At 38.2% G+C, this 72,089-nt stretch overlaps 1 protein-coding gene across 1 annotated transcript; it reads right to left on the bottom strand.

Annotated features, from left to right (window-relative positions):
- Positions 1 to 23,470: 23,470 nt before the first annotated feature.
- On the bottom strand, positions 23,471 to 33,566 carry LOC135461402 (homeobox protein Hox-B4-like). The gene is given in 3 exon segments (XM_064738475.1): positions 23,471 to 28,524; positions 32,880 to 33,077; positions 33,080 to 33,566. Coding segments are annotated over 3 exon segments (1,032 nt in total). The 5' UTR covers positions 33,558 to 33,566; the 3' UTR covers positions 23,471 to 28,168.
- Between the last annotated feature and the right edge of the window lie 38,523 nt (positions 33,567 to 72,089).

Genomic DNA, 72,089 nt, shown 5'->3' with positions numbered 1-72,089 from the left:
TCTGTCTTCTGCATCTGTACTCATGGGATAAACATGCCGCAATTTGTCGCCGCATTGATCTTCAACTCAAATATTAAACAAAACACGAGCACTTATCAAATCATAGGGCATGCTTATCGAAAGGCTTGCAACATAGGGAAAAACTGGAGTGAAATCGATCGGAAGTGAATTCCTTTTAACAAAGGCTATTTGATAATAACTCCTTTAAAACTTCACCCAGTATATCGCTATTCTAATTTCTTCCAGACTCCATGACAAATGTAAGTGTATGAGACTACAGTTTGAAATGCAAACTTACGTCAAGATATAATAGATTGTCTACAGTATGTCTTGTGGTTTAAGGCATCATGGAAAGTTTAAATTGCTAATGTTTATGCAGATGTCCACATGTACTAGAGTCTTTGGAGTCAAATATTTTATTTATATTTGGTCAATGACTCGGCAGTGAAAATACGTAAGTGGAAAACAGTTTATTTATTACAGCACTTTGAAAAAAGGAAAGAAAAAGCTATCGTCACTTTCTTTCGATCACAGAATTATATAGACCAAAGAATTTCACCTACCTAATTTAGTTACATTCAAAATAGCATCAGTCTGTCCTGATATATATATGGTAAATAATTATGTTGATCATAACAGGGTATGAGGAAAGAAAACTGAATAATGGAAAGCACTTAGACTGCGTTAGAGGCCAATCAAAACCCGTGTTGGTTGTAACCTTACCTCCTCTCACCAACCCCAAGCGAAGGTGTGATCACTGCGGCCTGAAGAGAATTCATTTGATTTAATTATTCTCGTCTCACGCCCTGTTAGCCTTACTCTCTTCATCGATTTGCAATTAATAAAACTTAAGATGCTTCAGCGTGCTTGGGAGAAGGGAAGACATAATTTGATCGAATTATATAGAGGCTTGGGTGTATAGAAAGCTCAAACAGAGGCATGTGACGTTGTGAAGTAAAGGTAGGGCGTTGTGCTTTGAATATTGAAAGAGGTACATTCACACACGGTTGCGAGCAGCTAGGCACAGCTTTCCTTTGTCTTTGCCCGGGAAGTGGCAGTAGTCTGGAATGGCGAAGCTGCAATTGACCTTGAAAGGCGTTCACTTCAGCGCTGTCTAATTAGGAAGCATGGTCACGTATCTGCATCAGTTCAATAAGGTCCGTGCCCAGCTATCTGAATTTTCTTCGCTGCCATTTATCTAAGACCTTCATTCCGCCATGTTTCCAGTCACCTGCTTTTGTCAGGGTTTGGCGTATGCTTGTACTGTCATTTTAAATCTAGAGAGTCGATTGGCCAAAGGCTCTATTTTACTACAGGACTAAAGAGCGCCGACCAAACACAGAAAAGGGATTATTAACTTGTTCGCGGACCGCCCAATCTCCGCTTCCCATCTTTTGTAAAACTTGTCGATAATCCCAGAAACTCTGGGATCTAATAAGTGATTGGAGTCAGCTACTTTACAATTGATGAAATTAATACCCCGAGATTCCTGCGAAAATGAAATAGAAAGTTGTTGTGGGAGTTTCTAAGCCTCAGAGAAGTGAAGAAAATTTTTCCGGGGAGCTGATTAGTTTCGCATAAAAAATTCCTAGAAAAAATGAAATCTGTTGGAAATTCTATTCGTTGCTATTGACTTAATTTTTTCTACCGTCCCTGTAGAAAATTGACAATTTAAATCCACAAATAAAATCTATATCCGAGTCGTCAGCTGGTGAAGGAATGCGGCGAGATCGCCCGTCATTGGAGGGAAATCTCCGGCCCATTTTAGAAGGGAAAGAAAAATGGGCCTTTTCACGTGTAAAATTAACTTTGAAGCGGTTGGCGTGTTGACTGGGAAAACGGAATGAAGGGAATCAAAAGCAAATTTTTCACGCACGAAAGAGAAAACAATGAAGATGGACCTGAGATATTATAAACAATTCTGTTGGCACGATCGAAACTATGAACTTTGAACATGGAATCCACAAATTAAATCAGAGACTGTCGAAATGTCGGGTATAAATGGTTTATTTAGACTGGAAAATGAATTATGGAACAAGCCCAAACCAAATTATATAGCTCAGACCCAATTATGGTTTGCCAAAAATTTGAGGTTTTGGCCAAAAAAGTATCATTGATTTCTAGGTAGTTTTTAACTCTGTAAGAATCTCTGAATGTATTTTAAAACTTTGCGCTGACTTCTGACCCTATTTCTCGATGAATCGAAGAATACGTGGTTAAAGTTTTCCATAAAATGTTTTGGCTTTGTTACTTAAGTTTTTAAAATTTAATAAATAAAAATATACACTGGTGTCAGTCAGGAACATTTGTCAAGGTTTGATGTATGCGAGGAATAGGACTGGGATTATTGTCTGCGTACGTGCCACAAGCGCTCGGCTCATTCAATTAAGCAAACGTTTTGTCAAGGTCTTTAAATATATATAAGAAAGGAAAAGAATCTTAAAATGTTTGCCAATATCTTATTGAGCAGCAGTTAATTATGATCCGTAAAGGGCGATGATTTGTTTTCAGTTTTCTCTCGCGCCCGGTTTAACTGGTACTAAATGTATGTACCAGATGTAATCAGATGTATGTATTCGGAATTATGCTTGCTGAGTGCTTGTTATATAATTTTGGTTTTATAGGAAAAATACTTCTCTGTCGTGATTACTATCATTTACATAAATAAAAATTTACAATCAGGTAGATTTAAGTATCGTTAGTGACACTAGGCTTTGATCGTCAAACAACATGAGTCCAAATTACGTCGTTTAAAATTAACGTTTTCATTACTTGCGTATTTTTTATCCTATTTTATCTCCTGTATAAAATGTGAAAAGTTATTCAGTCCTATAATGTTAACAGACTATGTAGATAAAAACCCCATAAAACATGCATATACGTTTTATTATATTTGTATGCCCTATTTATTTATCTATAAATGGAATGAACGTCTGCCATCAATCGACCGTAAATATGCTCGGGTGCGTATTAGCAATGCCTCGCGTTTGTGAGTTTCCGTTTCGTTTGTTTTTCTTTGTCAGTGATGACCATATAAGATAGTTTATTGCATTTATAATGCGCATCGACCTGGGCCGTACAAAAACACGACACTCATATAGATGGCTATCGGGCATTTACAGTAATAAAACATACACTGAGCTCGTATAAACAATTAGCCATAGCAGCATAGTGGGCTTTATAGGAAAGCAGGCATCTGAGAAGATAATTCATTATATAAGTTTCTATTTTGCATGATTAATTTAAAATGTGTACAGAAGAGCAACCATTCGACTTAATCGCATGTGTAATATTATACGTTTAACAACTCGTGGAGGGGATATATCAAAAAGGCATTAATACTCGCTAAAGTTATAATTATGTATATTGACAGACCGTACAAGTATAGACATATGTTAAAGTTGACATTTGAAAACGCTCATAAATTTTTTTAAAGAGAAATGCTTATAAATACTTTTGAACTGTGTAGATTTTTTTCATTATCATTATTTTTATTATTAGCATTGTCGTTATCATTAATATTGCCTTGGACAATTTAACCGCCCAGGGAGCGGGGTAAAGGGGTAAGACATCTTTATACGATGTTTCGTGAATGTCCAAATTTAAGATGTCTATGTCTGAGAAATCTTAAAAATCTACGCATATCTTTGCTTAATTTATATTTTTAAAAATTAAAGGAAATCTGTCGGTCTTTCCCAAATCACAGATGATTGCATGTGTTTTTCTAGAATTTTTAAACAATTACCATTTTTACAGATGCACACGTACACGTGTTTTTCTAAAATTTCGAGATAGATACCATTTGTACAAATGAACACGCACACGTATACATGTATTAAAATAAGAAAACAAATTTCCTGTTCAATATCAGACTGCAAAACACCTTTTGATGATAGTCCAAATTGTGAAAGTTTAGAAAATAATGATACAAAAAATATTTATGTGACCCAGATTCAAACATGTTACAGACATAAACACTCCTAAAGGAAGATGCATCCATTCACTCATTAAATCAAATTAAGTATAAAGGAACAGGGTTATAATGGAGAGCGAGAAAATTTCAAGTTTTTATTTCTTGAAAATACTTTCGATCTGTTAGATTTGGACAGCAGGCACAGTTCAGTTAAGACGAAAACATTAATCTTCATTTACGCGTTTAGATTGACACAGTACAATTCACGTCCACATTAATGTCAGAAACAAAACTGCAGAATAACGTATAAATAATGATTTAGTTAATCATAAAAGACTTATTAACTTTGCGCAATTTATAAGTAAACAAATTATAAATATACTAGTTAGAATGTTGTAATAATAAATACTTATAAATTTCCATCAATCCTGCATGTAACGGATGGGACGTTGCTGTAAATATTTAAATTATAAATGGCTATGTGCAGCAGTGACGTTGTTGTCTTAACGCCCTCTTTAATCTTGCGTTATTAGTTACATGTGTCTATATTTGTGGTAAACCATAGTCCAGCTCTGCCCAGAAAACTCAAACAAAGTCTATCCCTCCACATGCTTGTGTCAGTTGCCATTCCTTATGTTATAGGTTACACCAGACAAGGCTGGCCTAATGACAACCCCGGTGGGAATCAGTGGCGCTAGATCGTGGGGCGAGAAGGGAGCGGTAACTATGCCCTGGGCAAGTGGGTGGGGAAGAGATAGGGGAGGGGGATAGTGACCATGGTCATTACTCTATGGGTTTCCCAGGGTTGTGGGTAAAACCACGCGGTCACTTGATCAGTGCACCCAGAGACACACCCATAACCACGCCTTTCATTCAACAGAGAATAACTAGATCGGTCCGCTTTCTAAATTAACTGTTCTAACCTTAACTTCTATACAGTATGAAAATCTGTGGAAAATAACTTATAACAGGCAACTTTATTTCTAAAGAGACATGAAGTGCAGACCTTTGCCAGGGTTACTGTAAGCATAGTTATAAATTTAGTAGACTGTAAATTATGATTTTCCTGTGAAGGGCCATGTACCATTTGTATTTATATGAAGTCATGACGCTACCCGCCCAAAGGACAGAAATTTCAGTCTGGGTCTCCGAAGTGATGAATTAACAATGAACAAAAATCGCTGTAATTAATGATGTGCAAAAATCGGTATTACATATTACAATCATGAACGATAATTAATCAGGTCATGTCTGATTTGTTTGGCAACTCAACAGATAAAGAATGGATTATTAAAAACGGGACCGTGTTTGAGAATAACAAAAAAAAAAAAGGCCGACGTATTTAGAAGCCCACCTTTTTGTGTCTGATGATAATGGGTGCAGACGATGCATCAAGCCACCTCCGGGTATCATTAGTGGAGCTTGTACCTTTCCTGGGTGGCCATGATTGATATATTTCTTTGCGTCTGTCGCCTACAATTCCAACAGGATGATGTCGATCACCGTGCAGATCTGTATACAACAATCGAGGCAAGAAAACGACCATAATTTTCCCGCTGGTGCTCAAGAAGAAATGAAACATTTATTGAAAATTGTGTAATTAGAAAATAATTTTTCCTACCTGACCCAGTTTTCGTTCGGTAAATGGAGATATAATTTTGATCCATGAAACACAAAAGTGATACGGCGCGTGATAAGCGTTACTTCTGTATGGTAAGAGTATAATGCTAGCTAATGTTTTAAAAAATTAAAACAACTATCAGCCATGTAACTTTAAACTTTGCAAATCAATGCATCACTCACTCTTGTGGCATTATCGAAGCAGGTCCTTACTGCTTAACAAATACAAATCCATTAATAGAAAGAGCAATACGTACAAATCCTGGTGTAGGCAAATCTGAAGACAAGTCTATAAATACAAGTCTTGATACACCGAGACACCCTGAGAAATGTCACTGCATACAAATTTTGACACACTAACCGCTTTCAGACAGATGTACCTTTAAGTCCTAACACACATTAATTATTTTTAATTAATTATTAAGACCACAAACTTCGTGGTACGTTAAACCTGCATAGCAGCATTGATAATTTTATATTCATCTTATGTTTAACAATATTTTAATAATTTATATAAACTTTTGGAATATTCATTTATATTCGTATAACAGGTAACAATAACAAGAAAACCACCGTCACTCAGCAAAATAATGATAAACATTAAATGCTCCTATACAGTTCATTTAGTGTCACATAGCATCCTCATCATATAGTTATACCATCTCATCACGTGAAATGCAATTGTTGGATTATATGGATAAGCCCACAGGTAAGGCATGCATGCTTTCATCATGCAAGCTTCAATATCGAATTTTCCGCAAATTTTTAGACGCGTGAGCCCTAACTCAAAAAGGAATATATACGCGGTAGTAAAACCATCCAGATTTCATCCGGTATCTGGACATCCGAGTTACCCGTTCAACTGAGATGAAAGTGCAGACCTCTTACTTTTGACAGCAGCAAATTGTTTGAGTAAATATTCTTGCAGGGAAGCTCAAGCCGTGGGTTTGTCGAGTCCAACGCGCTGACTTTGATGTGGGTACCATTACTTCCGGTGTAAGATGGCGGACGGGTGGCTTACATAATTCTGGTCTCCTGCTCGAGCTAGGGCCAAGAGTAACCGTCCACCTTATGACGTAAGCAAGACTGGACGTTAGCGGCTGTAATTTAAAGAGGAATGGGTTAAGAAACATCAGCGGTATCACTTTTAGGCTGAACTGCTGTAGAGCAGAAGTGTGGCACAAGAATGAAATGCGTAGGAAGATATCATTAGGGATGCTCCATTCCTCTCCGAAGAGATAATTACGTATGCTTTTATAGCAGACACTTGAATCATTTATAGGCCGTGCATCGTTATAAAACAAGTCTGATGTAAAAAAATGTGGAGAAGAGTATGTTGTTCATATGTTTCTTAAACGCTTGTGAAAATCCCAATACAACAGTATATTAAAAATGCATGCCCATGCAATCCCCATACTGCCCATGAAATAGCCGTCGAAAGTGGGGAAATCTGCTTAACATATTAATCGAACAGCTTGACATATTTTTATTTTCGGTTTTTTTATTCAACATTATATAACCCTTACTGTGAATTCTGTTTTTTTTTTCACCAATAAATAATAAAACTAGTTTATGTCAAGTCGAATTTGAATCAGTTGTACTTTTGTAAGATCGTTTCATTCATAAGTACATATAACACAAAATGGTGTGCTGTATATGGGATATACCGTCAGCTCAAAAAACAAGCCGGAATTTAAAGGAATGGGCGGATCCCTGCGATTAAGAATATGAATAAAGCGTGTCAGGCATTTAAAAGAGAGGGTAAAACAACAGGCAGTGGGTGTTCAGGGGCTGTCAAGGTGTCTTCTAGTCCATAGTTTATTACCTGACGAAATAAAGCTGAACAACTCTGACATGAGCGTTATTTATGGGGCTGCCAACTCAGCGATAACTGTCAGAGGATATGCAGATTTCTTTAGAAGGTTGTACGATAAAATTAAGTGCTAATGTCAGATAGACTAACACTAGAGTCATCAGCTTTTTTGTTTCCCGTCCATACTCTCTAAAATAAATAGCCTCTTGTAAAACCATTCTTAAAGCAAGTAACGAGTTACAACTTACGAGTATATTCGTCCCACAGAGCATTTATCATGAACGGGCGGGAACATTAAGCTACTCAACCGTACCGTGGCAATAAAGGCTCATATACACGTTCATATAAACGGGTTACTAGTATTTACTTTAACAATAAGCAAATCCAGCTATTATCTAGAGTAACGGTAATATACATTTTATCCAGATACTAGTTTATATATTAAAAGCAAAATTCAGATTCAGCAAAGCACCAAGTATAATTATATTTGTGTATGAGTGTGACTAAATAAAGAAATAGTTAAGTTCTAACATACATGTAATAAACTTCTGATTACGGCCATATTTAATATACAACACGTAAGAGGATGCAGCTCCTGGATGGGAAGAAGAGAAACTACATCATTGTTACAAAACATCTGAAATGGATGGCAAAAAATCGCGTTATTGTACATATTTCTACACTTAGAGTATACCATTAAAGGGGGATACAGCTCTCCTGAAGCGGATGAAGAAAAGCTACTTCATTGTTACAAAACATCTGAAATGAAAAGCAACAGATTGCGTCATTGCAGATATTTCTAAACCTAATGTGTAATATTTTCTTTAAAAAGTATTGTCAACTTCGCCATCATCTTACATTTTACCCCTAAAAGTAAATCGATAACAGGCAAAATTAACAAATATCATGCGCTAGTGCGGTATACTAAGTGACTCTGTCGTGCTTGTGTTAACAAAATTGGTAGTAATTGCAAGTATAATCAACAAAAACGGTTTTTTTTTCATTTCAAAAACTCTATGCAGATTTCTCCAAATTGCACAGCGTAAATGTCTGCTCAAACCGGAAAAGTTCCGACATTGACAAATCTAGTCTCATTTAAAACACGTGCTCACATAGTGTCGGTTATTCATTGCATAAGTTACACGTGTCGATGCGCAAATTGCCTCGGGCCGTCTGTATGCATGTTGCTTGTGTCAGAGGTCATTTGCAACATGGTGTCGCATATTGCTCAGATAATGTCAAGTGTACACGAGCTCTGTTGCGGTTCCCAGGTGGAAATAAACTGTATGTATAGGCTCTATGCACCGGGGGTGTAGGAAGGCGTTTAATCAGTGTTTATGGACTTGTCGACAAATTACTTGATATACCCCACCGGAAAACAAACGAGCCTCGTTTTGCGCTCTGATAAATGTGCCAGTCTATTTAACACAGCGGGAACCACAAACGAAACTCCCACATTGAAACACGGGGCTGACACTTGGTATCTCTGTTTCTCCAATTTGTAAACAAATCATCTTGAGTAACTATATAAGTTATTGCTTTTACATACAAGCGTTATTGTATTTTGTATAGTGCTGCTCCGAATTTCAGTGGGTTTAGAAGTGGGGAGAGGCAAACTATTGCAGTACATTGATGACAAAGCGTCACCATATCGTTTACTGCTTGAAACAGATACTAAGGTTCTTACCTTTAGTGTGGAAAAAATAGGGCTAAGAAAAGAGTATAAACCGTGGAAAAAAATTTAACTTTTATCCTTTCTCATTCCAACCATTTATAACATTTCTATACAGCGAAGCCTACAGTTCTACGTTACAAAACATACGTAATATCAGATGACCCTAACTTATTCCACCGAAACTTTGACATCGACGCCAACGGTCGGGCCCTAGGCCTATAATCAATAATGTCTAAGTCTCAACGATCGATTTATTCCTTTCGAATGTATAGATTGATTTAATTTGCAAGGTATTCAGTAAAAACATTTCTGTAATTTTTGAAATTCTTTTTGCGGTCTTACACCTCAACAACTTTGTCATCAGAATGGCTTTCTCTGTGCTGCGCACATGTAGATCTAACGAACGTTGTATGCATATACTAGTAAGTAAAAAATCTTGAATGACTTATTATATCCATTTTAAAATATGTCTCGTTTTGATCAAAATTCCTACCTTTGGCTATCGTATCAATTTCAGTTTTGTGACAATCACATACATACATGTATGCCATGGTACAGCACAAACTATTTTCCCGTGAAATCATCCACTAACATCAGAAAGTATGATTTTTTACATAAGAAAACAGAAAACAAGTCTATGTTTGAACATATCGAATTTAATGTAATTTGCCTGTATGCTCAGTCGACTGAAAACTCCAATCTACTTTTCTAACAAGACTCGAAGTGATAAGGTGGGCAGGGTATTATATTACATAAACGCGTCCAAATTACGTAGTAACTGCAGTGATATTGTGTAACAAGTAAGGTTTTTTATAATTCAGCGGAATGTGTCCATGCACCGGTTTTAGGTTAACGAGACACGACCTAACAACACCGCTAATGCATGCAGAGATCTCATTTAACCATCAGATGTACAACCCATATTAGCTATGACCTATTGACTGCACAAGCACATATTTGATCGCGAGGGATACTATAATAAACGGGTCTTAAATAACAGTAAATAATTCATATGGCGGGCCAACAGTAGCAGTATGATTTTCCCTGTTGCTTGCCACCACAGTGTTATCTCCAACATTATCTTGCAGCCCTTTATGATTAAGTTCCCGCACGCTACGTTGACGGTTCGGCGCTTGTATCACGCCGCTACACGAGCTGGAAGTCATTGTCTGTGTCAGGGGTGTTGCGTTTGCCAGCTACCACAACTACACATAAATACATGGTACCTGCTATCTCCAGAGAAATCGTGTTTCCTCGGCTTTCATTTCACTGCTGCGCAAGACGCTCTAAGGAATTCAAAAGACATACCTGGTTAGTTAATAACAGACTAATATAAGCCACTGTTGCTGATTGAATTTCTGTTTTGTTGCTATGAAATTTATGCTGATTTTGTTCGTTTATTCGTGTTTTGTGACTCGTTTATTGGCATTTGAGAGTCGTGAGTTCGAATGCGGCATCAGCCACTGGTTGTTTTAATCTAGACCACCTCTCCATACGTATGCAAGATCATTATACACGTGCAAACGGTACCCCCGATAGGATCTTCCGCTTTACGCTATAATTCAAACGCACTAAAAACGCATATATCAAAGAAATAAATACACAACGAAGGATTTTGCTTCTGCGCAGAACTTGTCACCGGCAATCGCCTATAATAAGACTTGAAATGTTTACAAATGCCTGGAATGGTGAACGCGTGATGCAGGGTAGCTTTATTTGCGCGCGCAGCAAAAAGCTTTATACATTCATTTATTTATTTTATCGGTGTCTCACGCCGTACTCTAGAATATTTTACTTATACGACGGCGGCAAGCATGATGGTGGAAGGAAACCGGGCACAGCCCGGGGGAAACCCACGACCATCCGCAGATTGCTGAAAGACCTTCCGATGTACTGCTGGAGAGGAAGCCAGCATGAGCTGGACATGAAATCACAGCGACCGCACTTGCGAGAGGCTCCTGGTTGCAAAGCTGTATAAGATGTCTAGTATATCACATAGTTAACACAGTAATCGATATATTTAGCTCCATTCCACCCTTCCTGCATGGCTTACCGTCTGATTAATAACAACTTTTGTTACCACCTTTGTAATTTTGTATATTTGTTGAATAAATGAAAACAAATGTAGCCTTATATTTGCCATTCCACTCTGTGTGTTTATCATTTACATCCCAAGTATATTACATTCCCTATAAACAAGTAACACATCAGTTGTTACAAGATTAATGGATTCTTTAAAACGATAAAATAAATTATCTCACCTCAAATCGCCTATCCGTAAAACGTGTCCTTATGCTGGATACGAAGATGAATTGGACGGCAAATTGCTCTGGATCGTCAACGTATGATTTATATGAGGAAATAACTTAACGAGTTATTGTTCACTGAATCGTTAGAATTAATAAAATCTTCTCGCGTGTGTAAAACTTTCTGGAAGTTTTTCTCTAAGCGTGAAGGAACCTTCACAAAAACTAAGCCAATCGTTAGGCATGTGATGTAGTTGCCAATCTATTTTTGATTAATTTCCTTCTGTCACGTGGTATGTTGTTCACATTCAGGGTTTGGGATTTCGATTGGCCGGAACCCCAAAGGTTTTACTCGCATCCACTTTCAATGGCAGGGGAAAGATAGGGTGAAAAGTAAAGACTGTCTATACGTTTGCTACTCCAATATACTCCAACCTCATTCCGAACCCTGGGACCAGGCTTGTAACATATACCACTCATTCATTCGGGGAAAGGACAGATTTACGACTTCACACTGTGTAACAAAAACCCCTCAGGAGATGTGTGAAATTCCATAAGAAATATATCTTTGGTCGCTGTGCAGTTTATAGTAAAACATGCCAGTGCTCGCCTGCTAGATCAAATAGCCATGATAATCCTAGGGGAAGTCGTAATTTCTATTTGCAGAGAAAATGTACCACGATTTTGTTCAAAATAAAAAGAGGAAGCTTTGACGTTTTCCTTGATAAGCGAGCAAGTTATGACCGTGACGTTATCTCGTCAAATCTGAAAGTCAATGATCAGCCGTAATGAGGACCTTCCAGATATTCCTGAGTGAACTGTTAGCATTCATAATTGCCAGTATACAGTGCCAATTGATGAACATATAAATGCAGTGGGGAAACAGGAATGTCTCAAGTCTGATGGGTTATAATTTTTACAGCCTTCAGAAATTACGTAATTGCCTTTTAATCAACTTGACAGAGGTATGTAATTAATCAAACGCTAGATTGTGAATACACTCAGGTAGATAAATGATATAATCTGCAACTGATTTAAAAGCAACTGGTGTGACTTGTTGGTATTTCACTATTATATATTGTGATAAGGTTTCTCTTCCGGTTGCAATTTCTACTAGAAATACGTACGTGTGAATCTTGTGTACAGCTCTTTTTCCCCCTGAAATTGCTTGAGTTACTAGCTATTTGAACACTAGATACCGCTGTGCAGCAATGTTTATGCGACGGGAAGGCAAAGAGCAGAGCTTGAACATCGTAGCTGTGGAGAAGCGTTGAGTGACGCTAAACCAGAGACCAGGGAGTCATAAAGGCTGTCAGCGATTTTCCATCAAACTGATTCTGTGTGATCTATAACTAGCAGACATGTGAAGAAGCATGAATCGACCTCAACATTGTTACGGCGCACATAAAACTCACCTTAAGTGATACTTATATGCGCCCGGAGTGTTCTTAAGAAAATTGACTCTCTCAAGAGACCGGCAGTTTTCAACGCTTCGCGATTTATTGCATTCTTGCAAGACACTTTACGCCATCTGACCTAAACATTAAAAACGTTAAAACACTTGCAGATTCCGTCTGGTACAGCTCCGTCTCGGGTTTCAAGCCATACACTCCACACATCCAAATGTCCCATGCAAGCCCCTTCAACAATGGCAAAATGAAAATTCTAACATATCTGTCGTGCACTCGATGTTTTATGGTCCAACAGCTCCAACATTTGACGAAATGCCAAACTACAGCGTATTAAGGAACAACAACCATCTTCATATATGTACACCCCAGTAGTCATTTGCGCGAGTGCCTGATGTAAATTTGTGAAATAAATGTGAATACAAACATCACATATTAATGATAAACTCTGCCCTTTTGAAACTACAAAAGCGAGAGTGTCAATGAGTGATGGACACACACTTCTGAAATCCATTCGTCACAATAAAATCAGGAAAGGGAGAGTGTCAATGAGTGATAGACATACACTTATGAAATCCATACGTCACAATGAAACGTCATCTAGACGTTCCACTCGACGGCAATAATGGGGTTGATAAGCACACCCCCTCAGTTCATCTGCCTTATTGATTTAACAAGTGGCCAAGATATAACATTTTGTGTGCGGTCATAGAAACAAGTAGAATAATGAAGAAACAAAACCACGTAACACCTATGCAAGCCCTCTGTTTTTTGTCTGTCTTCCTTTTCCGCTCTGTAAGACTAGTTTCACTCTGCCCTTTTGAAACTACGAAAGCGAGAGTGCCAATGAGTGATAGACCTAGAATTATACATGATTCATTCAGCTGCTTTCAAACGTTTTTCGTATCTTAAAGTCTTAAACTACAATGTGGAGAATGTGATATGTTAAAATAGAAATAAGACATTTCATGCTGTGTTTTGTTTTATTAAACCTTACACTATTGATGGGATGTGACCTCTGTTTGAACAGGAGGCCACAACAGTCGCTTATTTCTTAACTACATGTATGCACGCAGATGATTGGAAGATTGAAACATTTTCGAAAGTGCAAAATCATCAATATCCTGTCTGTCAGCCACAGTGGATAAGTAAGGACACTGCTTGAAGCGGTGCGCTAGAAATCTAGCTTGTGCATGACAAAGATTTTTCAATAGTACATGGCGAAAATTATCTTCCATACAGGATTGAGGATTACAACCATACCATCAACAACTGACTTTGTTTATAATTTCGCCCATGTATGAGATGAGTGAGAAAATTTTGTGTAAACTCCGGGTGTTGGAGTGTCAAATCCGCCCGGTCCGTGCAATCAAACAAGAAGCTAACTCGAATTGCAGATATGAAGAATTGATAACGGCGCAATATGATTCGACTAAAATGCTACATCAGTTGAAATTGTCGTTTTCTTTGAGCTATATGTTAAACATAGATTTACTACTTCAAAGTGTGATAATGACCTGCCATTTAAGAACTTTAAGATGTATCTAGCCAGCATTTAACAAGAGTTGAAAGTCGGGGAATTTGAACGCAGCAGTTAACACAATAACCACTGCTTCCAAAAACAGCAGTAATAGTCTGACCAACCAAGATAATTCATACGTCTTCTATTAAAACTCGTCGGAAATCAATGATATAGAACAGCCATCGTTAAATATGCCATGTTTTTTTGATAAAATGGCTTATATATATGAGGTAATGCCAGCCCTCTTCGTCAGTTGTCAGAACAAGAACGTGCAACGCAGTCATATGGTATTAATATAACCAAAAGCTAACCTGTAATTTACCACTGAATTGTAATGGAAATGTCTTGGTTGTATAGTATACCATTATCTCTTATTTATTCTCACATTTGCTCTGTTATAATTTAACTGATACATCTACCTTGCCAGGGATACCTCATGATCTCACCGCATATAGTCTCTGCTGTTGGCCGTATTCTTCTTATGAGTGGTTAAATGGGTTCTAATTATTTCAGAGTTGAATAAAGTTCTTTGTGCTTCTCAATCCCTATTACTGCTACGTATTGCTGTGGTCTGTGCCACTAGCATTCAGACCACAGCCATTTAAGCCGACCGTACACTCTGGGGGCGCCAGCGGAGTGATGGGTCAGTCCTGTGCCGGCTCTTCCCAGCAGGCCTTGTCAGGGATGATTTCTTATTTCCTGATGTTGCACCTGTGTCGTTAGGCCGGCAGACTGATGGCGGGATACGTTGATTGATGTACCTGTAAGCACATCCAGCCATCAGCAAATGACTAGTAAATACACGAAACCCACGGTCGCAATTGTATCGTCTTACTTTAGGTACTTGAGAAGGCAAATTTACAATTAGTCTTAAGGTTCAACAACTGTCAGTATCTCGGCCCCTGATACTGATACCCTGTATTTCCAATCAAACCTTCAGGTAAGAGGCTTGGGATGAGGCTGGAGATAGACGTTCCATAGGCGGCATGGCCTCTCATTTCAAACTGCAGCATGGAGCACCTGTAGCGCACATGTGACATAGACTAGTTTAATCAGACAATATGCCAGGCGGAATATTGAAAACAACGGAACTTACAATAGAGTAAGTTAGTCGTCCTTGTAAGCCGCAGGTGATTGTGTCTTCGTGTATAACACCTACCATCCAGTTAAGCGCATCCGCAGTACGTCATTTCAGTTTGCCGCTTCGTTTATCACAATATCTAATTTGAAGTAAATGAACGGAGCTGTGAAACCAATTGTACTGTCGCAGACCTAATCTTCTGCGACGAAGCTCCCTGACAGCTATAACCGTTTCCCAGGAAAAAAGCAATTAATTCGTCCTCTGTAGTCCATCCAACAGGACATCCATGACATGAGGTTCGCCTTTGTCAAGTTGGGTTTATATTTGCCTTTCCCTCATAGATAAGGAAACCTGGTTCTCTGAGTATCTTTGGTGCGCCATTGTACCAGCTTGGTGTACTCTAGTTTCACATCTAACACAGAATCCCTTGGCCCAGATGAACTCATCTAATTCAGGTAACAGCACATATTGTCTGGCTTTCCAGCCAACCGTTTGATAACGCCCAGAGAATTTTATGAACCGAACGCAAACGCATTGCACTCTCATTCGACAATACAATGCTTTATAATCTCACACAAGTATGTAGAAAACGCATGGATGGCTTTTAATGAGACTGATTGTAATCAGACATTTGTTTTCCAGTGCAAAGCATTTGCGTGTCGTGAGTGTTTATCAACGTTTTATGCGTATAGACATTGCTATCCCGTTCCGTCTGGACCATTGAAGTTTATAGTGTGCAAATCTATTTCACTGAAGACTACAATGCATTTGTGCTAAAACAATAACAGTGTGTTGTTTGTTAGGCTGGACGGTGACTTCCGTATGAAATTAATATTGCATGTAGTAACAGACAATAGCTGTCAGTCCTGGTGAGGCATCGAATAGATCATCGCTGCGATTGCCCAAGGGGGGTATAGATAGCTCGGGAAACCAGCGCTGCCACCGTCGATTTTTGATAATTTTCCGAGAATGGCGCCTGCTGCTGTGGGCAGAAATTTTGTGCACAGACAAATGTAAAAACGAAGAAATCTACTTGACCAACACATTTACGCAATCTCTAATTAAGGAACATATAAAGATTTTTACAATGATTTGGGAACGCCAGTCATTGTTACAATGGCCACTTTTTCCTCATTCGAATCCCTGAATTCAGGCTGTATCGTCGATATGTTATTTTTACAATACATAAAGCCGCGGATGCCTCACGTACACTCGCGTACATTCGCCTAGTTTATAGGCATTATGATGTCCGTGTTTTAATGTTAACTCACATTAATAAGCAAATGAATTGTTTCCGTGGAAAAAATCATCTTGCTAGATAGTATGCTTGTCTCATAGTATATTGTTGTATAGGAAGCTTGAGTATGCGGTCAGCCCTGCAAAACTGGCACAAATTGGGCTAGACCTCACCAGATGAGACTATCCGAGTAATTTCCAAAAGCGGGGGAATCCGCTTGGGAATACGCGACTCCAGTAACACGCTAAATACTCAATTTTATGGAAATATGCCTGCGGGGAGACGCGAGGTGACATACTCACATACCATATGCACACTCTCCGAGCAGATGTTGCACGATACACCGCCGCATCCTTCTCCACAGCCGAATAGATAGAACGAAACAACTGAATCAGACTAGTATAAAATACCCTTTCGATGTGATCAATCGAGAGGATAGCTGTAAACCGACGCTAATTCTAGCCTTCTAAATACAAATTCGATTTTCGCAGTGACAACCTGCTATTACTTATATATACGTATATATATATTTGTGTATATATTTCTATATACTGGCCTCTCGGTAATCGGGTTTTGTCGAATCTGCCGGTTTGTGTAGGGTTGGTGAACCTTTGGTGCACAGAAGACCTATTGGTTCAACCGAAAACAAACATTCTGCCTGGAAGCCTAACCCATAATCAGACAGCTGGCGTTTGGACTCGACTAAGTAGCACCATGTCATCAATTGATGAGGCCTTGTCTTTATTGCGTAATCATGTATTAGCTGTGTTTCTACAAAAAAGAGCTACGTATAATTCACGTGTACTCCTTTTCGTCCTACAAGTCGAAGGTGAGCATTTATCTGGGCGTCCGAGATTCTACGGGGCCTGTTTTTCCCCGCAGGGTGAGGGTGGGTTTGGATAGATTTGCCTTTCAGGTCAATTGATGGTTACATACAGTGTAGTGTTGACAATCTAAAGGGGATTATGGGCAGATTTACAATCGATTTCTGTCCAACTGGGGATTTCTTGGGACTCCCTGCTAATGTGATCAGTCACGTTTTTTTTACTAACTCCTTGGCACATGGATAACCTCCATCTTGCTCTGTAGTTTGATCACGTGTTTGAGTAGACATTGGCGGACAAGTGGGCACAGGGCTCTGGTGAGAAAGTCAAGCAGTAGGGAAATGGTGGGAGTTGTTCTCTGTACCAAACGCATTTCTATGCTAATGACCGACATGTTACTCCGAACTTCCTGAGGTCTTCGCCACGCTTGGATCCGGCGCCTAGATATGTGCATTAAAGTCCAGACGTCCCTCTGGCTTCAACCATTCTTTGGGAATACCGTGATTTTAGTATATCGTAAGATTCGCTAGGGCAAGACAGTAGATTCTGGTTTTACAAGACAGTCGCCCATAGTACCGGTGCAGCTTCCGGTGTCAAGGAAGTTCATCCACTTATGCAAATGCCAGGCGTATTGTTTTCAGTTAATGACACGAAACCTTTGTATTTAGCCGTCTAGAACTGTTCGCATCGGTAAGAACGTTGGTAATGTGTTGCAAATAAGTACAGACTGTCGTCTTTTGCCAAATATATAAACATAACAGACTTGGCTGCATACCTGTAGGTGTAGATCCAACGTGATGACCTCACAAGTAAACGCAAAAGGACATAAAATATCCTACAAAATGTAGATCGGAACGTGTGTAGAGCATGCAACCGTCCGAAAGTTTTCAGGGATGTGTAGAATGTGGAGAATAAGACAATGAAACAAAGTTGACAACATTGGTGAAGCCTAAAAAAAATTCAGTCAGCATCATCACATTTTTGTACCACATTCTGTTTAGGACTGTTTAAGTTGTTGCTATTTAAAGATTTATTTAGAATAAAGCCCAAAATTATGTAAGCTGACCGGAAGTAAGATTTCAATGGTTACGTGTTACCATTTGCCAGCTGTCACACTGTCGACGATGGTCTGGTTTTTGTTCGCTATGCTGTAGTATTTTAAACTGATCATAAATCACACCGCAATATCGAGTAGCCTCTTGCACAGTCTCACAGAATGGGTCAACATAGAATCTCATCAGCGCTTGAGATCTTAATTGCTAAAGACAGCATTGACTTACTGAGACACATAATTCGTCTCGAAGATATGCAGACTAAATGTTGCCTTCTAGGTATTTTCATCTGTGAAGGACACACATTCACGAACGAAACCATAGTATCCCGACTCGGAGCCATTGATGTTCGCTAAACTTTCTGTCAGGCAAAGATACCTGCGCATGAACATCAGATGATATGCCAGTGCCACCTGTTGCTGATGACAGACGGGTGTTCGTTTCAGTTGTGGGTTCTAACACTTTTGTGAAGATCTTATAGCTAAAGTATCTACATATCTTTCTTTTCTAAAGACCGCAGCATGCAACAGATGATATTGGGCCCAAAATAGACTACCTACACATGGATTGACGATTCGCTTGGGTATCTCTCTGGTACTGCAGCTGATGGCGATGGTTATACACGCAAAACCATTGTCTGGTGGAGCTTTTATTTGGTGTTTTAACCGAGTTCAAGACAACTACCTGAATGATTTATTCCTTGCTATGCATTTTTAATCTGGACTGCTTCGCGAGCATCGCGCGTCGAATGCAGACAATTAATTGAAGTTCAAGTTTAGAAACCCCGTGGGGTTGCCCAGTGAATCTCACGATAAGAGAAATATCACTGCGGGGACTAAGAGCTGAGGCAACCCCAAGTAGAGGAAACATGAAGGCGAACACTATAAAGATGCTGCAAGAACACCAGGCTCCAGACGTTTTCAGATCATTATAACCCGATTCTTCGAATTCATTTGAATTTCTAATTGCATCTAAAACAAGCAACAGCATCATAGACATTGAAGTGGAACAACTCTGCTGATTAGTGGAACTCTAATCGACACTTAATCCATTAATCTTCTTTCAACTAGGAATCTGTGTTAATGTCTCACTGGCATACAAAGCTGGTATCAAGCAGTTGACTGTCCTGCATCTTGTGATGGAATATCTATGTTATGCACAGTTTCAGGTTACTGAGAGACTATACTGTCTTTTGAAAATATCATTCTGTTTTTTTTGTCAGCGGTGACAGCAAATTCACGACGAACACGTCACATTTAGGCTTCGATAACCTTCGTTGTCAAATGTTTGAAATGGCTCAAGTTTCTGTCGTTCTTTCTGTGACATTTCTTGTTCTTGTTGAACTAATTTAATCAAAAACGTGTCAAACTCGAACAGGAATGAATGTCAAACATCGAGCCATCAGCTACTGGTTTCTACACGGGTCTATTCAGCAATGGTGTCTCACCATTTCAGAGTGCCTGAGAGTTCGAATGTCTCTTTTGACGCCTAGATTCTCCATAGCTGTATCAAACACAACGTGTTACATCGCGGGATTTGACCGTATCCGGGTGCAACATAATTGCTTGCCCGTGATTGAGGTGTAATTTCCACGAATTTTCCTTGAAACCAATAAAAACTTGAAATCAATCTCCAGTTTTTGTCAGGAACAGCTACAAGGCTATTACACAGGAAACTCAGGATAATTTGTTGTTTAAACACAACCTGTGGACATGCACGGTGGAGATAGAAGGCGTTCCCATGCCAGTGTCTTAAAGTATTGTATATATATTGTATTGATTCAGTTATATAATTGCTTTTTGACGCCATTTGTGGTGTTGATAACGTGATATAATCTCCATATGATTATTAACTGGTGAAATAAAGCCTCCGGTGAGTTGACAAGAGGCTGTATTTCTGTGGTTGCAAGTGACCATGTGTCAGCTATCACACTGTCGTTGCCGCTCTGGTTTATTATCTACACTGTAAGTTTTATTACAATGTTTAAAGGGTATATATATATATATATATATATATATATATATATATATATATATATATATATATATATATATATATATATATATATATATCCCTTTAAACATTTTTATCAGCTGTATTAATACATTGTTGGCAAAAGTCAACCTGACAGAAGCCAAGCAATCCGCGATAAAGTTTATATGGTATATATAGATAGAACACATGGTGGTCCAGTATTCCAATGATAGTTGTCGACATTTTTGGGGGATTTTTTACCCAAAAAGAATATAATTACCTCTTGTTTATGACTGTAGACCCAACGTCCACAAAGCTGTCGTTAGTGAAATCAACTGTAACTATCATGGCAACATATTTTTCTTAAACACATGTTATCATGCTAGTTACTTCAAACTTGGTGGAGCAGGATTGGACGGAATCCCAATATACGCTTGTTGAATCATTATTATCAACAAAACTTTGAGGGTGTAATGATCAAAGGATTATTAAACCTGAAGTCGAGTCATTAGTCGATTGGCGACGTTACTGATCATGGATGTCGATATGTGTTTCGTGATCACTACTATTCTTTAAGCCGCGTTATACCCTATAACACAGAGTTTCATGATCAACATTTTACACAGTCGCACAGGGTAGGATGGCATCACGTCGTTTAAATTTTGATTCTTATGTAACGCCTGGCTAAAAAATTTTCCACTTACTATGGTGATCAGTTGTATGCATTAGTCAACACTGACTTAACATAAATTATGGATAACAATTCTAATGCTGGTTCGCCTTAATGGCATAGATATTTACACACTTCAGTTAGAAGACAGACAGTATGACTAGGTCAGATCTACAACAATAAACAATAATAACCTGAATTAGACACACTTCTTTATTTATAGACAATATCCCATGTATATGTTGAATTGTATTTTTTGTTTTCAGTATGGAAACATGAAATATTTCAAGTTCCTTCCACAGAATACAGATAAATAAACAAAAATAAGATATTGGTCACTTTGCTCTCATTGCACGGAAAAGGAGTGATACCTCAAATTTCCCGGCTTCTGTAACATTTTTCAGTGAGGCAGCATCTATATGTGGACGCTCACTATGTAACTAAATAACGGTGAGGCATCAAAAACGTTAAGTCAAAAAACAAAAATTGTCTATTGAGCTTACTGAACGCCAAATAAAACAAAATTTTGCCTTATATGCGCTGTTAGAAGCGTCCTGTTAACAACGCCTATCTTATGTATAATTTAGACAAAAATGCACTGTAACACCTTTAAGATATTGCATGTCTAGAAGACCCGCGGTATAATTGAATTAAGAAATATACATGCAGGCAGTGGAAATTTTTGATTGCAGTTGTAAAGACCAATATTGTTCCTACATTGATTTTCAACAGACTTTTTCTGCGAACTGTATTGGATGCATTTTTTTCTTTGCCGGTGATATCAATATAATTTCATTGCCATGCGACGTGTGTCTGACAAGCATGCTTATGAAGCCAATTTAACACTAGCGAGTTTAAATGGTTTCTGTTCAACTCGATGGTGTTACTTTAGCCGGCCGTGCTGCATCATTAAGAGCCTGTGCCAGGCATTATTTATCAACGCAAAAAACAGGATATATTGAGTTATTCAACAACCTGGAGATAGGGTTTCTTCGATATGTGTCGTATAACACCCTTCGGTAATTGATAGTGCTAAATTTTCAAGACGACATTGACACCTCTAGATGTTCCATGGTTTGAAGATTCGGTTGGTTCATTAAAAAAACCCCGACTGTTTGGGTATAACTTGCGCTCATCTGTTGACTTGGAAAAACGATTGTGGGGATAGACAGTAACTTCACTGTGTAGCTAAAATATTTTCAAAGTAACGGACTAACTTTCTACTTTAATCCACCTATATGTCTGCTTGAAATAAAGGTAGCTTGAAATTGAAATATCATGATAAGTTTACATTTTTAACGAGAAATGTTTATCACCTCCCTTTCAGGAAGAGAACTGATTAGAAATGATCAAAACTTGAAGACAATTGAAAACCACATGCAGTGTTACGATACTTGTAGCACAGTTATGGCTTGTTTGGTAGACACATTGTCGTCTGACATGTTGTTTCGTTTTTGTTACAGGCCCATCCTTCCCGCTCGAGCATGAAGACTAGGCCAGATTTAACTATACATCGTAGCTTTAGATCACATAGCTTAGCTGACCTTCCAGAAAGAAAACCCCATCTGAATTGTCCACCCTCATGTAGCACGGGATAATTCATTATACCCCTCTTCGTTAATCCTTTAAGCTGCGTTTAGTTGAGATGGACGTGGGTGTGGGTTTGCGTATGTCGGCAGACATCAGACATGGGTTTGCCCGGACTACTGTGTGTTTCACATTCACAACGTTCAAATCGAGACCATACATGTTAAACAGACAGGCGTTAAACTAATTTTAATCAAAGGTGACAAAGAAACAGCCGATTGAAGGCGTGAAAAGAGTGCCCGGATTTGTCACGGTGAACCAGGGGAACTTACAGCAAAAGGTGTGATCCACAACACCAAAAGGTGACAATGCAAATTTAATTCACATAGAAATGAAATTAGCAGTAATTGGCCACTAAAGCAAATTTGCATTTCACCAGATAGTTTATGGTCAATTCCGTGACATGGTCATCTTTTTTGCATCAGGTAGACTTACATGCTTAATCTTTCGGACCACACACACAACCTGGAAATTATCCATGCGCGGAGGAGGATTTTGTATTTAGCATGCTGCTTGATATTATGCAGATGCCTCTGATACATTGTAATCATCAATATCCATTAGAGGTGTTCCTACCCAAAATCGATATAATTAATATAAAAACATTGCACGTATGATGTCACCTTCAAATGATGAACGACATGTTAGGTTCAAAGAATTTTAAGATTTTAACAGAGATTGAATAAAATATGCGAATTTCAAGAGAAATTATGCTCAGAATTTAATGGTTTCACCAAGTCACTTTTGACTAAATTTAACTATCCACGGGTTGTATCTGTCTCTATTATAGGAGCATAGCAGAACTTATTCAATAAGTTAAATTAAGCAACAGACATTCAGGCCCCAGGAAAACGAAGCTGACTTAGACTTAAGCCAAACGCAGTCTTAACACCACGTCTTATTTCACAACTTAGGTTTGAACATAAAGGCTGTTTTTTTTTTAGTTTTGTCACGGGTCTCTTATACATCTCTTTTCTTAGAACTGAAACTTATTAAGCTAAGTCACAATTTTTGCACAGTAGGCCTAAACTGTCTTGAGGTAAAGAAGGCAAGTCTGATTTTAAGTCAGACATCCTCGTATTCATGGGACCTCCGTTTCCTTTGTAACAGATACTGATTACCGTGAAAGAATCAGAACGGTGCAGATATGAATTATATAAACAAAACATTTTATTCATCATTAGCAAACACATCATATGTTGCTTCCCCAAATCATACGGTATAATGACAGACGTTCACTTCATTGAGCAAGATGCGCATATTAGGGGGAAAATAAAGAAAACAGAAAAAAATCAAGAGTGGTTTGAAGGAGACGTAAGTGACAAATGACAACCAGTGCGACTCTTCTTATTTTTCATCTAATAATTCACAATATGAAGAGGTTAACAGCTTCTAGAACTATATTATTACTACATTTCTGATACAATTACTTCAGCAAAACACATGAAAAAATTCAGACCCTGTTCAAAGAAAAAATAACAAAAGTAAAAATATAAATCGATCACAAAGATACTGTTATCTAAATTCTTGGATAGAGCATATACTACAATGGAAAGAGGTGTCTAAAGTAGACTTACACCAATTTGGTGGCCAAGAAAATACATTATCTGGCAAACAAGTTCGGGAAAGCAAGACACTAACCGTTAGTTTATATCCCAAGCACTTTTATCTAGAAACCCAGCAGTAAACAGTAAAACAGAAAAAAAGGACAAGATAACACACTGAATATTTGACACGATAAATGTCGAGAAAATAAACATGTGTTTGAGGCTTATTGGCGTTAAAAGACATAACAAAACAGTTTAACAAAGACCGTGTTACCCGGCTAAACATATGGAAAAAAATCAAGAATAACTCTACGACAGACCCTGTAAAACGTGTGGCAAACAGAAAACAAACCATCTGTTAACCAGAAAATTGTTTACAATATTCCTAGTCACTAGACGAGGAAAAAAAGAAAATGGCAACTTAATATCCATGCAATACAAAACCCTGTCTCATTTATTATACTCTGTATGAGAACATTTAGTTTAAACATCAATCGAGTGGAAGCCGTATTCGTGTACTTCTGTTTTTAAAAGCGGGGCGTGCGTTTGTAAAGACGCCATTTCTAAGATAAAAAAAAATGACATCCTGTGAGAGAAAAAGGTAATTGGCGTGAAAATGAATTCACCAAACATCATCACGATCAAATAAACAGTTTATATCTAGCTTAGCGTTAACATTGACCTAGAGGTCTATAACCTAAGCCACGGTCTCTCATATGAAAGGAAGTTAGAGCCCCTTAACATGTATAAAGTTAGCAGCTCTCGCATAAAACAGCTGAAGTGCCAGTTCCCTGGAAACAGTTTAAATTTTTAGCAGTCACATTCCAAGAGAACTCAAATTGCGTTCGCTGACGGAAAAGGGGTCCGAGCTGCCAACTGGGAAGAAAAATTTTACACCAAGCTAAACAGAGGGTGAGTCTATGTGGGTGGTTTGACCTGGATTTATTTATCAATATAAATTGTTTTCTGTCCTATTTTATAATTTAAATTAATAACTTCACAGTGCCAGGAAATAAGAAGAAAAAAAAAACACTTTACAACTTCAGGCAACTCGTTGATGAAATGATGATTTTCCTTAATATAAAAATGAAATTTATGGTATTTAAAAAGGCATGTTGTTTCCAAAATTCCAGGCACGTCATAGTGCATAAGATTGAATTCAATATAGTTACCCTTTTCCATCGGTACAGTTCATAAAATACAACTAACACTTCAAAAACAAGATGGTTTTGACAATGGATTGTTTTTCTACTGTATACAAGATATGGTAAATGTGAGATCAAACGAATTGGTTGAGACAAATAAGCTACATAACACTCCAGTCGACAATGGTAGATATTACGTGGGCAGAAAGACTCACTTAAATCCATCCAGATAACCTCGAATAAGCCTCAAACATTCTCTTTCAAACTCACACTAACACACAAGTTACTAAATCTCTCATCACACGCGATCGAGGAAGAACCTTCAAACACACAATCATACATTAATATAGAAACGATTTACTGAAATAATATATTAACTTAGAAGTGAACATCATAATGACACGATTGCTGCGTGTTCAGGTTAAATATATGTAGTTGCGTGTTGTGTGGCGATGTGTAATGCTGTAGGTACATGGTGACCTTGTGTATGTAAAGCCGAATACTGAATCATGACTTCTGGCAAGGAATTACGATATGATTAAATATAATACAATTTACTGGGTTTGACAGATACAGGAAAAAAGTATCAGTATGTAAAACGCAAATATAACACGCGCTAGGGGAGTCATGTAGTCATGAAGAGCGTTCTAAAATACAACTGCAGAGGCTTTTGTGAACTGCGCAAAGGTTTACAAAGATATACCGACGTCTGTAAAAACTAGGTGACATGGTCACCCACCATAAACTTATATAATACCGTTAAAACGGGCATTGAAAAACATTAAGTTTCACTGATGTTAATTAACGCCTAGAGGCCTGTCACAGATGACGTCAAGACGATTTCACAGGGCATAGCTGACAGATTAGCCCGTAAAATAATTCCTGGCGAACTGACAGGTACAATATGCCAGATAAAAAAAAACATATTTTTTAATGCGACTAAATGTGTCAGCATTGTTTCGGATATGATTATAAATGCCAGGTAACGTAGAGCATGTGTATTGCGTATAGGGTCGTTGGCAGCACACCTGTCCTGCGGCTTACACACTTCTCACCTGGGATAAATATACCCTAATTATTGCATATGTGTTCTACCTAAAAACAATATCCACGTCTCTTTGTCAACTCTAATCAAATGCAAAATTCTAGACACATGTCTGATTTGTACATAGATAAATTAACAATTTTTCATTAAAATCTCAATTACACCATGTTTGACACCCCTGGTTGTCAGCGACTTGTATATCTTACAACATAGTTACATATTCTAGGCTTGAACTTTTTGACCTTTCAGTATACGCTACTGTTCCTACATAATGTCCCTGCGGAAGGTAAACTAAGGTGGACAGACATACGTCTCAACCGTGCGGATTAACTGATTCATAATGTGATACCAAATTCTTTAAAACTATTGTAAAAATTTTCAGTGAATTTCCTGCTTGACATTCGTGTCATGTTATCATATTATAGGAATGAAAATTTAAAAACTTTTTGCCTCTCAAATCCAAGAGTTACACCTGAAGGCCTGAAAGTACTTATGCTTTACTTACATAGGTACAATGTACCATTTATGGTTCTATGGTTAAAGTGCAATACGCTATCCCTAATTCCTTCCTGATGGTTAAGCATATATTTATCGTAAAGCCCATAAGGTACAGATGTACCAGAAATTATACAGAGAAGAAAAACATCCCATATATATATCTGACAGCTAAGTTGGCATTTTGCTAAAAACCGAATAGGTTTAGAAAGGAAAGACGTCAAACAAAAAACAGAAAGGCGGTTGAGATTTTATAGCTCTGTGACATGCATCTAAGTGGAGTAAGTATTTCCCTGTCGTGAAGGCTCGACAGTTAGAGTCAAACCAGATCGTCTTTAGGTTTCTGGGTTTAATACAAAAAGAAGCATTCTTTGTTTTAGTGCATCCCATAGAGATTCTTCTTTATCCTGCCTGGGGTAATATGACCGATAAATGTGATCTGTCTGGCAAATTAATATTTCACAGCACAAACTTGAGAGTCGGCATTTGCACATCATATGGGAAGCTGCCGGCAAGATAGAAGTTAGAAGTATGGTTTTGAAACAAATATCCCTCTGACATGTAAAACAAGAATTTCCTTAACTTAATTGTTGAGAAGAAAATATATCCACGTTGTTATTAGAAGAAACAAACTTCACATTTGCTACAGGTTCACATGCCTTAATTGATTTGTGTTTTTGTTTTTACCTGACAAGTACATGTAAACCGGATCTATGTTGGCAACTATAAGCGAGCATACAAGAGGACAGCACAATGCTGAACACTGAAAACACATCTGACAAATGACACTTGTGTGAAGATAACATCCACACGCTAAAGCACGACAAAGGTGTTACTTATTTGTCGCCTGTTTTGTCGCTGGTCTATTACCTTGAGAATAGGGCAAATAAATACCTCACTGTCCTTTACATTGAAATATTTACAGTCCCAGGTACTGGCAAGACAGCAAGCTCAGGGACAAGGTTTAAACATCGCCCCCCTGGAGACTTCAGGATGAGGGCGTTGTTCTTCAGTCTATATCCCGTGCCATCAGCAGACAGAAGCGGCACTATTCGGGACATGTGGGCGACACGAACAGCAGCTTCCTCGCATAAAACACACACATCTGTGTTTCTGGAGTCCACGTATTAAACAACAATTTCTCGATGGGCACGATGCATTTCTCATCGCGAGTGCTATTTCGCAAAACATGAAACAAAAGTTGCCCATAGTACTTTGGTTTACGAAGCCTTCAGGCGATTAGTCAAATCATCAGACATTTGGGCTGGAGATTGTTTTAGTATCAAATCCAGACGCTTCCGGAAGGTGGAGTTTTATAATTTGGTGAGCCCTGCTGACGTTGTGATGATGTCCCTGGACAGAGTTGCTCCTGGGGGCGGGGAATTGCTGAGATCGTCATCGTGAATACCTATGTAACCGTCCGAGGAATTTTCGCTGAGTCGAGTTTTCGTGTTAGGCAGTTTGTGTTCCTTTTTCCACTTCATCCGTCTGTTTTGAAACCATATTTTTATTTGCCTTTCAGATAAACAGAGTGAATGTGCGATTTCAATTCGCCGTTTTCTGGTTAAGTACCTATTAAAATGGAATTCTTTTTCTAACTCCAACACCTGGTGACGTGTATATGCTGTTCTCACTCTCTTTGGTTCTGATATTAAACTTCCATTGTTTGCTGAAACAGACAAAAAATAACAAAATCGATCAGAGGAAATATCTCAACCATTACTGGCACTAAAACATATTAAAAACCTTTAAGTGTGTGTTAATTTAATTTCATCGATTTTTGAGTTCAGTTATGTTTGGGAAAATATTTACATGATAATATATCGTAAAAAGCAAAAAAGCAGTTTTATAGCAAACTAAGGCTCTTGGAGCGCAACTTGTATTTATGATCATCAACACTCTCAGCACTAAACCAGGCTAGACTTTATTAATATGCCTCAATGCCAGAAGTAATAAAGATGGCGATGGCCCAATAATACTCGTCTACGCTGTGTGCACACTTCCGATGGTTTCTATTATATTGTGCGATGTTCAGCCAGCAGGTCTATAGACGCTCATCTTTTGTTTCGATGGCCTGATGTAGGCATCATTTGCACAGGCGCCCTTGATGGATCACACTATTGCATGTCCGAGCTGAAATACGAGTCGGACGTGGAATTGCTCCCCGAAAATATGCTCCAAGTTCAACAATATATTCAGCTACATTTAAGCTGTATTAAACGAAGGAAGTAATTAACCAGTAATTTGAATGGCAATGCGGGCGTCGCTGATATCAAAAATAAAGCCAATATATACCGAAAAACAAGAGGAATATGTGGTGTTAAAATTCACACAATAGTAAGGCGAAGCAGTTGACATTGTACATGATTTATGAGAGGTGCGCACAGACTGTTCCCTACGGAGGCAGATTGAAGCCAGCTCCATGGTATAGCTCCGAGCAGTTTTCGAAGCTTGATTATTGGAGAACTAAACTCTTCCACACATAGTAAATTAAGGTGGTTTAGGGAACTGGGTTACTGGAAAGCACGTTGACGTATAACTTATAATCGACCTTTCATCTGTAAAAAGACGAAAACTGATCATGCAAACAGAACAAAAACAGCACTTTAAAAAATTGTCACCAGAATGATTTGCACTCTTTTGTTAAAAAAAAAAGGTTTGTGAGCAGGAAAACTGGTCGTTAAACTTTGTATGACGTTAGGGGGGTGTGACATTTGAAGGTATGAAAATACACGTTATTAGCCCGTAAAAATTTATTTCAGAGCAAATATCCGTTGCTGTACTTTTAAATGTGTAGTTTGTCTGAGGTTATGGAAACTCTTGGCGCGTAATAGCAGGAAAACACACGTATAGTTATTTCTGACTTTCTCTCGTTGAAGTTAACACCCTTGGGAGCACTTGGGCCAATGTTTGGGTACTACTTAAATTAGTCGGGGGAGGATAATGTGGATACATGTTGACAGGCAGTAATATATACAGGGACTTAAGCTTTACATTCGGCATATCAACTCCATGCCTTCATGCCACCCGAAATGAGAGTAGGCTTGTGTAGAATGAGTAGGGTCTTCCTTTACGCCATTACTACCGACAGAGTCGCACGGTGTAAACACCGCTTTATAGCCCGAACCTGTCATAATGGAAGAACGGTAGAAAAAAAATCAAAAGTATCAGTTACCGTGCTATGGTCTACCAGAAAAGCTTGCAAATGTTTCCTATATGGTTTTTATAAAGGAATAGTAATTGGAACCATATTCTCTAGCCGTCCTCGACCTATCCTCCTGCAGCTAGTTTTTACAACAGTTGTTGGGGCTATGTCGAGAAGTCTGGCTTTTGTCTGCCAAAAACCAGCATAATTACGCTAAGTATCTTTCATTTCCGGAAGCCAAGTTCGTGACGGAGACAGAAAGTCAAATACACATCTCTTCCTATCATATATATATCGACTTGGATCTGTGAATGAGTCTGCCTTATCGTAGGCGGCGCAGTGATAGGTAGCTACAGCTCTAATCCGCTTTACCGAATAGTTGGAACACTCATCACATTAAGCTCCACATCGGTTGTGATCATTCATCGGCTTAGACGCATTAAACGAAAGAAAGTCATACAAAACACGAAAGCGATCATTTATAATTAAATACTGTGGACTGACTGCTAAACTAACAGGAGTGTTACAAACCCCAAGCCCAATCTGACCTGTGTTTTCTAAGCAATATCTGTCTAAAATGAAAATGGTCTCATTCGTAAAAATAAAACCGGCTTAGGCATCGACATTTGTTTTGGTAGATAATGCAGAAACAACGCCATGTGAAAGAAGATACACAGCTAAGTTAACCACTGGCCAATGTTGTCCCTGCTCTAAGACAGATAAATCGGAATATGAAGACCTCTTTCTGACCCGATCATTCATTAAGACTCGTTTGAACAGACAGTATCACGCCAATCGCTTTTACCACACGGTGGGCAACGATAGCTGTTTCTCTATTAAAAAATATCATTCCACAATCGGGCACGCACTGGTTATACATTATTTATTTCCGGAATACGGCCACTATCTCGCTACTCATCGTGGCCCGCCATGTATAACTGCTCCAACGGCAGCATTGACGTATGACTTTCCTACGATAAAATCAGGGAGCTTGCCGACTCAATATCGTAATATTAATAAATGATAAACCCAGATTGTTTTGTGTGCTTATGCGTTATTTTTGTCATATTTTCGTTTGGTTATTTAATATGGTATCCCAGACGAACGGTTCTATATGACTTCGAACCAGGCCATACACAGCGCCAGAATACTGCGCTTAAAATATATCTTTATGTGGACCCGTAAATGTGCTCTATTAAAAGTTATGACAGATGATTCGCCTCATTCACTGGCTTGTCACTGACCCTTTTATTACCTCCAATGATCCAAGTCTTGCTGACTCCATTAGGGGAGGCTACCAGGGGAAGTGCATAAAAAAAGCCTGTGAAATGTTCTATACACGGTTACATACCCTATACGTCACCACAACAGCGACATTGCCTTTCTCCCAATTTATACCAATGACATCACCCGGAGATCTCGACCTCTGTCCAAATCTTTTCCCCATCAGAACCGGTAGACGTAAATTATGAAACTGTATAGAGATTGCCAATCCCCAGAAGTAAGCCTCTGTGATAAGATGTGATAGTGGTACATTCTAAAATGATAGTAAAACGAATACGACTGTTTTGACGAGACTTAAACACTGACGGAACGAGGGTGACTAAAAAAAAAAAAATAGCAGGCTGGCCAGAACAGGGAGAATCCTCGGTGGATTTGAGGGAACATGGGGGGAAATGTCACTACATGATTTATGATCTCCCCCCTGTCTGCAAAACCCATCATAGAAAAAAAACAGCGCCAACTAATCGCGGAGCAAAACCAAGAATTCTCTATGCACAGAGCACAATAATGAAGGAGTCTGCACACCATGGAATCGGCAGGCTGGGTCTCTCTCCCTCTGCGCTGCTGAGGAGGCCACACGCAAACTACCGATCATACGCCGTATCTCATGCATGCAGTATTATATGAGGATCTCGACAAGTCTACGTGTGTGCAGGGGGTAAGAGCCCACCAGCCCGACCAGCAACACAGCCATACATTCAGCGCAGAGATCTATGTCACGGTCATGCCTCTGGCGTAATACACAACACAAGCGTGCAATAATGTTGATAGAAGCCAGCCAGAATAAAAAAAAGCACATACAAACACACAATATATATAGTTAGACAGAACGAGTGGCTCAAGGCGAAATGCACAGACGTTTTCTACTTCTGATTTCCGTAATAGTTATTATTATCTAGGGCTCGAGGTAGCCCTATATTCATACCCAGACGTTTGTGAGGTTTGAGAATTTTCGCTCCCAACTGGCTTGTTATTAAGGCTCGAGATGGTTTAAGAGCACTCTTTTCACACCATTAAACGAGCAGTTGTGTTTATGAGTAATCAATCTAACGGAATGGCCATCAGCTGGTCCCGGCAGTGGCTAGCCTCGTCCTCCCATTTTATTTACGGGATACAGCACAACAACATATAGAATATAAATCGGGATAAACCTAGTCCCTAAAGGAATATTAGACACTCTTGAAATAACATGTTTATGAGTAAAAATTCATATTTAAGAAAGAAATCACGACGTAAAAAGCTCACTGACAGCACGGCCAGGAAAGCGGTCCCGCAGGAATGGCTTTAATTACCTCCCTCCCCTGGTTAAAAACCTCATGCTAAGGTTTGTGCTCACGTCCCGTTTCTTTTATACAAACGTTTGAAGGCTTACTTGAGCTGTGCTCGCTTTGACAGATCCGGTTTATAGACTATTCTCATTTTGAAACAGCAATTTTGAATGTGGAAAAAAAATTCTATATTAAACTGCATAATACGTAAGGTGAATGGAGGTATTGGATCGGAGCTAAGGGAGTCGAGTTAACCTCACGGCATACCGTAGCTATGAATACAGTTACAGCCATGTATAGATGTGCATGCGCGATAAGCACACTTACCTGAAGTGCTGTTACTATTAGAATGACTTTTCCTCATCCATGGGTAAATAACGGGACCATTGCCGTTCGTCTGGGCACATGTGGGATGTACAGGCTGACGAGAACGACCCTCCGAGGGTACAGCTGAAGATTGATCCCGAGGGTGACTGTGACTACTTATCGGAGAGTGGCTGTATCCGTTGAGAGTGCCGTGGCCCCCGGAGGCTGGGTGGCCTGTGACTGAGGATGACCGCCGCTGGGGTGACTCTGTGACTGTGGGGATGCCATAGGACTGGGGCAGCCATAGTTCTGGCCGGACCTGTACTTGCTGTCTTCGTACTCGGCGGCGGGATGCTGGTTATGGGTATGCTGATGGTGCGGATGGTGGCTGTTTGTTGTCTGAAATCCAAAAGACTGTTGTGAAGCATTTTGCCGGTAAAACTCCACGCGTTGCGGCTGAGGAATGTAACTGTGATGGGAAAATTCGTCTGCTGGGGGAAATTTAGGATCCGCGTACGGCGCGGCGTTCATCAAAAACGAACTCATGATCATTAATTTTGAGCGGACTGTGAGTAAATAATTTCCACACTCTAGCACCACCGTCCGGAGTAGCTCAAGTCCCTCCCCATAATGAAAACGAAGTACCCCACGTGGTATGGGCCAGCCAATGAGAGCTGGGTAGCGGGGTAAGTGGCACATGAATCATAGCGAAGGACCGCCGGCGAAGCCTGCCAGTTCAGCACAGCTACATATATCCTTGTTGGTATGGCGGTGTAACAGCCATTATGTTAAGTGATTAAATCATAGCACAGTGGCAATTCAATTGCACACGGAGCACGATTAGCTGGCACATAAATGCTTCAACGATGCTGATACACTCAAATAACGAACAGACTTTAATAAATATGCCTTGTCGAGATAGGTTGTTGAGGTTTAGTTGATTGTCTTCTCGTATTTTACGCCGTTGACAGAAAGATACCTGCCGATATTAAATATCCCACGTGTGGCTCCCATTTACTCTTAGTACACAATTCTGATGCGCATTCGGAATAACAGTCTTTGTTAGACATAGGTATTCAACACATAATACAAGGATAGCACTCGTGCTTAATAATTTATGGAATAGCACCAGCTTTAATAACTTCAACGATTTACACAGGTACGGTCCATATGAAAACATGATCAAGTTTGATTCATTAATTAAACGGATTTTGATTTAAATATTTTAAGTTCGTTTTATTTATATTTCAAGGGGAATAAATTGTATGGGCTACTCTCTTTGAATTTCTCATTCCAGTTAACTCCAGACATCTTTATAAGGCTGTTCAGGAGTAAGTTTTAGGTTACCTTACTTTGGCTACTGACGATAACTTTTTGTTTAACTTGTATATACATTGAAAAACGCGACCTCAAATATTCAAACGTCATCATTTCTTGTTAGTTTACTAGTTTAAAAATTCGATTGGTCTTTGTGCCTGTGTTCTTTATTAATTCATAGTCTGGTTCATAAGACCTTCATTCTTTTCCCCCCAACACCTGTGATTTACAATACAGTTACCTCGCAAACAAGCCCTTCAGAATATGACAGACCCAAAGTTACAAAGTTTTAAACAGATTTTGAAATGATAAATTGTTGGCACTCTAGCCTGATATTAATGTCGTGACCTCCGCCAGAACACTGGGTAGCCGCTACTCACGAGCTACTCGTCATGGAATCTTTTTAAGATATTCAGCAAAACTGCCAATCTAAAGGCGCTTGTTTTTGTCACTCTTGGGAGTGGAGCGAGAAAAAATGAGAGAAGAGACGAAACTTGGACGAGGAGTTGCTAATCCTCCATCAAATGATAGTAAAGCCTTGGAGAGAGAGAGAAAAAAGGAGAATGAAATAAAATCACGTGCACACTTGGTAATCAGGAATGGAGGCGTTACGCAAGGCAAGTTGCGCAGATCAATCTTGAGGACTGGAGCAGGGACGATCCATCAAGAATTTACACGACCCTGATTTACCAAAGCAACGCTATCCTTGGCCCATCTTTTGTTTGCCAGCCAGGAAAAAAGTGAATACACTTGAAAAATCGTTGGCTACCACCAGATCAAATGATAAGCACTGAAAGTCACAAAGAAAGAAGTTTCCAGTCTGTGATTCCGTTCAGGCAATACACCAGAATGTGATAAAAGAAAAAGGTGCCGATCGAAAAAAAAAGTATCCGAAAAAAAAAATCTGAATACATAAATGTATGTCTGGGTGCAGTATGTGTTTAAAATCGAACTCGTTCTAATATCGATCTTCGTGGGGTTTTTACACGACTCGTCTCTGCTTTTTTTTTTCTTAGACAGGCTTTTACTTTAAAAAGGAATTACTTGACTTTGATCGGGTAATCTTGGCATTTGGTTAATACTATTAGCAGCAATATAGGCCTATTGATCACCCCTAATCACAGAGGAGAGCTGTGGTATGTCATACAGACCCTTCTCAACTATCGCATTCTACTCGCTTTGTGCTCCCAATTCGGCCGGTACATCAAAAAAAAAAATAAGACTTTAACAACAAGAGCACTACCTACTTCAGGACGGCAATCTATCCTGATGTCAGAGAATACTAAGCTGTTACAATAGGCAGAAAAACGGTAGAGAACTGGTATTGTATGGCAGAGGGGAGGTGAACCCAAGGCTTATATTCTCCTAAACAATGCATGGCGAACTCAAGGGCTTATCACACCTCCCTTGTATCAACTAAACGGATTCACGCAACACTCCGCAACCAGGGCCAAGTACACTTCCACGTAACGACTACACCGTCAGCAACAATGAAAAGAGCGTGTTATATCCCCCTTTACTTATCTAGCAACCCCACGGGCTGGCTGGTATGGGGCGGTCATACATGCATGGTGAAAATGCATCAAGTAGAACGTCTTTTTGTCGACTTATGTAAAAGTAAGCAAATGCTTCAGTGGTTAGCAATCGATGTCAACCGAAGACTGATATGCATGCTCTGGTGATACATCACGTTATCTGGCTTTCCACAATTAAAACTATTCAATCTTGCCTGAAAGCGGTAGTTTCATGCTGTCTTCCGAAGTCCGTGAACAGTTTCGAAAACACGTTAATTTTGTCTACTTACATGTAGTAAGGATTTTTCAGAAAAACACACATTACACTACAATACAATATCTAACACTAAGGGTAAACCACATGAATTACCAGCTTGCTTGAAAAATAAGACTAAACCCCCACGAGTCATACGAAGTTTATAAATTATTTCTGTCCTTAAGAAAACATGATTATTGTTGGAATAGTAAAGCTTGATAACTTAAAATACTGAACAGTTGAATTATTATTCGTTTCACAAATTACGCAGTATTCAATTCCATTAGCTATTCATGATTAAGGTTGTGAAAACGATATTTGAGGAACTAGTTAAAATATCTTCACTTAACGTTAGAAGTCTGAATCTCGGTCTAGCGCCTAACATTTAACTCCGCCACAGCCTTCTGTAATTGGTGCACGGGAGAGCTCCCCTCCGTCACGGTTGGCTGAGTTCTGGACGCCAGAAAAGACACCCCCTTCTCTATACATGGTCCAGGGCTAGTCCCCCATCAAATTCACCAAGATCAATCCTCTGTAAATTGCACTAGATGTTACGACCATAATTTTCAGAAATTTAAGTATGTGCGTCTTATCATGTGCAGTTTTGAATTTGTTGAATTTTCACTCTTTATGCTGTGTACGTCTGTGAAGTGGAGAGTTTTGAAATGATGGTGGGTGTGTATTCACTGAACAGCAAACATGAGTGCAAGTCGAGAAGTATAGTGAAAGAGAAACTTTAAGTTGCCTTAGACAACAAATTAACAGCCTTACTTCAGGACTTGACATTTATTGTCGTTGGGTAACTCTATAACAAGCACTTTACTACCCTCAGATAATTTTATTTCTAGCAATCTCAGACCCTACAACTCCTTTGATATGATAATTATCCTTAGCACACATTAACGTCAATGTAGGTCATGTTCTTCATAAATTATCAGCCTGGAGTGAATGAAACATCAATGGAGTCAGATCGGGGACCGTATAACAGTTACCACAGTATATCTGCTATATATAGACACCTATGCCACCACACAACGTATGGCCATCGATAATTGCACACAGTTTAAGATACCGCTACACAGTTTGCTTTAAAAAATTTACCACAAGGCGACCTATAAATACAACAGACATTAGCCCTGAGCTTTAATTAAAATCAGCAACATTTAAGGTAGTTAATTACATTTTGAAAACGCAAGATACATTAGATATCTTTCTGTCTCAGATAATTTCTATTTAGTTATATTTTACTTTTATTTTCTTTTAATAATTGACAAGAATTAAGTGTACGTTTAATGAATACACGAATATGTTATCTCATATATGTTTTCTGTATTGGTTAAAGTTGCGGTGAGGTGTGACTGGTTGAAGTCATTCATTTATTGTTTAACAGCAAATAATCAGGTTGTTTCTTGTGTCGGATGGGTCAAATTGTTATCTATTCCTGGTATATGTTAACCTTGAGTCAGCATTCCATGGTATGTTACACTTAATCTGCGATAAATTTTCTCTCATTTTCATGCTTGTTGGCCGTGAAACCCTTGAATTGAATGACCATGTAAATACATACAGCACACAACAACGCATGCTACTACATATTTACCAAGCAAGCTACATTCATGCAACTGCATGCGTGACTCTTATTAAGAAAATTGAATGAAACCTCTCACTATTTAACTAGGACAACATTAAATAAGTCTTTTTTCTTCCGTTTCGTAAACCATCTTTGTGTTAATAGTAATTTGTGTAATGTGTATTTTAGCGCACTACACGCACCCCAATGCTAATGGTCAGAGACAAATGTAACTATATACGGGTGGAGTTATTCTGGCCAGGAACATATGCCTTCAGTCTGTTAATGTGGAAATCATATATAAAAAAAACAATAAAAGAAAATCTCAAATAAAATATTTAATCAACAAGACTGGAACAAAATGCGGGGAAATCACAATAGTCATGACGTGTATATCTCATGTACTTGTGCAATTCGGCATTTTTATATCATCATCAATCTTTTATTCAGAAATATGGTGCATTCAGTCGTGATTGATTTTTGCTGCAAGTGCTATTAATGCTTAAAAAATAAAGATTAAAAAAAACAAAACAAAGAACAACACTTACTGAAGTGGAAGGGATACATAAAAGGTGAAACTAAAAATGATTCCTATGGGCTTAACTGAGACATAGCGCAACCAGTCGTTCAGTTGGATATTGTGAGTAGAGTAGCGAAAGAGCTGAAATCCTGTTCCCACGTTCCTCAACTATTCCGTGGACGAGATTCAGCCCTCTAATGGAACTATAATATTCGGATCCGGCGTCCAGAATTGGTCGTTGGAAAGGCGATTATTCTCGGGAAATAAAAGGGACTATGATTCATTGGTTCAGAGGGGCTGACTGGTCAGCGTATTGGCTGCGAATTGCACTTCGGTGACCAGCCGCAGCAGTGCACGTGCAGCAGGGGGCGCTTTCTACCAGGTCCGCTCTCTGTGATGCTCCGAAGATGTGCCGACAAAGTGAGAGATTGATTGGTGTGGTCATCCTGTGTCCAGTCTCCGTTAATTAACCCCTTCCGTAGGAGGATTAGTTTCTGTGGCTACAAAAGGTGATATTAATCAGTCAAGGGGCTGATTCTATAGGCTGTTATTACCCGGATGTGAAACCCAAACCACGCATATACTCTACCTGTGCAGGTAGAACGCGGGGGAGGGAAATATAATACGTCCTTATCATCATATAACAACATAGAACCATAAAGCAAGCGTAGTTTCACAAATGCAGAAGGAAAACTATAATTAAGTACATTAACACATTAACACGTAATTGTTATATATATACATACAATGTTTATTGACCTTTTTCTCATATTGTGGTAGGTACACGACGCTTTCATCAGTAATATCCATTTATTTTTATTATACTCTTTAAATGACGGTGTAATACTCGCTATACACATCCATATATCTCCCCCTGCAAGCTATCTTGCTCTCTTGCCATTGATGCCCGGACGTAGCGTGTAACTTTCTATCAGTGTAAATGAGCTCATACGGGTAAATAGCAAAAGGCTTTGATCTCTTCCCCGAACTCTTAGATTCGTGAACTGTAGCGGGTTAGTGAGGCGCAGGCTATGGATACTATATAATACATGCCTGCACGGCATCTGATGATGACGGAAGGTATAAGGCCTTGAGACAGGGTCATCCTTAGAGCAGCAGTCATGCGGACAAGGACCCCGTGATCAAGTCTGATAACGTGCGAGGATTCATTCCATCCTCTAAACACGGCACCAACTCCGCAAAATATGCATGCAAATACAGCCAGGTCCGCGTTTTTTTTCTGAGCAAAAATATTGACCTGGATTTGTTCATACGATTCTGTGGTTTAGCATATGTCATGAAAGAGAGTGTAAATTTTTATTACGTGTAAATTAATAGCAAGAATTGCCATCACGACATATTTACAGCTTTTATATTATCATATTGCCATATCTTTCAAACTCGTTATTTCGAAGATAACTTGTTCACTAATAGGTATTGCTCGTTTTTCTGCGGTTTTAATTATAGCTGATCTGCACAGTTCAAATCTATATGAGAAAATACCTTCAATGAATGACATACTGAAAAAGAAGGCCAAATACCTCCAAACGCCCCTACACCAATCCCAGCACCCCATCCCCACTGTTAACATGTTTGCAAATATGCACACGATTATGCTAAGTTCACCTCAATAGATTCCACTGGAACTACTTCTATGTTGTAAAAGTTTATTGGCAACAACTTTACAATTGAAGGAAAATAATAAAAATGCTGAGTTTTACCCACATATGTTGAAACAATCCCAACACATTTTTATTGTACTAAACCCAGTCATGTTCATTTGCATTGTGCCCAGCATCGTTATTCCTGATTGTAACAGTTGTTAGAGGAAATAAACATATTCAGGCTTTTATACGTGTTCTACATGTCGAGATACAAATATACTGCTTACTTACTTCTGGATACTCAGTCTCTATATGAACTTTGGCGAGGGGAATAGACTAGTGTAAAGGTAAGGGAAAATAGTGACCAAGGCTAGTCGAAGAAATCGTCCCCGTTCCACATTATGTGCATCGGGTGTGTGCTATGTACATGTATATGGAAATAACCTATGTAATACAGACGAAGGATATGCGAAACACACTGTGCAGGCAGACTCGTTGTGTTTTTGCGCAGTTGTATTATAATATTATGAGGCTGGGTATTTTTGCATTTGAGCCATGTTGTAACCACGACCGGTTATCCCATTTAAACATAGTATCTAATTCTGCAGGTTTATCTGAAATCTTTTGTATTATTGGCAAATCAAATATAGGCTACTCAAGGTTATATGGTTATTTTAAAATACAAAGGGAACAGTGATTATGAAATGCGTGCAGAAGCAGGTCGACAGTTCGAAACCCTGCGAGACCGAATGTGTCTACGCTCAAATTTTGATCCCAAAATTGATCTATCACAGAAGTTATGTAATAAAGCTTTGTTCCCAATATTGATCTATCACAGAAGTTATGTAATAAAGCTGAACATCACTGATGCCTTCACTTAAAATGTCCCATACAATTCAGTATAGAGTGATACGGCCTGGTACAGATTTCATTTAACAGATAAGGCTCATGTTATACGTCAGTAGGCTGAAATTATTCACCCTGATTTATATTTGATAACGAAACAAACAAATGTAATGCAATTCGCATGTTCACCAGTTTATGTTGTTCAGCACGAGTATTGGTTTGTTTTAAAAGAACTCTCATAGCGACACCACCCATAGGTTCAGTATGCTTTTATAGACTAACCGTATAGGTATAGGGAAGGTAATACTCTATTTCACAAATAACTGATTAGGACATGTAATCTGATAAAAGTCCATTGCATTATGCATTCCATGCTGTGATCGGCAAGTACGCTGTTCGGCTACTGTCATGCGAAGTCAATACAAAGGGAGACAAATCTCGAAAATCACAATTCCAATATCGACGGAAAATTAGAAGAAATAAAGGCCTGGCATATATTTAATACGGGTGAATTGATATGGACGGCTTAGTCGATCGATATTTTGGCAAAATATACCAAAGTAGTGTAAGAATTTCTCCTTACGCATGCGTGTGGTACAAACGCACTTTTGATCACTGACGCACTATATGGAATCTCAAAATACATATAAAAACAAACCTATAATAATTATAGCATTAAAGAAATAATTTATGAGAAAATATGACTACAGTTTCGCAAATATTTAAATGAAATTCCTTTTTTGAAATTAATTTGTAATGCATAATATATAATGATACATGAATGCATAAATTCCATGGAAACAAAATGGTTAAGTAAAGAAACATGGGGTTGAACCGAATACAGCATGGACCAAAACTCATTTCTAATGACCCTCCATTATTGTTTGGACAGGATCAAAATTGAACAGACTGTGCATAGAGGATACAACATCTAAATTTTGTACGCGATATTCAACATTTGCAGAAATCGCGCTGGAATTCAAGCTTACTTTACTGTATCGCTTTACCCCGGATTTTTCTCGGTTTGATACGAGTGTACTCCCCAGCTATGAACAAATATAGATAAATGGTCTGTCTGCATTCTGTACGTGTCTACAAAGAATGACCTTTTCTATCTTGAAATGCAAACGGTAGATAAGAGCAAAACAAAGAATAATCAAAAGGTGCAACTATGTAAAATATTGCCCAAGGAAATCCAGTGTAAGTAATAGGGCTGTTGACAATCTGTTACCCCGACTCGCAAAAATCACGTTCTCGTGAGATTTCAACGGAAGTCAAATACCGCATATTGGATCGATTGTATGCGACCAGTGTAACTCAAGAGTATGAAACCCTTTGTTTTCTAAATAACACATTACCACGTATGTTGTTTCTCCATTACAATTCAGTGAAGTTGCAATGGAATCCAGAAAAAGCATTAATCTACAAGGAAATACTTTATGTCCAATAGCCTAGGTTATGAGTCACTAAATAACCCAACCTATGCAACTACACTAAGCAACCAACGGTATATGAAATGGATCCAGCGAAAATGTCGGTGTAAAGCTACTCATGAAACAAATACAATACATCTGAGATCAGTGTATGTTTACTTATTAAAAGTTTTAAAACAAGTTGAAGTCATAATAAATAATGGCGCAGTTTATTAGCTCAACAACACGCCACCCCCAACCCCCACAACCCCCCCCCCCCCCCCCCCCCACAAAACAACTTTTATTTCTCACTGGACAATGTTTGTTGCGTGCAGTATCTGTATATCACTCAAAATCACGTGGACGAGTAGATTCGGTTTAACATGAAAACAATGACTGGTGTCTGGCCACAAACTGGGACGCATGCGCATTGCACCCAACAATCAAGAACAACAAGTACGCTATCCCTTATGAACAACACAAAAGAACGACAACAACGCCGCCCTTTCATGGAGCTGTCCGCTGCAGATAAAACAATGGACAACTAGAACTTTACGAGACACAGGTTACAAAAAAGCAACTCCACTTTGACTACTATGTGAATTTTGTTGCTAACACAAAAGTAGCTTGCTGAAAATCAGCTGAGGGCAATGACATATACCTGTCTTCATGCGAATTTGTGCATGAAATCTGGCACTACATATATGTACAGATTACGGATCGTTACGCACCGTCTGTTACATTTACATGTACGTTATTAACTTAGATCTAAATTTATAATACCCAAAGTTTGAAATCTGTGTCTGTAGGCGATACGAATGATTGACACCTTTTCACATATATAACGAGAAGGGAACAATTTGCGATGACCATCTGTCCCCCCTCGGGCATACAGAGAAACAGACGTTTTCGTAATAATCATCTGTTAATTTGCAACAGGAGGGGGTAGGGCAGGAAAGCCACATAATACACGATTAAGCACGCGTACATACAAATAAAATTGAATACTCACTCAAGGTATCAATGCAATGCTTTGTTTTATGTAAATTAATATTTGTTTTTCAATTTGAGCGCGTAGGAAATGTCATAATAGTGTCCTGTTCTATAGGTTATTATTTTGACAACTATTGCAGACGACATGATCACGTGATAGAGTTTTTACTCCTGCGTCATTTGCATCTATAAGTTATCTACAGGTAAAATCTCCCATATGACAAAAAATCGTATAAAAATTATAATTTGTCAATGAATGTTTCACGTGTCTCAGATCAGTTGATAATAAATTTGCTATTTTTCATTAGCGAGAAAAGACTTTGTGACAAAGAGTTGTGTAATTTTAACATGGTGGTAAAAATGAGAGAAACCTTTTACCTATGTTTAGACATAATATAAGCTGCAGACACATAAAACAAAACACATTAAAACCACATGTTATATATGTTTAAAAGATAGTTAATTTTTGACAGAATGCTAATCAGAATTAGTAAGAGTTTATGTGATAATAATCGGAGGGCATTGACACAGCTACGTTTTAACAATAACCGTATCAGCTTATTTTCAGCACCACTCAAAATATGCAAATGTCCAAATGTTGCCATGTCTAATTTCCAGCAAATGAAAGACGATAACTTGATCAGGTTTGAACATCTCCAGGAATGTGAGGAAATCGCAACAATCAGTTTGGACCTTTCCCTTATTCACATGTATTTGGTTGTACAATGTTTTCAACATATGGTGCAATATTTTTTACCATATGGTGCAATGTTTTAAACAAATGGTGCAATATTTTTAACAATATTGCACCATGTATGGACAATATTGCACCATGTAACAATATATGGTACACTATTTTAAACATATTCTTTAAGAATTTTATTTTAAAATTCTTCCTACACTTCTTCCACCTACACTGAATTCATGTTTTTTGTAAATTATTCCAGTGCTGTATGCTGTGACTTACTAATGTATTGATCAGCAAACACAATATGCTGTTTTAATAAGTAGACGTAATCGTTTCACGAAGCCTTACTAGCACAGCTTCGACTGCATGACTTGCAGATGAATCTCTATAATAATGTGAAATTGTACTTTTATATAGGTGTCAGTTACATGTAAGCATCTTGCCATCATAATACAAAAGAAACTTGTTTATTGCCATGCCCTACGCCTAATAATTCAAACCCGTCTTCTTATAAGATGCTTAACACTATTCTCTTACAATGATTCAATTAACATCTTAAAGGATATACATTTGCGGCTATACAATTCACTTTGGCAAAATGAGAAAACGCACTTTTGTTATTATAATAAGCTGGATATGGCTATATGGCATTTATAATAACACCAACCATGAGATGTTTGCAATCATATATATATAACGTCACTGCATCACTGTTTACATTTGTTATAGGTATATGCATACTTATTCACCTGTTGTAATTATTCTTTTACCTTGAGATCACAAACAGATTAAATCTGCATGTTTAACGATAACGTCTTTCGAATTCATAGTGAGAAATTGAAGATTAATGATAAGGCGTATTCACACAGGTAGAACTTGCAGTGATCTTGTAATTGCTTAATATACATAATCTTCAATTATAATAAGTCTCCTAATATTTTCAGAACCTACTTTGGTCGCAGAAATTAATGATTTATTTTAATAATCCTGGCAACATGCACTATTCAATCAGATTAAAGGGAAAGAAAACACAAAAATTAGATAATCAACAGTAGAAAGACAACGTTCAATACAACTTTTCTCATTATACTTTAATCTTTTTTTCACAGAATCTACTGCAGTCAAATTGTGTAGATTGATTCGCCAATGACCTCACAGCGCTTGTCTATGCTAAAACATGTATATAATATCAGGTTCATATTTCCAGACATATGCGTAAATTACAGGAGTAGACTTCGCAATCCTTTTATTCAGACGCAAAGGTGTAAAGTTTTGTGACGCCTTTGGAGATACCAATTATCCATAATGGTCGATATAAAGGCCACCTTGAAATTCACATAACTACAGTGACAAAATATTCCCCATACTATGTGAGGGTATTTTCTATTATACAGCTCTTATTGGTCTCTAAGAAGCTTTAATCATTTTTAATCTCATAAAACAATGTCGTGGCGTCAACGTGGTATCCCACGCTGATTTGAAATCATTCCTTAGAACGAAAGCAGTTGAGAAAAAACTAAAATATATAAACTCAGTTTATCGCATCTCGATTCAATATATGGATATTTATTCTTGATGGCTAATATTTTATTGTTCAAATTACATGTGAAATGCAAATGAACTTAGATGACATCACATATTGTCATTCAACTTTAACCTCTAAACCTTGTTAAAAGTTACCTTTGTGAGGAGTAGAAGTACGTTACAAGTACTTATTGTGGGAAATGTTGAAACACAAAGTTGTTTCTACAATTGCACTAGGTAACTTCGGCTTGTGAAACATTTAGAGGCTTTATATCGTTGCACACACTATTAATTTTGTTAGAGTGCAATAAGTCAAGCGTTTCATCACAGAGCCATTTTCTGCTCCAGGTCTCACGACGTAGTCAACAGTTGCTATAGTAACCATTAAAAAAAACAAACAACGCCGTTGAGATTAGAAATGGTTCTTGAAGCCATGTTGAAAAATATCTGTCCTTAGGTATCTTCATAGCTTATCTGCATATTGATACAATTTGAATGTTGACATAAAGATTATTAAAAAGTAGTATTTTATAAAATAACATCAAATTTTTAATGAAATAACTCGAAAACTTCATAGAATAAAGAGAAACATCATATGTCTCATTGACAAGGACATATAATTTACAGTTTATTTCACGAGATAACGTCTATTAGAAACATCTTGACTTATATTTCAAGATACAAGTCCTTGACCTGTACCATACGGTGAGTATATCTTACGAGCACATGACTGCCTCCTGTATCTCTGATGAAAAGTCAGCCACTACACTGTACTCCGCAGATACGAATTTGTCGCTGTATACCCACACAAATTCGGATCTACAGGGTAGATGTAATGGTGAACAGGGTAGGAATGTAGAGGCCTTGGTGTCCGGGATACGTGCCTCATAAATACACAATTCCTAATTCAGCTGGTTTTAAGAGTTAAGGCATGAGTTCACGGTGGAGCATTGGATTTTGCATGTTTGCTTACAAGAAGGGGATGTATAAGTTGACACAGAAATACTTTTGGCACAAGTTTTTCACCAAATATTTCTGGTATCACTTATCAAATCTATTCGCTTTGTAGACAATAATACAGGCACAAATAATCTGCATCCAGAGACTTGATGGTTATAAGCAGTAACGATAAAACCCTGAAAACAAAGCTATATGGGAATCTACTATGGCGCACACGCCTCCTAATCAACTTTAACCTTTCTGATAAGTAATTTTCCAGTTTCTCAGAGCAGTATGGCGATGTCTTTATCGCGGACCACCAATGGTAGAAGGGTATTTCCGTGATAATGTATTCATAACAAGTCTCTAAAGGGACCTTAGGGATAATGCTGTCCTTGTCATTGTGATAAGGGGTCAGAAAACATTGTCATGAGTACCGTAAGCCTTCAAAAAGCCATTTGGAAGAATTCCTGCTTTGGTGTGAAATCGAGATGCGACTCAACAGAGACACCTAATTTCCTTGTTCCCGCTCCTCAGTCCTGAGTTACCAATCTTTTAAGCTTTCTAAAGATTCCATCTATCATCTTCAAACTGGCACGGGATGGTAGTTATCAGCAGAGAGGGGAATCGGAGGTATCCACAGCTTACAGGCCACTTGTCAGCCGTCTTAATCGTTTGATTTATGTTCATGAAATTAATCAAAACCCGGGAATAAAACAAAACATGCGGTCCAAAGGGAAATGCTATTCGATTGCGTCTTTTTTATATCGGTCTCTCGTCTTTTTGTAATTACATGGGATAATGGGAAGTTTGCCAGTTATGTTTCTTTCCGATGACAAAGCAAGACAGATTCCAATCAATGGCTAGCCATTACAAGCTTGTACTGACACTCGTCGGTTCCAATCGGGCTGATATGTTTTCTTTAAGATAACCCCATGTATATGGATAAGATATTTACGCACATGTGCTTAGGCCATTATAAATAAACCTCTACAAAGTGGTATACACGTATGTAGGAGATTAGGCATTTCACAATGCTGTATCCACTCACAACCTGTTTCCAAACCAAATGCCAAGAATAGTGTGCAAAACCAGAATAGTTTAACGAAAATAATATTTCCTCAATGTATCCAGTAAAAGAAAGATTTTGTTATATAGCAGATAAAGGAGAAGAGCAATGCGTGACACAGAGCCAGGCAACAGACACTGCGCATGTTTACAACAATTCAATACACACGCAAAATAAAGTTGTAAACTTTCATAAACACAGGAATGTACAGCAAGTTGTGGTTGTATTGTTTCATTACGTGTATGTGATTTGTACTGTACCACATTTATGAAAGAAAAAGTCGATAAGTAATAAGAGCAATATTAGAAGATCATGCCCCCAAAAATGGATTCTATGTAAAAAGATGTATGTGCGTGTACTTTCTGTGTCTTTATGGACTCCTTCGTAGCTTGAATTCTCAGATTCAACATTTACACAAAAGAGAACAAATATTTGAGTCTTCAGTCCCTGTTTCTATGGGATTGTTTATTAATGTGATGACAACACATGATTTTGAGTAATTCTAGACCTGTGATGTCCACCGAGTTGCAATTGACTTCACTCTGTCTTTGTTACCGATTCCTGCTTAAGCCATGGAGCTAGGGAGCATGCAGATTGCTGCTATGTACAGATTAACATGAATAGTTCAAATAAAATCCTATCTGAAGCAAACTGGCATGATGCCTAATTTTACTGGTCATGTGGTACCATTTACCACTGCTCATGTTTTACCCTCAATGATGTTATCTAATATTCCGTGCTGTCTCAATATGCACTAGCTTCCCGATTCGAATTAAAACGCCAGGGGTGAAATTTGATGATCAAATCAAAACGTTTGCTTCTCTTCTCTTCCTCGGCACAGAAGTGTACAAGCAAAACGACTGGACAAAAAGTTTAGCAGAAAAAGGCAGCAAGAAAATCGCAGTGGCCTAGTATACATTAAGTGACTGTCGTATAAACTGCGCACAGGAATTACACCTGACTGAAGTACGAGCCAAGAATTCACCCCAGACGTAAAGACACGCCCACCGCGTATCACAAGAAGAAGACAAATGCATTCGGTATGTTATCACTCAAAGCAGAGTAGAAAGGAATTAAGTGGAATCACCAGATACACAGAGACAAATTAGACTTACAAGGTATTAAGTTTTAATCAGGCTATGGATATCCACTGTTTAAAGGCAAATGTCTCGCCACAGAATAGGGACTGACGCCATTGTCAGGATTTAATAAGGGAGGTGGATGATAGCTGTTCTCATCCGGGCGACTGCAGATCACATGACCAGTGTAACCCGCCATTCTGTCTCGAGGGGAGGAATTATGCTTCAAGTGCCCAACGGATTTCATTCTGCGTTACTAGGTAATTATTAGGCTTAAAGATTCATTTCTCTTCAATTACCGAGAATTGTTATTGATCCCCTCAAACAACACGAAACCGATCCAACTCTGTAACACGGGGATTGGGCCCTCTCTAATCCCTAATGTTTTTTGACAATTTTAACAAACTTTCCATACGCCTTTATGCTTTAATTTGACAGCCATAATGCTAGACTTAGATGTTCACGCTACAGAATACTATTTTAAGAATTTCTTAACAATTAGTAATTGTAAGATCACGAATGAACGAGGTTGTGAACAGTATACAAGATTTTGTGAATCAATATTTAGGTTTCAGATATCTATGTACAGAAATTTCGAATTCGTTTAGATGCGCTCAATAATAAAGCTTTAAGTGAATGCAGTGTGCATTCCAAATCCATCCTAAATATAGCCCCAGCCCACCAGTGTGTTTGGGAAGCCTGCAAGCTGCAAAAGTAAGATGGCGGCGACCACAGCTGAGCAGTGTGCCAGGCAGACGGAAGAGTATTCATGACTGTTTCCCGGAGGTCTAAATCAGCCTCCTCATAGGAAGAGGCCTTGCCTTGGACATGGGCTAGTCAGAAATAAAGAGGTATAAGAGAAGACATACTTTCCTCTAGCGTCCAGAGCTCCGCCATGATGCGTACCCAGCTTCATTTACTATCGGTGAAGGAACGCTCGGTCGGTAACAGGTTGGTGACTTAATAACAAAAAACGCCAGAATTCTCACTGACCATATCGCTAAGGTCGATGCAGCCGGGCATGCAGCTCTCTCCTGTCTCCCTCTGTTGGCACAATCACAACTAATTTGGGGTAAATTCATGCATAAGCGTCTCCTTACACCTTGGACGAGAGTTGAGCTCGAGTCGGGTAATATCAGAACCATATTGAGCACGCAATAGCCATATTAACTGTATGACGAACTAGCAAGCTTTGTTGCTTTCGGGATACCGCCAGCAGCTCGGGACGCTGTACTCTCCGGGTATAATCCACGGGATGTAAAGCGTACAAACTAGATAAAACATAGCGTTACAAGAGGGATAATTCATTCGGCAGAATTTCCACAAGCTTACCATGACATCCCAGGCAGAGAAGTACAGAGTACATGGCGGTACAGACAAGCTGTTCGACAAGGCTGTAGAGGTCACTTCCCGGCTGTCTCATCAGGGTATAACTCACTAATACTGTCTCAGGCGAATTCATCGCCGTCGCATTTGGATGAAAAATCGTCTTTGACAAGTACTCATAGGTGTAATTCAAAGAAACACATTCAATTTTAATATAAATGAAACCGTATTTAGACATCGTCTGGTTTTATTACCTGCTCTATTATGTAAACTTACAAATATTGAAGCAGTTAAAACCTATCTTTATACCCATTTGAAACGATACATCTGGTTCCATTAGTGAGAGATTTATTCGCTTGACAAATATTCAGCAATTTATGTGTTGCTCGCTGCGCGGAGTAACAAAAAATTTCAGAGAGCTGTCAAGCGTCCCATGGACGTATTTCTAGGGCAGCCTCAAAAATCTACAGGGGAGTCGGTCAACCATGGGCGATAAATCAGCCGCGTCGTATATACGAGGGCAATGACTGGCTCGATGTACACAAAGAACAGCCCAAGAACAGGCGAAACGATAAAATAAATCACATCTGTGGCTTTGAAACGAAGCATAGGGCTCCGTCTTGAACGAAGTAGGAGTTACAAATGCAGATCCACACCCGATGGATACAGGGTATGTTCTTCAATAATGTTCTGAAAATTTGAAAGAAAAAAGGCCTTGACTAAAGGTTTAGGGGTGAGAATGGGCGGGGCGATGGCAGTTAACTCGTGTTGACAGAGTACAGCTAATGTAGAGTAGAGGACATTGGGGATGTGTCCCTTCACCTAGTGTAAAATATGTTCTTCAATAGAGAAACAAAATATGTGTTTGTGTCACGCATTGGATTATTTGGGGTGAATGGTTGTAGGTGTCAAAGTAAGAAAAGGTCACTTGTGTGGTGAAACCAGCGGGCAATGTTCGACTGGAGCCAAAGTCAGCACAGTCGAGTGGTTGAGTAGAAACGAGCTATAAAGGAAATTGTCTGCAGTTAAATGCGATTGCATGGGACCTTTATTCTATCATACGTCTATGTTAGTGACACTGACGCGCCCCAGAAAGACGATACTTGGAATTATAATGTAAAATACTGGCGGAATAAAGATGTGTATGTAGTCTTACGAGCATGCTAGGTTTTGGCACGGCATATGTCACACGAAACATTCTTGGGAGCTATCCGTTATAAGACTCTTGGGATCTTTCCGCTTCTCTTTTTATCAAAGAGCTGCTTACGCACTTGACTTCAATTGTTTAACACTCTGAGTGAAAAAAAAATCCACATTAACACTCCCCACTGAACTTAGAAATTTCAATACAGCTACATGTTAGACAGTTTTGTGCGAGTTCTAGGTCGCTACATTACAGCAAGATAGGTTTTTAGTAATGGCGAAAACTGCGTTTTACAAGTATGGCGAGGACTGGGTTTTACTAGTATGGAGAGAACTGTTTTATCAGTATGGAGAAAACTGTGTTTTACTGGTATGGTTAAGACGGGGGTTTATTAGTATGGTGAGATTTGGGTTTAAACTAATATGGCGAGGACTGGGTTTTACTGGTGCGACAAGAACTGCGTTTTACTAGTGTGACAAGAACTGCGTTTTACTAATATGGCGAGAACTGAGTTTTACAGGTATGGCAACTGGGTTTTACTAGTATGGCGTAAACTGGGATTTACTAGTATGGTGTGAACTGGGATTTACTGGTATGACGAGAACTGGCTTTTACTAGTGTGGGGATAACAGGGTTTTACCTGTGTGGCTAGAACTGGGTTTGACTAGAATGGCGAGAACTGGGTTTTAGTCGTATGGAGAGAATTGGATTTTACTAGTACGTCGAGAACTGGGTTTTTATTAGTATGCCGAGAATTGGGTTTTGCTAGTATGGCGAGAATTGGGTTTTGCTAGTATGACGAGAATTCCGTTTCACTAGTATGACGAGACTTGGGTGTTACTAGTATGGCGAGATTTGGGTTTTACTAGTATGGCGAGAATTGGGTTTTAGTGGTATGGCGAGACTTGGGTTTTACTAGTATGGCCAACCATAAGCTTATTAATAATATACAGTCATTTAAATGTAATCTGCCCTCCCAAAAAATTATAATGTTGCATGGTTGAGTGCTATATTTAAAGAGACACAGTTCAGTTCGTTTTTGCCTTATGTTGAGGACCTACATTAAAGCTTTTTGCCTTTCTTTTTCTTCAAAATTCACAAAACTTCAAATATGTTTCGTGAATATAAATTATTTTAAAGCAATGGATACTGTGGCTATCGTATATAGTCGTAAAAAGAAATTGTGCATTTAATACGCACAAGTATATTTACAGAAATAAAAGTGTCAGTACATCAAATAATTGACCTTATTGATTTTTAACGCCATACTCAATAACTTATCAATGTAAGTCATTTAGTGTGGCAAAAAGAATACAACTTCATATGAAGGTGAACGTGGGCATCTGTATTAGTTTAGAGCACAGCGGTTAAGAACAACAACACAAGATATGCGATGCTTTGTGCCGGTTATTTTAACTCGTGCTTCCTGTCAGTAGAAACGAAAAGGCGAAAAACCCCTCTGAGATGAAAGAGCGATTTGCATTATCATACTGTATAAACTTTTATGTAGCCTCTGGCATATGCACACTTCATTAAACAACTTGTCATTTTACATTCAAAAGGACATCTAAAATATTTTTCCTTGATTAGAGAAGACCTTTTTCACCACATCTCCGGTGAAGATATCTTCAGGCTTACAGTGGTGTATGTTACATGACACCCTGTGTCACATTATCAAAAGATATCATCCCGCCCATAAAATGGTAGCGCCTCTAGCCATAGATGAGAGTAGATTGTTACTATCAAGTATATGGTGTAAACAAGGAGAAAAAGTGTTTTATATCTCTCTGTCGGTAGCGTCTAGCATACATGAGAAGGATAAAAAGCTTACATTATCTTTCAACACCATATATAGAATTCTTTTCAACCAAACTTAAGTGAACTTTTGTAATTAGTTGGCGTTAGTCAAATACAGCAAACTGTAAACATATAGTTTGCCCGCGTAAACTCCGCCATGTTCTAGCTTTTTCGGACAAAAAACATAAAATGAAGTTCTTCCTTTCTGACCCTTGAAAAATAAATGCCTTTAGCATCTTCATATCTTGTAAGTCGAAGACATGGTAAGCACACTTACACATGTATATGTACGTAGATTAAATATACTCTCAGAGTTCCGTCAATTAATGTACGAATTCAACTTTGACTACATAAATGAATATTCAAATATCGTTGAAATGTACGTATACGTTTGTTAAATGTACATAAAAAAGAAAACATACAGCGAATGAGAACAGCGAAAGAGAGTAACTATTGAATAATTTATCAAGACAGACACTTTCTCGTCGAAAAAAAAAACTCCAGTAGTTCCGGTTTAAGGTCACGTGTGTACTTCCCCTGTTTCACCTCAACTTTCCTCTGATTAACCCTGGTTAATTCTGTCCTAAAGTATCGAAACGTTGCAGAAGGGTTAAACCCATGTGGCCACAGGCAGGGCCTATCCATCACCCCAACACGACCGTCTCAAACATGGCCTCTCCTATTACAGAACTATCTGATGTGTAATTCAACGTAGTGTCCTTGACGAAAAACACCAATTCTCAATTCGGGGTATTATACACAGTCACGTGATCAGGAGTCATCCATTACATCATTAGTTATTTGCGCAGCAATTCATCACGGCGACACTGATTGGCTAAAATTTGTTTCCGAGGTGTCTCCGTATCGTTTAGCTCGTTTTGTCTCGTCTTCATTCGACAGACATACTGCAGCCTCATTATTTGCTTCTGTGGCTTAAACATACAATTCTTTCTTCATTTTCTCTCAGTACACTCTAAATACATATAGCTGGAGTTTGACGCGCAACACAAGTTGAAAGCAAACAAAAATTCTAATAATGAGTCATTTCGATTTTATACATAAAGTCACATAAAATCTACATTCCGGGCTATGACATGAAAAATGGTGCCTCTTGAGGTATTTGTTAATACACACTTATCAACTCTTAAATTCTTGACAAACAGTCTCCATGTAAATCTACATGTAAGTGCCTGATATTGATGAATATTTAAGTGTTCAGCCAACATTCTAAAAGGAAGTGGTGACACAGGATAAAGAAAAGAAAGCGGCAAAAATGCAGATATATATATGTGGTATTGTGAGACACATTTAAGGCAGAAGTTATTTACTCATGATCAAAGCACTCGAGTATTATATAATGTTGTATAGACGGCAATATGTCATGTTTTAAAGAGCAAGGTTATTTCTCTTTATTGATGTACCCACTGATGCATAGGTGCCTCTCAGAATTTCGTGCTCATCAGTGGCCAGTCTTTCGCTTTCCTTCGTCTGACAAATTGTCTCATGTGCGACGAAAGAAAGTGCTAACCAAGACGGATTGCTCATGTCTCAATGACTGTTTAAGTGAAGACGACACAGTGCAAAGGGAGAACTGTGGCACGGCAACCACAGCTGTGACTAGTTTAAGTGAGTGTTCCATTAGCAACAGCAAATTTTCAGGGAAAGTGTATCAGCTAATATTGGTATTAAAATATTTAAAATTTTAGCCAAACTCAGCAGTCAATGCTGTTCTCAAAAGTCAGAGTATAACAACAGCAGTTTTAGTTTATATTTAATATACTGGTACACAATTATTTTTAGGCTGGGCAAAAATTGAAGACTTGGCTTAAACTTAAATCACGTATTAAGCCTTAAACCAGTTTGGAACAACCTGACGCAGACCATTAACTCTTTACACAATACTATCTCACACGACGGATATGCATATTACGCTATTAAACGACAAAAGAAGATACAGAATAATTCAATCCTTCTAAAAGAATTATTCATCTCAGTTCAGCGGATTCGTATGCCATAAAGTTCTATAACGTCCAACTGCAAGGATAAGTACACACTACATCACGCTATATGCAGCAAATAATGTCTTCGTAGATTGAATAACCAAGAGAAATGCATAAATGTGATAACGTCCGTGTTGCGATAAGATGCTGAATGTAGCTTAGATATTTAGATGTGAAAATAAATCAACTGCAGGCACATGGAGAAAAGGTGAGAGAAAAAAGTGTGAAGAATTATAGTGTTGGCTTGTTGCAAATGTGAAGATGTTACCACAGTTATAATCTGTGTTTTCTTGGAGACTCCGTGTAACTGTGAAAACGTCAGCTGGCTAGTCAACTTGCAGACCACATCACGAAGCGGATCTCCAGTAGCCCGTTAATATCCCCGAAGACTAGCGATAACAAACGACTTGAGTTAGCAGCAACTCGGATTACATGACCCGTTCTCACATCGCCACCTTAACTTCACACTTTTGTTTTGGGTTGAGACATAATTTAAAATCATTAGTCTACGCCATTCGCCCTCTCCATCCATTACCCACGTCACCGGCCTGCGTGACATGCGCATCGCAGAGGTAAATTGACAATTGCACAATTCAATTATATCCGGGATTACAACAACACCGTGAATAGGCTATCACATTTATCTTCCAGATAAGCTCATAAAACTGCAGAAAAAGAGTTTGCTTGAAATTCCTTAACTTAGACACCTTACTCCAATCTCCCTCTTTTCCATCATGACAAACTTACCTGCCCACGATAACGACATTCAAACATGCATATGGGATAATAAAGCCGTTAACACGAAATAAAGTGGTACTAGGTGCAGATAAAGTTTTATCAGTGAAAAAACTTTCAGTGAAAAATTTTGATCGCATATTCCAAAGCGAATATATTTTTTCGGCGGCCGGTCGCTAAGCAGACATTGCACGCATAAGCGGCCTGCCTGGACAAAAAGCGAACGTTGTCATCCAATTAAAGTCACCCGGTTATATAGGGAACCCTGCTAGGAGAGCATGCGACATGTACTGCTCGTTTTGACTCGCTGGGAAACAACAGTGGCTTATTCCCCGCCTGTAAGCCGTTCCTAGACGTACAGAGAACTAAACGGTGTGTAGCATATATAGAGTAGTTGACTGGCTATATTAATGACACGGTTTGGGCTACGACCCCCTGAGCTCCAGGGAATTAATTTAGACAGACCTCTCATTAATCTTTTATTTAATAAAACTTGCAAGTTCTTTTTCCAAAGTTGGCCTTAAGAAGCAGCAGGGCTCAGAACTTGCAATTTGCCCTTTTCCATACAACGGAGACAGTCTTAAAACAAGCGACACGTGTACGAATAAAAAGGAAAACGTGATGTATTCGCCATATACACTTATCCGTAGAATTCGCGTGATGACATTTCCAGTTGTTCATCCAGTGTGTTTACCGTAAGAATAGTTTTGTTTCAAAATAAAGTGCATTTCTGGAGTAATGTTTTTAACTATTACGAAATTAATATTTGTTAAATTGCCCTAGTATAGAAACTGTTAAAGCAAAAACAAAGACCAAGACAAAAAGGATTCATTCCTTGTATACCACATCACCTTTATCCATATTTAGTGGACACCATCCCATCGTGATTAACTTCAATGATCAAGGGCAATAAATCATCGAAGTAATTCATTAAAATTAATGTGACAATATCTTAGCTTATTTCGTGATTTCAGAACAAATGGCTCTGGTTTTAGGTGACTTTTATATCTTGTTATAATGGTACGACCGACTTCATCACCTTTGTCCTTGTTCATAAGTATGTCAGTCTACCTTTGCGACATTACCTCCTTCCCATGGATAACTTCAAAGTGACTACTTCTATGCAACAGTATTCGGGTAATGCTGAATCTTCTACGAACTTTGGACGCGTTGCCAACAATTAAAATAACGTTTGTGAAACGACTAGGTTTCTGATCATACTACCACAAAGCTTTGTATAGTTCAGGTATAGTGACCGTTTACATTTTGGAGATTTGCTTTATCTTCCTTTCACATATAAATTCGGACAATATTCAAACAATGCTAATTAAGAATTACAAGTAAAGATTTGGATGTTACTTGTAGAAAGTTTTTCAAATATGTTCGCGAGCACATTTCATACACTACTTGAATCCAAAAATTGTTTGGAGCCGTCAGATGACCCAACTTGTATTTTGTCACTTTCTTTCTTCATGTCGTTGTATATTTATCTTTTTCATGTTGTGATGCAGTTCCGACATCGTTCCAGGCATTAGCAATCAGCTTAGGAGATGGTCAGAATGTTTACAATCTGGTGTGCAGGTGCAACTATTCAAGAATACATTCATTTTGTTCGTTCCTATTCTCACTTAATAAAAACAGGATCTCTTTATCATAAACACGATGTAGTTTGGACGAGTTTCCAATTTTTAGATTTGAAAGGTGCAAAGGGTTGTCAGAAATAAATGTGACACCTGGATGTGGGATTGTACACGGCACGGCCACTCATGCGTGGAATTGGGCAGAGTGGAGTTGTGCCCCCTGATAACAGCATTGACGTGATCAAAGGAACGAGCTAATAACAGTGCCTCCTACACTCTAACAACATATTTTGAGACCTACTGGTATTGATATCCTTGCATAAGTTTGAGAAAACACTTTGATTTGAATACATGCGCTGTTCTCGGAATAAAAGGGCGTTGGGAAGACCATTCATTTCCCGGCGCTCGACAGGGGTCACGACGAAACCGCACAACTACAGAGAAATCCCCGATGGAGCTTAACTTTTCGTGTCTTATTTGACTTGATTAACGAGAGCTTTGATAACTATCGAACCTAGATGAAAAATCGACCGAAATCTGGTGAACAGAGACAGGACATTCTCGGACACGCATGAATGGAAAATCGTCCATAGCGTGGTCATCCTAGCTCGTTATTTTACAAAAGCTTGCTGCCTGATGAGGCGTGGTAAAAGTCAGAAATGCGAGACGAATTACATCGGACTTTTCTCAGATGTGTATCCCTATTGTACATTAATTGTGCCGTGTCGCATTAAGGACAAAAGGAAAAGGACGAAAAATGAGACTCTGTGACAAAAAGAGACGCAACCCGAATCATTAACAGTCCGCCAAAAGACGCGCCTGCGTATACACAATCTACCGATCAACCAAAACCTTTAGGGCCCCCTCATGCTAACCCGTTCACTTCGCATATATCATTTCACGAATAGAATTTTTCTTTAGGTTGCCATGTGTAGGAAGTCATTGGAAAGTCCGTACGGCCGCGGGCTTAGTCCTATAAACCAAAAGCTCAAAGCCAAGTTCGGCATGGACCAAGTAACTACGAAGGTTGTGAAGAAGTCTCTGAACCAAAGGGTTTTGACCGATATACTTTATCCTACAAATGTTAACCATTGTTGTTACAATGTGAAAACAAAAACACAGGTGTATGTGTAGCCTAATAAATTTTAAACATTTTGTACGCATACAAGTAAATTTAAATCTAAAACCACTCATTTATACATCAATTTTTCTAGGGAAATAGGCGAATTTAAATTAATCGATGAATCGACACAAGTGTAAATGGGTATTGTTAAAATTGTTTACAGTCCAGCCATATTTTACCCTCAGATTTATTCCAGATGTAAAGAAATATTTATATCTGAAAATAAAGACTGAAAGGGAATTTTGACACACACACATAATGATATTAAATATAATGTGTGTCAGTTAGTTCACATATACAAGGATGGCAGTCTACTATTCGAAACAATTTACTATATAGTGCTCATTGAGAAAGCTCGTACATTTTTAATCAAAACTGTCGAACTGACGTTAAGCAATAGTGAGTTATTGAATAAACAGTTGTTTAATGGGCGGAAAAAATAAAGACTTCCTTCGGGTTATTCCCAGACACTTTTTGGAAAGATATTTATTTTGTATTGTTTTTTTTCCAGTTTTTATTTAATTTTGGTTTTACACTGAATTCAAAAAATATTCCAGGGCAGTTAGTTTTACTAGCGGAGGAGTTCATAGTGCCGGTCTATTTAAAACTATTTTCACAGTTTACATAATCTTTACATTTTCCCCGCCTTTTATTGTTAAAGCCATAAATTAAAAATAGAAATGCCCTGTAAAAGATGCACATTGTAATATTAATCAAATACCTAGTTAGGCCTGTGCTATTTATGTTCTTTATTATTTATGCATTCAGTAAATCCATTAAAAGATCAATTATGGTTTTACGCCACATTGGCAAGCTCATAATATATCGTCGCGAATATGTATATTAAAAGGTTAGTTGTTGAAAAAATAATGCTCTGATTATCGCCCAATAATATTCATATCCTAAAATAAGACAAATTATATTAGGTAAATACTGGGAAGTGTCTTTTTTCTCGAATCAGAATTTATTTCTCGATAGAGTGAGCAGACAGTTTTAAAAAGTTCTATCTCGCACATCTGATCAAAATTGATATATACAAGATATATAAATGCACCGCTCCTATGCACTTATGTACATACTTTGTCTACAGTCGGCCGCACGTTGGATGGTTATTAAACATAGAACTATAAAGAAGGGCAAAACCTGTGTGTAGACACAGTGTTCAGCCAAATGCCGTATTTTTTTCAGAGATACCGAATAACTGTCAATCAAGTGCAAAAAGATCAAGCATCTTTGTATGCAGTTTAATCACGTGAGGAGAGTCTCAGGTTAAACACAAGTGGATTGTCAATGTGCGCTGACGTGTGGCATGTGTGATGGACAGGTGTCGCTGAAATGTGCATTACCGGAAGGACCAATGAGAACACAGAGGACACCTCCACCTGGCTGCCATCTTTGACAGGTGACGGGAATGTAGGCTGAGCGCCACCAACCAATGGTGTGACCTCCTTTAAAACATATATATATATATATATATATATATATATATATATATATATATATATATATATATATATATATATAGTCTACAATATGGTATTTGCTTGGTATAGAGACCGTAAGCAGACTTCTATATGGGCTTCACCCCCATTCACAAAATCGCTGTAGCCAACGCAATATTTCACTGAGCTATATTACTATCACGTTCATCCTTTTAGTACAATTTATCTGTCGTAATATATTGTTTATTAATGCCCTAAAAACACATTTGTTCATGGGGGGTTGTGAACTTTTGAGTTTTGCGTGAAGTTCGAAGGCGATTACTGAAACAGAGCACATGCAAGTAGTTCAACAGGGCGACTGAAACCAACCGTTGAAAGGCGGGACAAGATGTGCCTTCATGAGTTCTTCCCCTTTGACCGCGCACCTGAACGATAGGTTGTCCCATAGTTCGGCAAAAAGGTCGTTCAACACACTGAAAGCGTGCTTGACTAGAAGGCGGGAAAAATCATACATGACCGATAGCAACATTTCACTGTCAACATATCAGCCATTGCGCTGTAATCAAAGGAATGTGTACAAAGGACTTGCACACTCTCAAATGAACATTTTTTTAAAAATACGCTTACACGCGCTAAAGTTGGACGGACACAAACGACAATTTGGAAGCATTTGTATGCATTGTGGCGGAGTTAATCTTTTTTAATTTCTCCAGTCATTCCGGAATTCGTTCAAGATTTGGACAATTCTGGAAAAGCCAGGCTTAAACTGGAATCTGCAATCGTTCAGGTTGATATAGGGAATGCCTGGCACGAAGCCAATCTCTGATAGCTATGTATATTGACCGTTTTCAGCCAATTATAAGAGGGCGAGAGAAGCACTTTCAATTCAGCTTCGGCCATCAGAGAGTTAAGTGTTCGCTCTGACGTTTGATTGCATCTCCAGTCGTACGGGCAATCACTGGACCAAACCGGACATGATATTACAAGTCGACCATAAATCAGCCGACTTGGTTTGTTCATTTTACTGTCCACCACGGCAGCAGAAATCATTTCTCGCTTAATCAAATAGCTCGCTGTTATTGTCGGGAGGTTTAATATATCAGTGGCTTGATTTGCCGGCCTAGCCGAGCTTTTTGCCCCCGTCACACCCACTGAGATGGTATGCACTAAACCACGCTATTGATCCCTTATCTACCCAATTTTCTTGGCCAGTGATTGGGCCTTCTTCGCCTTTGGCCAATGGGCAGCGATCGGAAAAGCCTTATCCCTTTGGCCTGCTGATTCCGGTCCGAGCAACGACCGATAACCCAAGCAAGTAATCAAACTTATTCCTTGTGACGGAGAAATGGCCAAGAAACGTCGATATGTCTACTTCAAAGGCAGTTTCATTAGAAAAGCCATGTAAGTCTCCACTTCGCTTCGATTGCTCATCGATCGCACAGTTTTCCCAACATTGTACTTCTCTACTTCAAGATGACATCAAACAGAAACCCGATAATTTAATTAAAGCTCGATACTATATTCCCTGGAGCGAGAACAAAACAAAGACAGAACTGTCGAGATCAATACACTGATATAAGCTGCCAGAATTGCATGTACCACAGGACGAACATCTACAGCTCAGCAAAACACTTTCTGCTCTAAATGAATCTCTGTTAATTCAGCAAATGTATACTCTTTTCTAATCGTGCACAGAATGCAGTATGGGTGGCATATATATATTTAATTATAACATTTCTAAAATTTACTTACTCAGATTTTCTTTTGAGATGTCTCTTTTACGTAATATACTACTTACCGAAGGGATTACATTTCATTTGTGACTCCAGACTAATATTTAAGTAAAGCATACTTGTAAGAAAAAATTTCGTTTACAACTTTATATAGTAAAGTTCTTGCCATTTGTTTTCTCGTCTATCTTATTCTGTTAATAAAATGACAATTGATGAAGCAGATCAAAAGAGTTCACTAGATTAAGAAACAAACCGATAGTATCAGGGATAGGGCAGGAATTATGACACAATCATCTCAAAACAATTTCCATTATCGTGCACAGAAAATTGGACGGGATTAGAAGACTCGGTGGCCAGAAAAAAGGCATGCTGAAACGGTGGTCCTAGATCTGGAGAAATTATAGTAGCGGAGACGGCGAAAAAGCATTTCCCTGTTGGATAAAGCTGAACTGAACGCGGCCCTCTTGTCACTCAATCAGCTTGCCGCCAATGGTGCGCGCTGCTGATAATTCAAATTTAGATCGTCTAAGGCAATATCCTACAAATTTTGACGCGATGTGGACCGCGCGTTTTTTTTTGTGACCAGGGACAGAGGTCGAGGAGCTCAACTGGGAAAAGAAAAACAAAACGAACTTGCTGTTTGCGCTTTTGATTGATTGGATCTGATGGAACGTCATCGTTGCTAGGCGACAACCAGCTTCTTTGCATATGACCCGAAAACATCAGTGCCCTTTGACCTTTTTCGCCTTGGATCGCTGACAAGAAGCCATCGCATGACGCCCTTGCTAATTTCATTGTTGTCGTGGTTATCTACTTTAAAATTGTTGCTCTTTTGAGTTGCACAGATGGGTAAAGACATAGGGTCCTGCACCATTCATGATCGTAATTTAATCTGAAAAATATTTCGGTATTTGCAAGCGACAGACATTAAGCATTAAAACACATGAGCGTGAACTTTAAAAGTGTAAGTAAAATTTGCTTCCGATTTCAAAGCCTTTTGGATTACCGTGTGATTTTTAAAGTTGGTACACATATCCTATAATGTCTATCACAGATTAATGCATACTACAATGTATATATACAGGCATTATAGAATATATCCATTATCTAATTTCACAATGGCGGAGACGTCTTATTTCAACCGGATGATCAGCACACATCACACATACAAAACATATTTATCTTTATTTTAAGATATATTTCTGAACGTTTTTCAGTGTGGTTACTATTTGAAGACATTGATAAAATAAATATTTGGCATGAGAAACGATTTAAAAAAATTGGCCTTCCATTTTTGTTTTTAGTAGTGAAATGCCCTCATCGACTTTAACACAACAATCACCCGGTATGACAAAATAGCTTCATGGTTACCTTTAGTACCATATATAAAGTTACAGTAAAAAAATATAGTATGTCGTTTTCTTAAAAATATACCATAATGTAGAATTTCACGCGGGTGTATTTGTACATATATATAATACAATGATATTGCCGGTTAGACGGAATATATCTTACTAACATACCAGCGTATCAATGGCCAAAAAATTAACATTTGTCATGCAATTAAATTGCTCGCATAATTTACAGAAGATATTTTTCCTTTGCTTCAAATTCTGACGCGAGAAAACAAATAGAAATAACTTTTTTCTAATTTCATCGCAAAACCATTGAAGCAAAGCGTATGTAATTGCTGAGAAGGTATTCCAAGGATCTTATACGAACTCCCGCGGTGGTGTGACTGGACCCTTTACAAGCTTTCACGGATCGTAGACCGCTAAAAATAATCTGGGTTTCATTCTTCATGTTTTTGAGAGACGGTACACGGAGGGTCTCCGGCGACAACTGTGGGCCACGAGTGGTTTGGAAAGACGGTGTGTGGCAGAGAGGCGAAATGTACCTCGCGCACGCTATTCATACGTACGGTACTGGACGGCGTAGCGGGTCATTGACTCCATATCAGCTACTCTAACTTTAGAGGTAGAGGAATTCAAGCGAAAATGAAACACACAAATCATAGTTCATTGTCAAGTTAATGGGGCGGTACTGTTTCATGTCGGTCTGACCAGACAACCATTAATACTAAACCCTCGGAGCACAGACCATTAGCCCGGTTTTAATGGTCAAACTTCGAGATGGTCAAAGTGAACTATCCACACTTTCAAGAATTAACCTTGACCATGTGGTTTTTCACTCCACATTCCCTGAAGGTTGTTATCATTACACTCTTCATCTTAGACATCTCACACATTTTCTTCATTGCACACATCAAATAGAAAAAAAATATTTCACATACAGTAAGTACTTGTAATTAATGCTGAAGCTTCTAGATTAAAAGAGGCTTTTCACAAAATTATTTTACACGGAAAATACACCGCGGCAATTTTGAAATAATGTATTAATTTTCCTGTGTTGTGTGAAGTTGTATTCTGCATGATGTCAAAAATACAACATGTTGCAGTTTTACACATATTTTAGTTTTACACATATTGTAGTTGTACACATATTTTTTAGCAATAAATTAGTGTATTAAACCAATGGTCGCTTGCTAACTTTCGTTCATGCGATCGCAATTTCATTTTGTTATTTAAGGGCAATTAATTTTTTTTTGGAATAATTTATACAATTAAACAACATGATGTATGTAATTATTTTATTTTACCTCACATCCTGAATAAAAAGAAATGCATGTATACACATGTGTACTATGCACTATTATTTTGTGAAACTATGTAAAACAATCCAATTTAAGCATGTAATATTTAGAACGGCATAATAAATAAATTGCCATAACAAATATTTCGCTAAAGCCGCTATAAAAATAGCGATTCTGTTAGCATGTTTGAGTAAGGCAAATTTTACACAAAATTTAGATGTTCTGCGTGGTAATTTTTAGAAAATAAATTATGGTGTATAATTGGGTTCTCTGTTATCGTAATACATCTATTTATTCAACACAAATCCACACATCATTTCTGCCTACGGGAAAGTCATCAAAAACGTGAAAAGTTGGACAATTTTGCACTGAAGTGAAACTGAAAATACAAGTGTTTAGGTTATGGCACTGAAGAAACCTCTAGGGTAAATATAATAGGCTCGGTGAGTGGCATGAGCTTCGCCAGATCACACCAGCGAACCTTTAAGATTTTCTGGCCATTCATTATTCTCATGTAAACGAGAGGTCAGGGTGATTTGGAACGGTTACAGGACGTTCTACATTTTCACTAAGAAAAGAACGCATCTTTACACATGTCCGGTATGTAAACAAGAGAGCACTGCAAGTCAACCTGTGGACGTAGATTTTCAACACGTTCTGATTTATGTATTTTCAAAGACAGGACGTCATGTATTCTGCAAGCGATTTTGAAAGACAGGTTGAGCTTGCACGTCAACACGTATGTCACTTGTATCGAGGTCCCATGTACAGTAGTCATAGTGTGAAATAAAACACAATATACGTTTGATCTGATATAGGATACTGGTAACTTAAATTTGGGATAAAATTTTGGACGACATACAACTGAGAAATAATAGCTTTCGTCTTTTCCAGATGAACCTAAAATCTGCTTTTTTTCTAAAGCGTATTTTTTTTTACCTTAATGGAACGGTGAGGTATATTGGCTCCGAAATGAGCAAAAGCACTTCGCAATTTCGTCACGAATGTTGTGTTGTAATAATCATCAGCCGCTTGGTGGCGCCCCCATAGACAAAATGGCGGACAAATGATCCATTTGTCTCCACCGTTAATACGATATCCCATACGCATTTTTTCTTTCGGATTATAGTGTGTTCTTATGTTTTGTTGAGATGTACTTTGCCTTAAGAGAATATTGTTATGTTTTAATGACCATGGAAATAAAAAAATAACAACATCAGACCGTTATGTGTGTTATAACAAACGAAGCCAGTATGAATAATGCTCTATAGCTTCTCCTTTCTCGAGTCAAAAGACTTGTGTTTTCCTTACAATAAAATGACATCATCATGTCTGATAATTCGGGGCCCCTTGAACCAAACTCTATGATAAACCTCTCACAGTCTTACAAAGCGTATCTATTGGCATACAAGAAGAAGGCTGGACTTTACCACCTATATGTTTTTTTTCGGGAACATTCCAAATGGCGTGAACTACTGGCAGGTAAACTTATACTCACTCAATCAAGAATTGTTTTTACCCATGTGTCCGGTTGGTATTTAAATTAACCATGCTCCACGTTCTGGAACGACGATTGGCTTACGTAGGCACCCAATCAGTACAAAAATACTGACATAATCCTCATATACGTTTACTGAGTGAGTGTGCTATGCATGATTTATCTTAAAATGAATGGTGGGCATGTGTTTACATAAATTTATTTAAACTGGGGAACGCATTAAACAGAAAACTAAGTCACATACAGATAACATAATATGCAACAAATAAAAGATTCACATCATATACCAAATTTATCATGGCCATTTGCAGACGTATGATGGTGACTTACATATGCGTGGCTTTGGGAGGGTAATGTATGCGACAGTCCCTGGCATGGACTGTGCGGCCTAGTCAAGCCAAACACACCCGAGGCCCGAAACAACACAACACATGACATGGAAGGCATGATTCCATTGGTAAAAGTTCACTTACCGGGTACGTGGGGCCGTGCACGGGCTAGTGATCGGCCATATTACTTTGCCCTTCACTTAGATTTATCCTCAATCTTCCAATGAAGTGGTCGCAGCCCTGTCCTCCATGGATCCAGGCCGATTTCGGATGCAGGTCGATGTATCTTCAGATCGATATGTCGCTCCATTTCGGCCTCGTAGCCCGCTCATTATCCCGATCCGCCTTTTAGTAATCCCTTCCTCTCTGCATTTAGGTGTAGAACATGGAATGACCGGTCTAATTTGTATTTTAATCGGCCATGGGGTAGGCATGCTACCACGACAAGGGTGGAAATTAAAGCCTGCCATACCCTGAAGCCGTCCAGTGTGGGCAGAGAGGTAGACGTAATCACATCACAAACTGATTGGGATCTCTGATTGGAACAGCCAATTTCCACCGTGATCCCGTCAAGACAAACACGAGACTAAAACAGCAGCCTGTTTATCGAGATCGATACATGGCGATTAGAGGATAACATTAGAATCGGCTGTACTTAACACTTAAGCACAGGTCATCGTGGTTTTAGAACAAGAGGTAGTAGAAAGTGGAGGGCTCCGTCTGTGTCTTCTATTACAGACCACCGTCACACCCAGCCGTACCCTAGACCCGTACGGGACAGAATTAAGGTGGAAATCCACTGGAAGTGAGCAAGAAAAACTGGCCAGGTTCACACTTAGCAGTCTAACAAAGACACCCCGGCTAAACGATGCTGTTTTTTAAATGGCGGTCCCCTCAGTATTCCTTTCCCCGCGGCAAAGCATTAAAACATAGACGGATGATTTACTCCGTACACTGTCCCACAAGTAATCGTAATTCCCCAATTTGAAAGGTCACGTGGTACAGCCGAGCCAATCCTGGCGCCCAATTCAAACCATAAAACTCATTGAAGGAGTAATTAAGGGTGAGCTCCTGAATGCATGTAGCTTTTATGTACCGTCCAACAAAATGTTTATGTTCTACCTCGTGCAAGTCAAGCCTCCGAACTGGGTGATTGTTCGCTTATTCTATCTTCTTCACACACAGCCACTAGCATTGTCATGTGTGGGTCTATTTTTTAGTTTGTTAATTGATGGGAAATGCGAGACATGGCCTCAAAAGTCATACAGAGTTATCCACACCAAAGTCAAAACGCTTAGTTATACCATGTATCATCCTTATTAGACGACAAACTGACAAACAAGATAAAGTTATGAATAAGAATTATGAGGGACGATACTGGATTGGACAAAATCCCGAGACCACGTGAGTAGCTTCGACTGTCACTTTTTTAAACTTTCCGTAGATTGCTGCTCTTGAAATCGTGTTTATTGATTTATGCGATTGATGCATGCACAAGTCTTAAAATAAAGCAACCTGTTTGACAAAGTTGAAAAAATAGTTTGCTTGCTTTACCTTTCCCAAGCGCATCAAGATTGGATAATATCTGAGGAATTCTAGAACGAAACATTTCCCGCAGCTGCGTGAACTTTGCTTCTCACCCTAGCTTTGTTCTCTTGACGGTTCGCTTCATCTCCCCATTCTCAGTGGGCAATACAGTTTTATAGGCTATAATAGGTGGGTTATGTAACCTAATGGGCCGCGATTGCCATCTTAATGTTTCTGTAAAGCAATAAAATTTTCTATTTACTCTCTGTGGGGAATACTATAGACTATGACTGTCGGGCTGCTCATCTGGCAACTCTTAATGATGGCTTTAATTGAATGAGATACGCATTTGAGTTTAGATCTTGAGATATTCAGTGACAACTATTCTTTAGTACGAACGATACCGGCAACAGCGGCATTATTGACGTGAAACTTAAACTTACCGTATGCAAGATGAAGGTAAGTGCCTAAATTTTAATACATTCACATATATTTTATATATAAATTATTCTATTAATGGATTTTCATAAAATTTGCCAAGCTAATTAAGCAGGGGTTAAAACTAAAGATTTTGTAACATTGTGTTTTTTCAGATATAACTTAACATTTTTGTTTTTACATCACAAATTATTTTGAAATAAAATTAAATATGAAATCATGTGCTATGGATAGACTTATCATAGCTGATAAAAATCTCTCTTTAAAGAAAGCGTGAAGTGCTATATGTACCAAAATGTTGATGTTGTATAAGGCGCATTTGTAGAAATGCCACTCGAGCAACTGAAACTTTTTTTCTTCTGTTACGTTTAATAATGGATTATTATTATTATTGACTATTGTTTAACAAAAAACAAGTTTCTGTTACCATAAAATTGGCACAGGAAGTAAACCAACTTCATTTATATCCAATACACTCAGAGTATTTAATAATGTATATTCGTAAAATTGGGCTATATTTTTGAAATGTCCCCTCTTCTCAGATGATAACTTTGGACCTAAATATGAAGGAATTATCGGGGTATAATGTACAAATGAATTAAAAAAGAAAAAATATATATGCATTGGACCAGGTGGCTTCAATTCCAAGTGTTGGTTCATGACCCACAATTCACTAGGGTTCTAGAGTACTTATATATGCTGCCACCAGGGGGCGGTATTTCAGTGGATAATTCATGTGGAAAATATTTACCAACGTGTCCCGCCCAAAACCTTGATTTATTATTGAGGAAAGGTATTATATTTGGAAAAACGAATGACACATTAGGCAAATCAAACAGCAAATCAAATTCCAGCAAAATTTAATTTATATATCACAAATAACTTTTCTCTCGAATAGCCAAGTTTTAAAAATACTGAAGGCCTTTGGTTTTAAATTGGTTTTAGATTTATTTATGCCCATCTTTGAACACGTTGTGAAAATATTACTCACAATCTTATCTTCACATTAAGTCTTTCTCCACTCAGAGAAATATAATTGCTTCATTCCACTGATACTCTGTATCTACGCATAAGGGTATTTTATAGCAGAAATCTTGATTTCTCTCTTATCTTATTTCGTATGTTTTGAGTTGGGCCCCGATGAACCGACTATATACTCTAAAACCTAATCTATTAATATTTGCATAACGTTATGGTTTCTGATTGATTTTAGATAACACTAGGTCATTGCAGCAGACTATAATGTCAGGTGGCCAATACTGTAGCACGTTCTGAAAAACAAATTGTTGGAAGAACAGAATGATCATGCTGTATAGAACAGAATATTTTGTAGCTACCACTTTAGCCATCATTCGGGAAAAAAATAGTTTAACAGCTTTGTTTTTGGATTGTAAAATCGCAAATTGTGTGATTCTAGTAGCACGTGCAGAATACATTGTACATAAGATGTAGGCCTATGATTATGTAGGCAGCGTTGATGTAGACACGATTTCATGATGGGGCGAGACTGTCAACTTGAAGAATGGCGCCTGTGTGTTGGTTACGCACAACCTTCTCGATAAGGTCCATGCTGGAATCGCTTGGTGGCCATACAGTCCCGTGGCGATTAGATTGGTTACACCCGTTTTAATGACATGGTGCCTCTACCTTGACCAGGAATCTTCTCTTAGTACAGTTAGAGTAAACGGCCATAAATTTGAAATTCTCTTCTCCTGACAGTTTCTGGAATAGCTTGGCTTATCGACTGGATGACGTAATCCTTGGAAAGCGAAGTGGCCTCTGGCCCATTTCAGCCTGGATATCCTCCATCGAGAACAGGGAATCTCCAGTTCCCCGATTTGTCGATAAATACTAGCCTGGTCAAAACCGACAAGCCCATTTACATCTTCTCTGCAGCGCTTTTAAAGGATGCATAACTCACTAGATGTTGACAAGTTTGGCAAGTAAAATGGCAATGCTTGTCACAAAATATTTTGTGATTTTTTTCCTCAACAGAAAAAAGGACAAGAAAAAAATGGATTGATTAGATTCTCACTCGGACTAATATCTCCATGCTTTCCCTACCCATCGGACAATTATTTTATAGTAACGCAAGTTGTCAATAAAATTACCATAAGTACAACAGTACATTGTCTAAAACAATTCTATAAGCTTACGATGATTGAAAGAAATTAGTATTCTCTTTTAAATATTTAAATATATTAATTGCCGGTAAATTATCAACATGTGTATATGCACGCGCCACTTTTAATAGAACCATTCTCTCTAATTTAATTATTGCAGTTATGTACCTATAGATATTTATATCGTTAAGCGGATCATATCCTTCATGTACAGCCTCCGCTGGCGTAATACGTCGAATTATCATACATGAATATATATATGCCCGTTATCTCCATTACAAAATAATCAATGCCGGTGTTAACGGGCAATAGGACAAAATAATACACAGCAGTAATCTCACGCAACTGCTGTAATTCCCTCAGTAATCAGCACACCTTGACGAGGGCCTTGTTCAATCCCAGAGTAGAATTACGAGAACAGAATTAATGCTTTGCTACGGGCGAGAGTCGTTGTCCCTAGTTGAATCCGTTAACGGACTAGAAGATACAACTCTCGTTATAGAAACCACCGTGATCTTCTCTTTCAAAAGCCAGGTGGCTGAGAGCTCTGAAGCGATGTAGTTTTCTCAAACACTCATTTCTGACATCACCTAAATCAATTATAAACAATTTCAATTACCTTTTCTGTCTTTATTAGCTTAAATTTTATCGTGTCATTACAGTGTGTCTTTTGAAAGTAAAATGTAGAAAAGTGTTAAATCACTTTTAAGCCTAATACAAGTTTAAATGATTTAATAATATGTTTTAGATTTTGGTCCGGTAAAGTTTTGATTCACAAAACTTTGTCCATTAACTTTAGCCAGAACATGTTTCAACATTTAACAGGACAAAAAGGGATGCGGTGTATATGTTTTATCATCGACGCCAGCATTTAATTAATTAGTCGGTGTAATTAAAATCGTATCCTTATAAAGATTAGTAATATCAACATAATCGCTTTTCACAAAGTTATGCCTCGCAGCATCTGGAATTTATTCCAAAGAAAATCGGCAATAAACCCATTAGGGATAAGCAAAACGAAGAAGCGTTTAATATTTCAGTTAAATGACTAATTTATTTTTGTGGTGATTAATCTTTTATTCTAATACTATTTCAGTTATACCACGACGATCTGTTTTATAAGTGGGTATCTTCTTCTTCTTCTTAAATCATCAAAATGAACATGTGCTGTTTCAGTACACCTTCATTCAAAAATCTTGAATAATTTTGGTAAAATTATTTGGTTTCATAGTCTTGATATATCTCACGTTTTTTTGGGGAATTAATTTTATTGTATACCCACGTACTTTTTTCAAATCAACCTGTGTTTTTAATCATTATATATATATATATATATATATATAGGAATTCCCTATATATATATATATATATATATATATATATATATATATATATATATATATATATATATATATATATATATATCTGTTTTTCCGTATATGAAAAAATTAAACAAAAAATGCCCGAAAATGAAATGATTTATAGAGTAGAAAAGCATTTAGGTGAAACGATTATATTGATAATAATATAAAATGTATCTCAGATTTACCTCGTCATGATCAAGCGAAGCGCTCCCAGGCAAGCTTAGATGTTCATCTGTAGGTTGACAGGTAGGTTGACAGAGTTGCTCTGTATCGGCACGAATGCTTTGTTACAGTATACATTGTTTAATCAATAATTTACCCTTAATTGTAGCATAACCCTGAAGGATTTATGACTCAACTCGCGGAAATATTACATATTTTATTGTTCTCATAGCAGCGTAAATAATATCAATGAAGGAAAATGTAAACAATTTTTAGCCCGGTACGCACATGTTTGAGTGAGTGAGTGCTTGGTGTTTAACGTTGCACTTCGCACATGTTTGAAAGTAACTCCCAGAGACGTTACACGGTAATGAAAAGACCGCCTCCGTCGCTTTTTCAGTAGACGATTTAGCCAGAATTCAGAATCTTCTCCTTTCCCAGACCATTTTTTATATCTTTCTCAAAACCCATGAGAGTGCTTGGTTACCCGTGGCTAGAAATATTTTTCTGAACGATCAGTGTGATTTGATAGAGTTCTTACTCTACGCAGTCAAGTATCCGATATGTTGACTGTGATTTTTACTTATCGCATGCATTTAATCGATGAGAGAAAAACGCAACCGCTTCCTTGGGAAAACTAAACTTCATTATACCTCTTCAATTGGAACTATTTTTTTAGCTTTTTTATTCATTCCGAATTCAAAAGACTTGTTTTTTTTTAAGGCTTTAAAATTGAAACGCAAAATTGGAATATCTCACTCAAACTCTCTGAAAAAGTTATTGTCTTTTCGTGTAAATAAACTATAAATTTTGTGGCGTTCTTTAAATATTCTTGGGGACTTGTCGCTTTAACGGTCAAAAAGCCCTGAACTCTCCTAAGTACCTTTGGCACAAGGAAACTGAAAAACTCCTTTGCACGTACGTGT

The sequence above is a fragment of the Liolophura sinensis genome, chromosome 1 (genome assembly GCF_032854445.1).
Source record: "Liolophura sinensis isolate JHLJ2023 chromosome 1, CUHK_Ljap_v2, whole genome shotgun sequence".
Classification (NCBI taxonomy): domain Eukaryota; kingdom Metazoa; phylum Mollusca; class Polyplacophora; order Chitonida; family Chitonidae; genus Liolophura; species Liolophura sinensis.
This window is presented reverse-complemented; position numbering and strand designations above follow the sequence as displayed.